The 68,625-nt window shown below is 41.7% G+C and overlaps 2 long non-coding RNA genes across 2 annotated transcripts in view; both read right to left on the bottom strand.

Moving 5' to 3' along the window:
* Positions 1-29,760: 29,760 nt before the first annotated feature.
* LOC112585665 lies at positions 29,761-50,743 on the bottom strand. Its single transcript, XR_003110174.3, has 2 exons — positions 50,144-50,743; positions 29,761-30,694 (listed from the first exon to the last, which is right to left on the bottom strand). It is a non-coding gene; the product is annotated as an uncharacterized LOC112585665 (long non-coding RNA).
* Positions 50,744-64,711: 13,968 nt separating this feature from the next.
* LOC123333922 overlaps positions 64,712-68,625 on the bottom strand; it is a 7,222-nt gene continuing 3,308 nt past the window's right edge. Inside the window, exon 4 of the long non-coding RNA XR_006551516.1 lies at positions 64,712-65,277. This is a non-coding gene — a long non-coding RNA (uncharacterized LOC123333922). The remainder of the gene's footprint in view (positions 65,278-68,625) is intronic.

Here is a 68,625-nt window from a genome sequence, read left to right as displayed (position 1 = left end):
ACTATACTTCAATTTTTAAAAAAGATAATTAAAGCTGGAAGAGGGGACAGGATTTATGGCCTTTACAAGGATACTTACTGAAAGCATTTAATGACACTATAGGGAATAAGTAATGGGTGTGTCATTAAATGAGGCTGGCTTAAGCTGGCTCTCCCCTCCCCAGGCCCAGACCCCTTTCCCAGCAGTTTGGCTCACATAGCCTCTCTATTTAGTTATCCCTCCCCAGTAGTCTGGCTTCCCTGGTGGCGCAGATAGTAAAGAATCAACCTGTAATGCTGGAGACCAGGGTTCGATCCCTGGGTAGGGAAGATGCCCTGGAGAGGGAAATGGAAACCCACTCCAGTATTCTTGCCTGGGGAGTTCCTTGGATAGAAGAGCCTAGTGGGCTATAGTCCATAGCGTTGCAGAGTCAGACATGACTGAGTGACTAACACTTGCACTTTCTTTCCACAGTAAGTGGCTTGGGTAAATTTCAGTGGCTCTAGGCCTGCTCTCTCCCACATGGTCCATATCTGTTGTTCAGGAAATCCACAAATCTTTGACCTGACAGACTCTGGGAGGCTGGCTAATCCAGTGCCTCCACCTCTCCATCCTTCCAGCCATCAGCAGCTCTCCAGGCTGTCTCTACTGGCAGCAGGCAGAGCCAGCCCACTGAGTCACCCTCGCTGCTGAGGACCTTCACCAGCTTCCCCAAGTGGCCCCAAGGAGGCCCACACTCTTGTTTTGAAGAAAGAGGGATGAGCTCTTACCTCATCCTTTCCCTGGGAGTGTGGAGTTCAAAGCACAACTCACGTCAAAGACATTTTCCTCTCAAATCCTCTATTAATCCTCAATTTCTTCACTTATGCCAGTATTTTATGCCCTTAATGTGGATGCAGAATCCAAGGATTCTGAGCCACAGACTGGATTTGGGGCTCTCTCCTTTGTAAATTCCACTCCTGGTGAATGCAGCTTCTAAGGTATCTTGTGGTGCCATGGCCAACTTCCCCCCAAACAGCCTATCACACTCACGTTCAGTGTGCCCCACTTACCGTGTTAGCCAGCATACAATGTAGAACTCATTCTCAAATTACCTCTTGCATGGAACCTTTCCTCTGAAAACCGTTCCTATCAGCTCTAGTCCCACCTCCCTCAAGCTGTCTTCACTGATGGCCTCAGCAGACAGTGACGTCACTGCATCCCTCACTGTCTGAGCCACGAGGTGGCACAAAGTCCATCTAGCTTGTCAAGGGCCCTCTATGATTGATCTGAAGAGACCATGGGCTGCAGCTGTATCATATTACTTATTCCCACCATATGCATTGCCAGTCTTCCTAAAAGTGCCTTCAGCATGCGTTCAAGCATGGTATCATGGATGCCACATACCCTGCACCATAGCTATGGCCCTTAAGGCTTTTCCCTGCTATAAATAATAGAGAAAATTAATCTTTCTGGAACCCCTGTATGTCAAATACCAGTCCTTATTTCACTTATTTTCCAAAATAACCCTAAGGAATATCTATTACTTGACCACTTTTCCAGATAAGAAAACTCAGTTTCAAGCAGGTTAAGTAACATGCCTGAAGACACATAACATGCAAATGGTAGCATTACACTTAAGTACCTTTGATTTCAAAACCCATGGTGATAATGGAAGGCAAAGTTCATTTTGAGACAGGAGACCTGGGGTTTATTCCAGCTTTGCCATTAATTTGACCTAAGCCTTGGATAATTTCCTTCCCCTGTCTGAGTCTGAGCTTCCTCACCTGTAGATTTAGAGACTGGATATGGTGACCACTCACGCCCTTCCAGTTGCAGAGTTCTGAGCTACTGAAAGGTGCTTATGTTACTTACATGGGCCTGCCCAGATGTTTTAATTCAGAATTTCTCATGTGGTAATCAGTCTTATCTTGTTATTTCCTGCCTGTACTTCTAACCTCCCTCATTTGGGATCACTTATATCGCTTTTTTGTATTGCTCCTGTTTACAGAGGGCCCGATTTAGAATCATCTGCAAATTTCATCAAAGGGTGTTTATTCACCCACCACCTACCCAGGGAAACTTCGTGGGCCAAGTGAAATACCAAAGGCAGAGCTCACATTTTGATGGCCCTCTTCCTTCTTCCATATTTCCCTAAATATCTGACCTCAAATTGGGTTAGCACTATCATGAACACCTGTGGTTTGGGGTCAGCCGGACATGAGTGTGAACTTGGGCAAGTTATTTAACCTTTACTTAACCTTTCTGAGCTTAAGTTTCTTCATCTGGGGAAGAGGAACTATGATGCCACCCCCAAGGATTATTTGGAGTATTAGAATCGGGCGTGGTATGGGGAGCATTCCAATGCAGGACCAGAAATCAGTCATTCTCCTCCCTGTTCCCCATCTCTAAAGGCTGTGAGAATGGCCATCAAGCAAACAGAACTTCCCAAACAGATGTCTCACTGTCTGAATAGCATTGTGGGGTGTTTTCCTAGCAATGGTATATAAAACTATCCATATACTTTTTTACACTCTTAGGCATATAATGTGTATGAGTGACCGTGGAGGGGTTATTAAGTCTTGCTAAGCCTCTTTTTATTAAGCCTCTCTAAGTCTTTATAGGGCTTTCCCAGTGGCTCAGCTGTAAAGCTGCCTGCCAATGCAGGAGACACAAGAGACACGGGTTCAATCCCTGAATCGGGAAGATCCCCTGGAGAAGGAAATGGCCACCCACTCCAGTATTCTTGCCTGGAAAATTCCGTGGTCAGGGGAGTCTGGCAGGCTATAGTACATGGTGTCACCAAGAGTCAGACACGCCTGAGCGCGCATGCGCTTAAGTCTATACTTTTACATTGCTGTGAGGGTTAAATGGAGTAAGGCAAGTATGTCAGGCTATGATAGGGACTTGCTGCATCAGATGGGTCAGTATTTGAATCCCTTCTCCTTTTTACTAACTTAAGATATCTCTTTAAGGTCTAACTTCCACATCTATCAAATGGGGATAGCAATTCTTATGCTCAGTGTGTGTGTTAAGATCTAGTAATACCATTAGTGGAAGAGAAGGTACCACATACCCCAGAGAAGGTTCTTAGTATGTGATAAAACCTACTCCTTCCCTTTTACTGAATGTTTCTGAGTTGTGCTATCATGATTAAGAACAGGTAAGGAGCCTGATGTTAAAAAAAGAAAAGTAAAAATGCAGAACTGCAAAACAGATGAAATGTAGTCCTTCCTTTGACGGGTTCCTAAGAGTTAAACTTGGATGTAAGGAAGCAGTTGAGACATCAAGATGGTTTTCCATAAATAAAAACTTTACTAGGCGATCACATTTGGTTCATATCAAAATCACTCAGATCCAAAGATGCATTCCAAGCAGTTGACATCTATTTCAGTTGGATGCTAATCCAATTTTAAAAAATTAATCCAAACTTGACAAGAAGCTGATCTCATGTATCTTACCAGAACATCCCACCCCCAGCTGATTTCTTGGGAAGGAAATGGGTAGCTTGACTGTCCAAAACAGAACTGAAGACACGCCTTTTCCTAATTTCAGCTGGAATGGGCAATTTCAGAAAGGATTTGAACAGCCCAGTTGTCTCATAAATTACTCCTGTCACAGCCTTTTTGCCTTACCCTTGAGATTTACCAAAAAAAATGAAAGAGCTCATGTATTTTCCTATAATAATTAGATCTTGGAAACCCAGCACTAGAGCAGCCTTCAAAAAGCTTGCATCTTCTGTCTCCATCAGCACATACAACAGTCACCAAATCCCACCAGTTCTATCCTCTTGCCATTTCCCAAACTTTTCTCTTTAATTTGATCCCAGCTTTTATTCCCTCAGTTGAGCCCTCGTCACTTCTCACCTAGACTATTGCAATGATGTCCCAGATCATCAGGATTCTGCCAGTTTATCCTCCATATTGGGGTCAAAATCTTTAATATGTCAACAGGCTCATACTACTGCTTGCTTAAAATCCTCCAGTGGCTCAGTGCAAAATGCTGGTTTGGACATTGACACTCGGCACATTCTTGCCGCTGTCTATCTGCTCAGATGCCTTCCTCTGCCACTATCCTCTTTATACTTTAACCCAGCCATGAATGACTTTGAACTTCTCTTTTGTTTCTGGAAAGTATTAATGCCACATGAACATCCACTATGTGTATATCACTGTGAACCCAGAGATGAACATGAGTCCTACACTCAGAGACACTACAGCCTGAAGGCATAGCCAAAACATAAATACATACATATCTATGAAGACATAGCCAATAAACAGAGGCAAATAATAATACAGTGTGACACAGTAGAATGAAGCACAAGATACACTTATAGGAGTCCAAAGGAGGGCACTGAACAATCGGTGGATGGAGAGGAATGAGAAAGGATAAAAATGTTTCTGAAAGGAGATGATACAAGTTATTTCCTTTAAATCTGAACTGTGTTTAGACTTCTAGAACTGCAGTTTCAAAAAAAAAATGGCAGACTGGGCATCCCTCCTAACTCAGTTCAGTTCAGTTCAGTTCAGTTCAGTTGCTCAGTAATGTCCAACCCTTCATGACCCCATGGACTGCAGCACACCAGGCCTCCCTGTCCATCACCACCTCCTGGAGTTTACTCAAACTCACGTCCATTGAGTCAGTGATGCCATCCAACCATTTCATCCTCTGTCATCCCCTACTCCTCCCACCCTCAATCTTTCCCAGCATCAGGGTCTTTGCAAATGAGTCAGTTCTTTGCATCAGGTAACCAAAGTATTGGAGTTTGAGCTTCAACCTCAGTTTCTCCAATGAATATTCAGGACTGATTTCCTTTAGGATTGACTGATTGGATCTCCTTGCAGTCCAGTTCAGTTCAGTTCAGTTGTTCAGTCGTGTCCGACTCTTTTCGACCCCATGAATTGCAGCATGCCAGGCCTCCCTGTCCATCACCAACTCCCGGAGTTCACTCAGACTCACGTCCATCGAGTCAGTGATACCATCCAGCCATCTCATCCTCTGTCGTCCCCTTCTCCTCCTGCCCCCAATCCCTCCCAGCATCAGAGTCTTTTCCAATGAGTCAACTCTTCGCATGAGGTGGTCAAAGCACTGGAGTTTCAGCTTTGGCATCATTCCTTCCAAAGAAATCCCAGGGCTGATCTCCTTCAGAATGGACTGGTTGGATCTCCTTGCAGTCCAAGAGACTCTCAAGAGTCTTCTCCAACACCACAGTTCAAAAGCATCAATTCTTCAGTGCTCAGCCTTCTTCACAGTCCAACTCTCACATCCATACATGACCACAGGAAAAACCATAGCCTTGACTAGATGGACCTTTGTTGGCAAAGTAATGTCTCTGCTTTTGAATATGCTATCTAGGTTGGACATAACTTTCCTTCCAAGGAGTAAGTATCTTTTAATTTCATGGCTGCAGTCACCATCTGCAGTGATTTTGGAGCCCAAAAAAAATGAAGTCTGACACTGTTTGCCCTGTTTCCCCATCTATTTTCCATGAAGTGATGGGACCAGATGCCATAATCTTAGTTTTCTGAATGTTGAGCTTTAAGCCAACTTTTTCACTCTCTACTTTCACTTTCATCAAGAGGCTTTTTAGTTCCTCTTCACTTTCTGCCATAAGGGTGGTATCATCTGCATATCTGAGGTTATTGATATTTCTCCCAGCAATCTTGATTCCAGCTTGTGTTTCTTCCAGCCCAGTGTTTCTCATGATGTACTCTGCATATAAGTTAAATAAGCAGAGTGACAATATACAGCCTTGATGTACTCCTTTTCCTATTTGGAACCAGTCTGTTGTTCCATGTCCAGCTCTAACTGTTGCTTCCTGACCTGCATATAGGTTTCTGAAGAGGCAGGTCAGGTGGTCTGGTATTCCCATCTCTTTCAGAATTTTCCACAGTTTCTTGTGATCCACATAGTCAAAGGCTTTGGCATAGTCAATGAAGCAGAAATAGATGTTTTTCTGGAACTCTCTTGCTTTTTTGATGATCCAGCAGATGTTGGCAATTTGATCTCTGGTTCCTCTGCCTTTTCTAAAACCAGCTTGAACATCAGGAAGTTCACAGTTCACGTATTGCTGAAGCCTGGCTTGGAGAATTTTGAGCATTACTTTACTAGCATGTGAGATGAGTGTAATTGTGTGGTAGTTTGAGCATTCTTTGGCATTGCCTTTCTTTGGGATTGGAATGAAAACTGACCTTTTCCAGTCCTGTGGGAATTCAGACTTGGAGAGAATAGATGTCAATATTAGTGATGGCCATGGGGAGGAGGAGGGTGCATATACTGAAGTTAAAAAATATATATATTCTTGTCCTGAAATAGAGATTCAAGTTCTTAGGAAGAAAGAATCTTTTCAGTGTAAAATCTGATAGATGTAAACAAAGCAAATGCAGAAAACAAAAACCCATCCCCAGTCATTATCTGGTGAAGTTTTAAAGAGAGAATCCTAAAAGATGCCAGAGGATGTGGTAGTAATGTGCCTTATAAAAAAATGAATCAAACTGTCCTCAGATCTTGTGTCAATAATCATTGACCCCAGATGATATGGAATAATGTCTCCAAAGTTATAAAGACACATATTTTTGAACCTATAACTCTATAAGCAGTCTGAGGCTAATTTAAGAAATTTTAAGACTTGGGAGGAAACCAAAAGTTTATGTGATAAGCAAAAGAATGACCTCTCCCACAAAACTGTCCACATCCTAAATCCAGAAACTTGTGAATACATTACCTTACATGCCAAGAGAGTCTTGGAAATGTGATCAAATTAAGGACCTTGACATGGGTCATTAAAAGTGGGAAACCTTTTCTTCTTGGTCAGTGGGAAATGTGACCACAGAATAATGGTCAGAGAGATGTCACATGGCTGGCTTTGAAAAGGGAGGAACAGAAACCATGAGCCAAAGGATGCGAGTGACCACTGGAAGCTGGAAAAGACAAACAATGTCTGAGTGTCTGCAGATAGGAATCCAACCCTGCTGATGTTCTGATTTTACACATATAACCTATGAGACTGTTATAGTAACACATTTGTATTATTTTAAGCCACTAAGTTTGTGGTGATATGTTATAGTAGCAACTGGAAACTTTACAGTTACCTTTCACTTTTCTCTTCTGAAAATTACTTGAGGGTGTACTCTAGTGAAAAAAAAAAAAAAAAGAAGAAGCTAAGTAAGAGAAATATATGTGATGCAAGAAACAATGGAACTAATTCAGAAGCAAAATGTAAAGACCAGATTTAGAGCTGTACAGGAAATCCAGCAAGCATTCTAGAAAAATTAAAATAGAAAGCCAGAAGATTTCATGGTGAAAAAACATCTTAAAAGAAAAAGTGACTTCCATTGCAAAAGTATAAGACAAAGAAGCCCAATGGCCTTAAATATATGATGAAAATGTTTGTATATTTTATGAATTTTTAAAATGAGATTAATTAAGAACTTTGTGGAAAAGTCAAAAGTTGTATATGAAAGTCATGCTTCAAATATACCTGCTGCTGCTGCTGCGTCACTTCAGTCGTGTCCGACTCTGTGCGACCCCATAGACAGCAGCCCAACAGGCTCCCCCGTCCCTGGGATTCTCCAGGTAAGAACACTGGAGTGGGTTGCCATTTCCTTCTCCAATGCATGAAAATGAAGACTGAAAGTGAAATCACTCAGTCGTGTCCAACTCTTAGCGACCCCATGGACTGCAGCCTACCAGGCTCCTCCATCATAGGATTTCCAGGCAAGAGTATGGGAGTGGGGTGCCATCGCATTCTCCATCAATATACCTGATTTTAAACAATTCACAGAGAGTTTAATAAGATCATCCAGTAACCCTTGATAGCAGAAACATTTCTCTTCAGGCACAAATAACTTATAATTATCATTTCTTTGTGGGTTCAATAATAATTCTAGATTCTGTAGTTTACCCATTTATAATATGTAATTGAAATGCCATTTTTTGGTCAAGTGTTTTGAGAATCAACCTATAGCTAAAGCAAGTAAGGTCTAGTTGTAATTATAGTACAAAATCTAATATGAAAAAAATGTTAGCCATCAAGGGTAAGGTCAAACAGTGTCATCATTTCACCTGGTGAGAAGTCAGTTCAGTTCAGTTCAGTTCAGTCACTCAGTCGTGTCCGACTCTTTTTGACCCCATGAATCACAGCACGCCAGGCCTCCCTGTCCATCACCAACTCCCGGAGTTCACCCAGACTCACGCCCATCAAGCCAGTGATGCCATCCAGCCATCTCATCCTCTGTCGTCCCTTTCTCCTCCTGCCCCCAATCCCTTCCAGTATCAGAGTCTTTTCCAATGAGTCAACTCTTCCCATGAGGTGGCCAAAGTACTGGAGTTTCAGGTTCAGCATCATTCCTTCCAAAGAAATCCCAGGGCTGATCTCTTTCAGACTGGACTGGTTGGATCTCCTTGCAGTCCAAGGGACTCTCAAGAGTCTTCTCCAACACCACAGTTCAAAAGACTCAATTCTTCGGCACTCAGCCTTCTTCACAGTCCAACTCTCACATCCATACACGACCACTGGAAAAACCACAGCCTTGACTAGATGGACCTTTGTTGGCAAAGTAATGTCTCTGCTTTTGAATATGCTATCTAGGTTGGACATAACTTTCCTTCCAAGGAATAAGCGTCTTTTAATTTCATGGCTGCAGTCACCATCTGCAGTGATTTTGGAGCCCCCCAAAATAAAGTCTGACACTGTTTCCACTGTTTCCCCATCTATTTCCCGTGAGTCAGTAGAGGCTGTCTAAAATGGTGGACAAAGTAAAAACTTAAATAAAGTTTGATCCTTGGGTCAGGAAGATCCCCTGGAGAAGGGAATGGCTACACACTCCCGCATTTTTGCCTGGAGAATTCCATGGACAGAGGAACCTGATTGGGCTACAGTCCATGGGGTTGCAAAGAGTCAGACATGACTGAGCAACTAACACTACTTCACAATATACTTTAACTTCAGTTCAGTTCAGTCGCTCAGTCATGTCAGACTCTTTGCTACCCCATGAACTGCAGCACGCCAGGCCTCCCTGTCCATCACTAACTCCTGGAGTTCACTCAGACTCACGTCCATCGAGTCGGTGATGCCATCCAGCCATCTCATCCTCTGTCGTCCCCTTCTCCTCCTGCCCCCAATCCCTCCCAACATCAGTAATCAATTGTTCATTTCATAGATATTTACTGAATGACTCCCTATGGTAGGAACATTTCTAGGTATTAGGAATGTAACAATGGGCAAAACAGACAGAGCACTTTTCATCACAGAGTTTACATTCTAGTGAGACAAGATGGATCATAAGCAAATAAATGAGTGACTTATCAAGTCACATGGTGATCAATGATACAAAGCAGAGGTCAGCAAACTTTTTCTGTAGAAAGTCAGATAGAGAGTAAGTATCTTAGACTTTGCAGAACCTAACATCTTAACCCTAACATTATAGAAGGAAATCAGCCATGAACAAAACATAAACACATGCATGCAGCTTTTTTCTAATAAAACTTTATTTACAAAACAAGCAGAGAGCCAGATTTGAACCCACAGGACATAGCTTGCACACCCTTGCTATAAAGAAAACTTGAGCAGGGACAATGGCTAGGAAGAACCACAGAGAGAAGGGTTGCCATTTTTAATAAGGAGATGAGAGAAGGCCTCAGAAACTGTTATTTGGGAAACAACCTACAGGAAGGGGTGAGAATGAGCCTTACAAATATCTGAGAGAAGGCTATCCTAGGCAAAGAGAACAGCAAGAGCAAAGACTGAGGTGGGAGTGTACATGAGGCTGGAGCAAGAAGAGGAAGTAGGAGGGTAGTAAGAGACCAGCCCAAGAGGCAAGGGAGGATATGTATGCAGGTTGTAGAGATCGTGAAGTCTGGTAATAGAGGTGTGGTTCAGGAATCAACAGCATCACATCATCTATGATCATAATCTGCACTTTAACAAGATCCGAGGTTAATAAACCCCAGTGCTTTGTAAAGCACTGGTGAGAATCCTCCTGGGCCATCACAAAGACTTTGGCTTTTATTCGGAATGAGAGAGAAAGCCATTGGCTAATTTTGAGCAGAGAAGTGACATGATCTGACATTCATTACAAAAAAAAAAAAAGCTTGGCTGAAACTAACACAATATCGTAAATCAACTATACTTCAGAAAAGAGAACCACCTCTTACCTACTATTTTGTAATTAGACCATAGGAGCACAAAGAAGGAAGCAGGGAGACAAGTTACAATATTTTAATAATTTAAGTGAGTGATGACAATGGTTGGGACAAGGGAAAGTAATGCAAAGTGGTCTGAATCTGAATATATTTTGTGAAAGTCAGCAAGATTTTCTCTCAGTTTGCATGTGAGGCATGATGGGGACAAAAAGTAATGGGGTATGATTACAAGATATGTGATCCAAACTACTGCAATGATAAAGTTGGCCTTTACTGAGTAAGGAAGACCATCGGCAGTGGGGGCAGATTTGAGAAGGCAGAGTGGGATGGGGCCAAGGATGTTTTACATTTGAGATGTTTTTTCAATACCCAAGTGGAGAGATCAAGTAGGCACTTGAGTATGAGTCTAGAGTTCGGTAAAGAAAACCACCTACTTAAAGAACTAAAAATAGCTTGAAGAAATAAAAATAGTGACATGAGAGATGGATTGCATGAAGGAATTTTGGAAGTGGAGCAATGATGTTAAATCTTTCATTGCAAGGAATCAATAAATACTGTTTAAATTTGAGAGATTAAGTAATATCATATACATATATAAATTAGAATTATGGTAGTAACCTAAGATTAAAAATAGTAAAAAAAAGAAAAAAATGTTTATACTAAGTGAAATAAGTCAGTCACAAAAGAACAAAGATTGTATGATTCCACTTACATGAGGAAGATAGTCAAATTCATAGGATTTGGATGATGATGGAGTGAGGATGAGGAGTTACTGTTTAGTGGGTACAGAATTTCTTTCTGGGAAGATGAAAAAAGTTGTGAAGATAGAAGGTGACAGGGGTTAATTTCCAAAATATATAAACAGTTTATACAACTGTATCCAAAAAATAAAGAACCCAATTTAAAAATGTGCAGAAGACCTAAGTAGACATTTTTTCCAAAGAAGGTATACAGATGGCCAACAGACACATGAAAAAATGCTCAGCATAGCTAATCATCAGAGAAACCCAAAGCAAAACCGCCGTAAGATGGCTGTCAAAATGGCTGTCATCAAGAAGTCTACAAATGACAAACTTTGGTGAAGATGTGGAGAAAAGGGAACCCTGCTGCTGCTGCTGCTGCTGCTGCTGCTAAGTCACTTCAGTCGTGTCCGACTCTGTGCGACCCCAGGGATGGCAGCCCACCAGGCTCCCCCATCCCTGGGATTCTCCAGGCAAGAACACTGGAGTGGGTTGCCATTTCCTTCTTCAATGCATGAAAGTAAAAAGTGAAAGTGAAGTCGCTCAGTCATGTCTGACTCTTCACGACCCCATGGACTGCAGCCTACCAGGCTCCTCCATCCATGGGATTTTCCAGGCAAGAGTACTGGAGTGGGGTGCCATTGCCTTCTCCGAAGGGAACCCTAGTACACATATATATTCTACTCTTGGGAATATAATCCAAAGAAAATGAAAACACTAATTTGAAAAGATACATGCACTTCAATGCTCATAGTAGCATTATATATGATAGCCAAGATACAGAAGCAACCTAAGCACCCATCAATAGATGAATGTATAATGAAGGTGTGGAATACTATTTGGCCATAAAAAAGAATGGAATTCTGCCATTTGCAACAGTGTGGATAGACCTGGAAAGTATTAAACTTAGTGAAATAAATCAGAGAAAGACAAATACTCTTTTATCACATGTGTACTCTAAAAACTAAAACGAATGAATGTATATAACAGAACAGATAGATACAGAGAACAAACTAGTGGTTTCCAGCAAGGAGAGGGAATGGGGGAGGGGTGAAATAGGGATATGTGATTAAAAGACATAAGCTACTATTATAAAATAAATAAGCAACAAGAATATCTTGTAAAGCATAGGGAAATAGGATATAGCCATTATTTTGTAATAATTTTAAAAGGAGTATAATCTATAAAAATACTGAATCAGTAATACTGCACACCTGAAACTAATATAATATTGTAAATGAACAATACTTCAATTTTTTAAAAAAATAGATAGAAAGTGGTGATGGCTGCACAGCAATGTGAATACGCTCAATGCCACTGAACTATACACTTTAAAACGGTTAAAATGGCAAATTTTGTTATGCATATTTTACCACAGTATTTTTTTTTTTATCTTTTATAAACTCACATAGTAATCACAGACCAGAAAAAGAAATAAATTGTTACCTCATGGAACAGGAGATTAGAAGATCAGGAGAGGGAAGATGGGAGATTTTTGCTTTGTATTTTGTAATTTTCTGTACTGTTTGGATTCTTTAACCATATGCACATATTATTTTCATATTTTAAAATAAAATATTTTTAAAAAGTGAGTATGCAAAGGGAGTATTTCAGTCCATGTTTCTGCTTGACTTGCATTCAATTTCTCAAACACTATTTTATAGAAGCTGATTTCCAAGAAACCTTCAAAGCCCCTTTTTATTATTATTTTTACTAGAAGCCATTCCCTTGGAATCAGACACTCGTGTTTTTCCGATGGAGCTTGCATTTGAAGCCTAGGAGGGTGAGTGTGTTTGGAAGCCTACTCAGCACAGCCCTCTGCCTTTGAACTGCAATGTTTTCCTGGGCTCCTCATGTATCCCTCCTCCAATTGGCTTCCCATCCAGCACATCCATCAAACAGCCAGAATTTATCGAGTTGCCCGTGGAGGTAGCCAGCGCCTGCTGGAGCATGCCCATTTAAAAAAGGCTTCCACCAGCAAAGCAGACCTCAGGAAAATCCCTGACTACAGCTGCTCATCACCCATGCTCCAACCAACAGGCTATATGATGCCAACATGAAGGCCTCAAGAAAGGCCAGCTCATCTTATAGAATTTACCAGAAATTGTAGATTCCAGTTGGAGAATTTTAGCATGTTTGAGCTGCAAGAGACCTCAGAAGTCTTATTAATATTATAAAACCATTGCATTGGATAGAGAAGGAAACAAAGCCTAAACATGCCCAATCACAATGAGTTGGAAGCACAGCCCAGGCCCAAAGTAGACATAGATATATCAGGAGACATGTCACACTCTAGATGAGTCTTAAGGGAGCTCCCAGGATGGTGGCATCTGTCCTGTGGGGGAAGGTTGAGGAACAGGTGGTGACAGGGGATCAGGATGGAGTGAAGAAGCAGGAAAGGAACACATCAGTTACCTTGGCAGAGAGAGTAATAGCATGCTAAGTAAGCCTGAATTCTTTGATGGGCAATGAAGTCATTCACTTGATGAACTGTTTCTCTGTTGGTTCTTATTTTTTAATTCAATTATGTGCCACACCTTACTCTATATGCTATGTTGGATATAAACTTGAATCAGACATGCCCCCATCCTCAAGGCCAGGTAGTCCCCACGGCTGCTAATAGAGACAACTGCAATACGGTGTGATGAGCAGGAGAAAAAGCACTATTTCTTCAATTTTTCTAATCACAAGAATTATCCACTCTAGATTTATTGAGTTGGAGTGATCAGAGGAAAGGCCTAGTAATCTGCCTTTTATCAAGAAATGACCCCTAACCTCACACCCTAAGTGACACTGGCTTTGGAATCATTCAGATCTGGATCCCAGTGCTCACTCAGGCCAATGATATGAACTGCCTGACAAAATTATTTATCTGACATTCATCTTTCATCTGTTCCCAAGTCCCCCAAGACTATGCCTCTCCCATTTGTCAAGATACAGACCACTTAATATTGTTGCACAGGTTATGTACTACACAAAGATACCAGTCAAGTGATAGAACATTTGCTGAGATTCCACCCCTATATTAATTCCTCTGTCCAAAGGAAGAAACTCAATTTTTTTTCATCCAATCACTCTCAGCTTTGCATCCTGTACAGCTGTGTCTTCCCAAAGGAAGTGACTTTTGTGATTCATCTGCCCAGAGTGGGCACTTTTCCTTAATTTGAACAAAAGTAACGTATAGACCGGCTTCCCTTGTGGCTCAGTGTTAAAGAATCCACCTGCCAGGTAGGAGATGCAGGTTTGATCCCTGGGTCGGGAAGATCCCCTGGGGGAGGAAATGGCAACCCACTCCACATATTCTTGCTTGGAGAAGGCCATGGACAGAGGAGCCTGATGGATTCTATAGGGTTGCAAAAGGGTCAGACATGACTTAGCAACTAAACAACAAATTAGACCTAACAACACAGGTAGAATGACATGTTTCTGATCTTGAGTGCTGATTGACAGGAGTTAGTAATTAGCCCCGTCCAGAGAACCCTGTTCTGAAGGAATGCAAGAGCAAATCAGGGCTCATAGAAGATCATGATTGATTAATGACATCAACCATGGGAATGGGATCCAGGAATGATGGCCAGCCCTACAGACTGTACTTCACCCCCTTTCAGATCTCAAAGTCTGCCCTAAGTCAAACACACTTGATAAAAAGGGAGGTCTAAAGGTACTAAATAAAGCTCTTAGAGACCATTAGCACCTTATTAAGACCTTTTCCCAGATGCAGCCAGAAACAGCCAAAGAATACAGAATGGAGAAACAGCTTGGAGAGAAAGCATGAATGCATGAATCTGATGTATTTCACATAAGGAGAAAAGCTGAGTTCTGCCTTTCCCAAGGACTTAAGTCTTCATTTTTCTGCACATCCAGGTAGGTGGAGAGAGGACACTTTGGAATTCTGAAACATCCTCATGAAGCCCAGGATGGGTTCAATGTGACCTTGAGTAACCAATGTCAACTCTCTCAACCTTGGGCATTTCAACCTTGGGTGCAAAATGTGGACAATACCTCTACCTCACTGTGTTTTTCCAAGAATTAAATTAGGTAAATTATTTAAAGAAACTACAGAGAACCCCATCCAAAGTAGATGTTTGAAAATGTTCATTTCCCACTGTTTCCCTTTCTCCCTCAAAAGGAACATTGTGACATGTTTTTAAGTCAAGTAAAATTTATACATTTGAGGTGAAGAGTTCTATGAGTTTGACAACATATGTTGCCATGTAACTATTACCACAATAAGGTATAGAATGGAGCCATCACCCCTAAAAGTTCCATCATGCCCCTTTCCAGACAACCACTTGTCCCTACCTCTAGCCCCCTACAAATACTCATCCTATTTCTGAACCTATAGTGTTGCTTTTTATTGTGACCTCTTTTAAAAACATATATCCCAAAAGCAAATCATTCTCTCGAGTTTTTCTTTCACATCCTACTTAAAAATAGCTCAGCTCTGACAGCTCAGCTTTCTTCCAGGAAAATTCTTCATTAAAATAAATGAATTCCATGTGCATATTAAAAAGACATTCTGCTTAGTATTCCTTCTATTTATAGTCAGAGTTCAACCAGTAGGGGCCCCACAGGCCTGTCAGGGTCCTCTGGAGCTCACATTCTCCCCTCCCTGCCCCCACCCAGCTGCAGACCTGGCTCCAGGCCCAGGTGGCACAACTGAGTCAGAGTGCAGAAAGGGGCTTGGGGGAGCTTTTCCCTCTGAGCTGTGCTCCTCAGCTTTAGGTGAAAATTCAGGACACCCTAAAATTCCCATGAGGACTGTATAGTGTATAGTCATTAACAAGAACATGTAGAAGGGAATTGGACTAGAAACAGGGGTAGAAGAAGACATAGGTAAGGCTAAGTGGTCTCAAAGTTCTTTCCTGCAGAGATGTCCCATGACCCAGGTGACTGAAGGCCACCCTCCACCCTCACCACCATGCATGTACCTGATATTGCATCAGGTATAAGATTTCAAGGTGAGCAAGTAGCAGAAGATAATTGCACCTGATATCTGCTCATGAAGAACTTACTATGTAAGAGAGAAAAAAAACTCAGAGAAATATGTGGCTGAGTAGAAGAGAAATAGCATGGGCTGTGGAGCTAAAGGGACTGAGATTTTAGCCCAGTTTTGCTGTTTGCTAGTCACGTGACCTGGTTCTGTTGCTTCAGCTCTCTCACCTTCGGTGTTCTCATCTGCAAACGGAAAATTACACCCACCCTCAGAGGGCAGTTATGTGAGATGGATGAGTAATGAATATAGAGCATCCAGCCTAGTTCCTGTTATCTACAGGCTCAGGAAACAGTAGTTTCCTTCTAACTCTCTGGACTACTCAAAGTTCTTCAGAAAAACAGAACCAATAGGAGATGATAGATAAAGGGATTGATGATAAGGAACTGACTCAGGCAATTACAGAGTCTGAGAAGTCTCAAGATCTGCACTTGGTCAGCTGGAAACCTGGAAGAGCCCCACTGTGTGTTTCCAGTCCAAGTTGAAGACCTGACAACCAGGAGAGCTGATGGCTTGGGTCCCATCCAAAAGCCAGGAGGCTCCAGACCCAAGAAGAATTGATTTTTCAGTTTGTGTCTGAAGGCAGGTAAAGACTTATGCCTCAGCTCAGCAGTCAGGCAGGAGTTCCCTCTTACTCAGACTTTTTGTTCAATTGGCTAGATGAGGCCTATCCACATTAAGGAGGGCCATATGCTTTTCTCAGCCTACCTATTCAAAAATATGAACCTCATTCCAGAAACCCCTGCACACGCATACTCAGAATAATGTCTGACCAAATGTCAGGGAAGCCCGTGGCCCAGTCACCCCATGAGAACCTGCCCTATCCTACAGGACAGGTCCAGGTTGAAGTCTCATTCACTCCCCTTTGGTCTCAGCTACATTCTGAGATGTGGCCTGTTATTTTCTACTTTGAATTATAGTCTCTGGCTCAATTCTCTTTGTCTGTAGGCTTCTTAAGAGCACTGACCATGAACGATACACTCTCTGTGCCTGGTACATGGTAGACAAACAGAAAATACTGGTTGAATGACTATACTCTCGTCCAACCATTTTATGTAACAGATAAAGCAACTAAGGCTCAAGATTTATTTGTTTGTCCACTCATACAGCATTTTTTGAGCCTCTTCTACATTCTGTGACAATAAATAAATAAGACATCACATATGGTCCTAAAGCTCAGGATAATATAATGCAGGGAAATGAAAAAAAATTGAGATCCCACTCATGTAAGAATTTTTATGCACATGACTTCAACTTACATTCCCAGTGTCCATTTATTTATTAATTTTTCTAAAAATTTTTATTGAGCACTAATAGTTCTGGGCATGTCCTAGTTTCCAAGGATACCATGGTAAAAAGGGGGAAAAAAGAAGGTAAAGTTTTGCTGATATAGATTTCCCAGTCTAGTGGAAGACATAGATAAACAAAGAGATAAAAATGAAACAAGGTAATTATGAAAATGATAGTATTTGCAAAATGCAGAAGAATCAAAAGAAAAAGAATATACCATCTGCCTGGGGAAGTCAGGGAAGGCTTAATAGTATTTGAACTTGAAGGAAGAGGACATTTTTGCAATCAGACACATAAGGAATACTGAATATATAAGACATTGCATCTTAGTCTGTACAAAAGTTTGGCAACATGAGAGAACATACATAAATAAAAGCTTTTGTTTCATGATTAAACCTTTTACAGTTTAATTTTGCCCCAAATGTATTAAAACATATAACCACAAATCATCACATTCCACAATCTAGCTGTGATTCTTTATTCTAGCTGGCGAAATGTAATCCTCTGCATGGCTGAAATCCAATCACCTCCGATATTCACTGCTCAGAAAATCATGTCAGGTTGGGCTCTAACCTCTGGGTCAGGGAGTGTCCCTTGAGCAGAGGAGACTCTTCTATGACCACTATGTATATCTTTGTGGTTCTTTTGGTATTTGCCTTAATCAATCATTATTACTTCCTTTGGGTTAAATTCTGCTTTCAAGGATCATGACATGGAAAGCTATCAGAGAACTGAGTTGGAGGCTGCACACTGCTTATTACTTGTTCTGGTACCACAATTAGAACAGCCTCATTGAGTTTCTTTTCTGAGTTAATAACTGCTCATCTTTATTGAGGGCTTACTATATGGTAGGCACTATTCTGGGCACTTAAAACCTATTGTTTCATCTAATCCTCACTATAATTAGTGGATGCAGATGTAGGTGTTAGGATTCTCATTTTACAGGTGTGGAAACTGAGGCCTAAGAGCAATAAACTGATTTGTCCAGAGTCACAAAGATAGGATCAGAATGTGTTCCAGAGCTCAGCGAGCTCAACTCCTCATTTCTACCAACTCCCTTCTAAGAAGCAAGGTCCGATGCTGTAAAGAGCAATATTGCATAGGAACCTGGAATGTCAGGTCCATGAATCAAGGCAAATTGGAAGTGGTCAAACAAGAGATGGCAAGAGTGAATTTCGATATTCTAGGAATCAGCGAACTGAAATGGACTGGAATGGGTGAATTTAACTCAGAGGACCATTTTATCTACTACTGCGGGCAGGAATCCCTCAGAAGAAATGGAGTGGCCATCATGGTCAACAAAAGAGTCCGAAATGCAGTACTTGGATGCAATCTCAAAAACGACAGAATGATCTCTGTTCGTTTCCAAGGCAAACTATTCAATATCACAGTAATCCAAGTCTATGCCCCAACCAGTAACGCTGAAGAAGCTGAAGTTGAACGGTTCTATGAAGACCTACAATACCTTTTAGAACTAACACCCAAAAAAGATGTCCTTTTCATTATAGGGGACTGAATGCAAAAAGTAGGAAGTCAAGAAACACCTGGAGTAACAGGCAAATTTGGCCTTGGAATACGGAATGAAGCAGGGCAAAGACTAATAGAGTTTTGCCAAGAAAATGCACTGGTCATAACAAACACCCTCTTCCAACAACACAAGAGAAGACTCTATACATGGACATCACCAGATGGTCAACACCGAAATCAGATTGATTCTATTCTTTGCAGCCAAAGATGGAGAAGCTCTATACAGTCAGCAAAAACAAGACCAGGAGCTGACTGTGGCTCAGACCATGAACTCCTTATTGCCAAATTCAGACTGAAATTGAAGAAAGTAGGGAAAACCACTAGACCATTCAGGTATGACCTAAATCAAATCCCTTATGATTATACAGTGGAAGTGAGAAATAGATTTAAGGGCCTAGATCTGATAGAGTGCCTGATGAGCTATGGAATGAGGTTCATGACATTGTACAAGAGACAGGGATCAAGACCATCCCCATGGAAAAGAAATGCAAAAAAGCAAAATGGCTGTCTGGGGAGGCCTTACAAATAGCTGTGAAAAGAAGAGAAGTGAAAAGCAAAGGAGAAAAGGAAAGATATAAACATCTGAATGCAGAGTTCCAAAGAATAGCAAGAAGAGATAAGAAAGACTTCTTCAGCGATCAATGCAAAGAAATAGAGGAAAACAACAGAATGGGAAAGACTAGGGATTTCTTCAAGAAAACCAGAGATACCAAAGGAACATTTCATGCAAAGATGAGCTCGATAAAGGACAGAAATGGTATGGACCTAACAGAAGCAGAAGATATTAAGAAGAGGTGGCAAGAATACACAGAAGAACTATACAAAAAAGATCTTCACGACCCAGATAATCACGATGGTGTGATCACTGACCTAGAGCCAGACATCCTGGAATGTGAAGTCAAGTGGGTCTTAGAAAGCATCACTACAAACAAAGCTAGTGGAGGTGATGGAATTCCAGTTGAGCTATTCCAAATCCTGAAACATGATGCTGTGAAAGTGCTGCACTAAATATGCCAGCAAATTTGGAAACTCAGCTGAGGCCACAGGACTGGAAAAGGTCAGTTTTCATTCCAATCCCAAAGAAAGGCAATGCCAAAGAATGCTCAAACTACTGCACAATTGCACTCATCTCGCACGCTAGTAAAGTAATGCTCAAAATTCTCCAAGCCAGGCTTCAGAAATATGTGAACCGTGACCTTCCAGATGTTCAAGCTGGTTTTAGAAAAGGCAGAGGAACCAGAGATCAAATTGCCAACATCCGCTGGATCATAGAAAAAGCAAGACAGTTCCAGGAAAACATCTATTTCTGCTTTATTGACTATGCCAAAGCCTTTGACTGTGTGGATCACAATAAGCTGTGGAAAATTCTGAACGAGATGGGAATACCAGACGCAACAGTTAGAACTGGACATGGAACAACAGACTGGTTCCAAATAGGAAAAGGAGTTCGTCAAGGCTGTATTTTGTCACCCTGTTTATTTAACTTATATGCAGAGTACATCATGAGAAACACTGGACTGGAAGAAACACAAGTGGAATCAAGATTGCCGGGAGAAATGTCAATAACCTCAGATATGCAGATGACACCACCCTTATGGCAGAAAGTGAAGAAGAACTCAAAAGCCTCTTGATGAAAGTGAAAGTGGAGAGTGAAAAAGTTGGCTTAAAGCTCAACATTCAGAAAACGAAGATCATGGCATCTGGTCCCATCACTTCATGGGAAATAGATGGGGAAACAGTGGAAACAGCGTCAGACTTTATTTTTCTGGGCTCCAAAATCACTGCAGATGGTGACTGCAGCCATGAAATTAAAAGACGCTTACTCCTTGGAAGGAAAGTTATGACCAACCTAGATAGCATATTGAAAATCAGAGACATTACTTTGCCAACAAAAGTTCGTCTTGTCAAGGCTATGGTTTTTCCTGTGGTCATGTATGGATGTAAGAGTTGGACTGTGAAGAAGGGTGAGCACTGAAGAATTGATGCTTTTGAACTGTGGTGTTGGAGAAGACTCTTGAGAGTCTCTTGGAGTGCAAGGAGATCCAACCAGTGCATTCTGAAGGAGATCAGCCCTGGGATTTCTTTGGAAGGAATGATGCTAAAGCTGAAACTCCAGTACTTTGTCCACCTCATGCGAAGAGTTGACTCTTTGGAAAAGACTCTGATGCTGGGAGGGATTGGGGGCAAGAAGAGAAGGGGACGACAGAGGATGAGATGGCTGGATGGCATCACTGACTCGATGGACGTTGAGTCTGAGTGAACTCCAGGAGTTGGTGATGCACAAGGAGGCCTGGCATGCTGCAATTCATGGGGTTGCAAAGAATCGGACATGACTGAGCGACTGATCTGATCTGATCTGACAATGCAACAACATAAAAAAGAGAGAGAGATGTGTAAAAATCAATTAGTCCATCAAGCCTCACTATGCCATTCATTTAAAGTGATTATTCAATTCCTCCTTCACCATCTACAAGATAGTCCCTTCCCCTTGCATTAATCAGTATCTTTTGCAATCTACCCCTTTAGCCTTGATGGCATTGTCTCCTCAACCCCACACCAAATACTGCACATTATATCTTTTAAATTTCAAACTATCTTCTACTATAGTTTAGATAATATATGTCCAGTTTCTCAGTTTCTTAATCTATAACAATGAGAGAATTGACAATAGACAGTAAGTGTTCTTTACACCTAAAGAAATTATGAATATTCCTATGTCCAGCCATGATGGAGTAATAAGGACCAGATTTACCCTTCCATTGGGTAAAACAAACAACAAAACCAATGCTTCTCAAGACACTGCATATTTAAGCAGTGAAGAACCATAATTCCTAAGAGCTAGAAACAAGCGAGGCAAGTCTTAAAATTGCCTCTTTATAGCTTTAAGACAGTTTGTAGGCCACATCACAGGATGGGGAACCCAAGTGAAGGTCAGTGGATTTTCTGATTTGCAGAGACAAAATTAAGAGTCTGGGGAGACCAAGTTGGCAAGTACTAGAAAGAGAGGTGCAGAGAGGGAGAACCCTGGAATCTGCAGATGGTTCCCTTTAACTATTCAGCACATGCAGCAGAAAAACCAACCTGTTATGAGGAGATTCATCAACTGACACAAACCCAAATAATAAAATTAGACAAGGACATTAAAACATTATTATAATGATACTCTGTTATGTTCAAGAAGCTACAGGAGAAGATTCAATATATTAAGTAAAGATGTTAAAGAGGTAAAAAACAAAAGACCCAAACTGAGTTATAGTATGTGAGATAAAAGTTCAACTAGATGCAGTTAATGGCAGATTCAACATTGCAGAAGACAGTGAGCATGAAGGCTGTCCATAATAAAACACCGAGAGGAAAAAAGACAGGCAAAACAATGAATCAATTTCAATGAGCTTTGGGAGGACCCTATTTAGAAATGAAAAGACAAACCACATGCTTGGAGAAGTTATTTTTGAATCATATATTTGATAAAAGACTTGTATCCAAAATGCATAAGCAATTCTCAAAACTCAACAATAAGTAAACAAACAACCCAATTAAAAATAAAAAAAATATTTGAACAGACATTCTACCAAGAGCCTCTGAGCTACCATGGCTCAGACTGTAAAGCATCTGCAGGAGACCCAGTTTCGATCCCTGGATCAGGAAGATACCCTGGAGAAGGAAATGGCAAACCCACTCCAGTACTCTTGCCTGGAAAATCCCATGGACAGAGGAGCGTGGTAAGCTACAGTCCATGAAATCGCAGAGTCGGACATGATTGAGTGACTTCACTCACTCAAGAGATGGGAATATCAGACCACCTGACCTGCCTCCTAAGAAATCTGTATGCAGGTCAAGAAGCAACAATTAGAACCGGACATGGAACAGACTGGTTCCAAATTGGGAAAGGAGTATGTCAAGGTTGTATATTGTCACCCTGCTTACTTAACTTACATGCAGAGTACATCATGAGAAATGCCAGGCTGGATGAAGCCCAAGCTGGAATGAATATTGCCAGAAGAAATATCAATAACCTTAGATACGCAGATGACGCCACCCTTATGGCAGAAAGTTAAGATGAACTGAAGAACCTCTTGATGAAAGTGAAAGAGGAGAGTGAAAATGCTGGCTTAACACTCAATATTCAAAAAACCAGGATCATGGCATCTGGTCCCATTACTTCATGACAAAAAGATGGGGAAACAATGGAAACAGTGACAGACTTTATTTTCTTGAGCTTCAAAATCACTGCAGATGGTGACTGCGGCCATGAAATTAAAAGGCACTTGCTCCTTGAAAGAAAAGCTATGACCAACCTAGACATCATATTAAAAAGCAGAGACATGATTTTGCTGACAAAAGTCCGTCTAGTCAAAGCTATGGTTTTTCCAGTAGTCATGTATGGATGTGAGAGTTGAACTATAAAGAAAGCTGAGCACCAAAGAATTGATGCTTTTGAACTGTGGTGTTGGAGAAGACCCTTTGAGAGTCCTTTGGACAGCAAGGAGATCAAACCAGGCAATCCTAAAGGAAATCAGTCCCTAATATTCATTGGAAGGACTGACGCTGAAGCTGAAGCTCCAATGCTTTGGCCACCTGATGTGAAGAACTGACTCCTTAGAAACGACCCTGATGGCTGGGAAAGATTGAAGGCAGGAGGAGAAGGGGATGACAGAGGATGAGTTGGTTGGATGGCATCACCGACTCAATGGACATGAGTTTGAGCAAGCTCCAGGAGTTGGTGATGCGCAGGGAGGCCTGACATGCTGCAGTCCATTGGGTCACAAAGAGTCAAACATGACTGAGTGACTGAACTGAACTGAGAATGTCTAAAATTCTAAAAGACTGGTATACCAAGTGCTGGTGAAAATGTAAATGCTGCCACCATATTGGAAAACAGTTTGGCAGCTTTTTAAAAAGTTAAACCCACATCTATCATGTGACATATTTTGCTTCTGGAATTTAACAAGACTAATGCTCTTGGCAGCCTTCTCTTAATAGTCAAAAACTGGAAATAAACCAAATGTTCATCAACAGGTGAAGGAATAAATTATGGTACATATTTACAATGGACTTCACAATAAAAAGGAATAATTGTGCATACAGGGAATAACATGGTTAGCCTCAAAATAATGACTCTGATTGAAAGAAGTGAGATTTTGAAAGAATATTTTACTTTATGATTTTGTTTATATAAAAAAGCTAGAAATGCAAACCTCTCTGTGGTAACAAAAAGCAGATCTGTGATGGCCTGGAGGTGAGGGTTGGGAGGGCGGCAGATAAGGACAGGAAGAAAAGATTCTGAAGGGCAGGAGGAAATACCTGGGGATGCTGGATGTATTAAGTATTCAGATTACATTGATGGTTTCACAGGTATATATGTACACTTATCAAATTGTACTCTTGAGATACATGCAATATATTGTATATGAAGAAGAAGTAAGAGAAAGAAAAAGAGAAGAAGCATGGTTACAATTCTAAAAGTAGCTCTTCTATATCACCCCAGAGGCGAGGGCTAACTTCTTCAGGGCACCCAACTCCAGGCTTAAATAGGAATAATGAAATAAAGTAACTACTTAATAAAGTTGTGGAGATTATTCATTTAGCAAGCACTGATGCTCCTCATCAGATTCTGTATTAAGTACTTTGCATTGTTTATCTCCTCTGTTCCTCACATCAGCCCTCTGATAAGCATTATTATTATTTCCATTTTACAGATGAGGAAGCAGAAGCCCAGGAGGGTTAAATACCTTACCTGGCACACAGCAGGTATTCCATAAATATGAAAGTTGGGAGACAAGTCCTTGTGGTGTTCTGTCAGTGGGGGCCATCTTGCCCGGCAATTGAGAGTACCAACTCAAACAACAACTCGGACAAATTTTGAAGTCACAGCAAATCGATACTAACCCACTTGCCAACTCTGGGGACTTGGGCTTAAGGTTTCAGCTCTGTGCTCAGTTTCCTTTTCAGCAAAACAGGGATAATAAAGCCTGATTTAAAGACTAATATGAAGAATGTACTTAAGGAATATGGAATAATGGTTGACATGTAATAAAGTCTTGGATATAACAGTTATCATGTTAGTTGAGTTTTGGCTTGTGTTTGCTGACTTGTGATGGGAAGAAAGCACGTGACAGCTCTAATATAAACCACCTGAGCGTTCCCCAGATGGCAGTCCTGCTCTCACTCACCATGCCACTGGGGCAGAGAAAGCGAGCTATATTCAAAACAAAAACCATCATTTGCCTCCTAACAAATTCAGGTCTCATCACTGACACTTCTCCAAACCCTGTCTGACCATCTCATAACCCCCTCAAAGCATCATGGGGGAGCACTGACTTGAGAGCCCGTGTCTTTTCCTGGATAGACCCCCACAAGCCAGTGCCCTCTGGCACATTTCCTTTTGAATACCCTCACCCTTCCTTGGAGCTTTTGAGCCCCTAGGGGAAATGTTTCAGTGCCACTTATGGTACGTTGTCCTCTTTCTCGTGGATATCATTGTTTATTTGTTTACATAATGGCTAAGGAGACCTATTGGAGGTCACTAGGCTGACTTTGAATGCCAACACTGTGACTTTAAACAAGTTACTTAATTCTCTGGATCTCAATTTACTCATGTGCTAAATGGCAATAATAGCACAGGGAGTAATGTTGAGGAGTAAAAGGAAAAAAGTTACATAAATCATCTAACACAGTCCTCTGGTAAGAAGGAAGAAGGAAGTTCACAAGTGTTTGCCGTGCGTTTTGTTCTCACTGTTGAGATTTCCAACTTACAGAGCCCTTTTACATCTTCCATGTCCTTGGACACAGCCTGGTGAGGACCAGGTTTGTCCAGTCGGAGAGTTGAAGACCGGGCTCTGAGAAGTAAAATGGCTTTGCTCAGGTCACAGCTGGCAGAACCAGGGCCTTCATCCTGAATCTCGATGCCATAGTGACTAGTATTGCTACTATTTTGATGTCATGCTAGTATTCAGTTCTACTATTCACCATTTAAAGAGATGTTGCTGTTGAAACTTTAATTCATTCCAATATATATGTACTAAAGTCAGTTAGGTGTCCAGAAAACCAGAAGCCCTTGAATAGAATACATTCACAGGCAAAGACTTTCTCTTTGGGAGGCAGTGTTAGAGTGGGTAAGACCCAGCCTCTGGAATGAGGCCAACTTCAAATCTGCTCTGCCACTAACCAGCCATGTGACCTTGGGCAAGTTTCTTGATCTCTATAAGGCTCAGTTTCCTCATATATAACATGGGGTTAGCAATAGTACCCACCTGCCTCTTCTAAGGCATCAAGCATTAGGCAGACTTATAGAAGTTCTGACTAAATGTCAACTATTATCTGTTTTTTACCCTTCAGTTTGTAGGGTAAAAAGATAAAGACTAAATTTTTTAATATGGCCAGAAAACTTGGCTCTGTGTACCAATCCAGCCTAACACTCCACTCCACTCTGTTCACTACCGAGCAGCCACATCAGTGAAATGACTGTATAATTGCTCAACCAAAAAGAAATAGTTTGGAGAGGGCAAGAAGGCTCTATTAATGAGTACTCTGAATCTAAAAAGGGACTCTCCCTAGCAAGCAGTGGCATATGGTCACCCTACGCATTGGCCTTCTCTCCTTTCCATCCTTGGTTTGTGTTGAACTCCTTTGCAACTTTTTGTATGCTGCTTCATCTCACCAAAATGCCCTTACCCACCCTCTTCACTCAACCACCTTTTATTCATTCTTCAAGGCTCACCTCAAATGACACTTTCAACCACTGGCCCTCATAGCACCCTAAATTCCTCTCCTAATACTCCTGAAATATTTTATTCAGAAACAATCTCTATCAATATTGATTTATATCTATCTCTCCCACGAGACCATAGGCATAGTCCATGACTGTCTGGTTCATCACTATATCTCAAGTTTCTATCAGCTACTGAATGAAAGAAAGGGTAAATGAATTTATTATCACTTTTGTCCTGCACAAGCTCTGTATGATGAAGAAGTGTTGTCATTTCCAATTTATAGATGGAGTAATGGAAACAGAGAAGTTAAGCAGCTTGCCCAAAGACATACAGTGAGTGAATCCTGCAGTATCTGGGACTCTGACTCCTAATTCAGTGCATTTTCTGCTACTCTATATTGTCTGTTAACACTCCACCTTCATGTCTTCTGGACTGAAGGACTCAATCTCTATAGCAGGTAGCTAAGAAATTCAAGAGAAATCTCTCAGAAAAGCCATATTGCAGTTTTAGTAGGGAGACTTTGGAAAGGAAGCTTACTCCAAATTGATATAAGAAATAAACATGTTCACTGTGCTGAATACAGCCTATTCCAGTGATTATTTCGATTAAGACTGCAGGGTAACGTCCCAGGCGACCTCATCTCTCTGTGGGCAGCAGAGGGCCATCAGGTTCAGGCCACATTCAGGAGCCTCAGTCTGGGAGCAGCATACCAGGAAATAATTGAGAATCCCAGGGGTCCAAAGCAGTCTTGATGGCTGTAACCTGAGAGGCCTCTTGAACTGGGAGGAGAGGTCAGTTGATCCAAACGCTCCATTGTCCATGGACAACAAGCACAATTCTAGATGTCACCAAAGGAGTATTATTCTCTTACAGCAGAGAGCATTATATTTTTTTAAAGTGCTTCCATTTATAGCTTTGTCTTCCTTTTATGCTACCAACAACTAAGAAAAGGAGCAGAAACAGGCAATACCACAAAAATGGGGAAGATCATGGGATTTGGAGCCAGACTGGTTTTAATTCCATTTCTGACTCTTTCTGTCTATGGAGCTTGAATAGGTCACTGAGCCCCTCTGAGCCTCAGTTTCTTCACCTATAAAATGAGATAGTAGTCTTACATACAGGGACACTATGGAGTCAATTTGGTGATGTATATACAATGCCTGACACATATGTTCAATAGTTTTTCAAAAACAAACAACCCAATCAAAAAAGTGGGGAAAAGACCTAAGCAGACATTTCTCCAAAGAAGACATACAGATGGCTAACAAACACATGACAAGATGCTCAACGTCGCTCATTATTAGAGAAATGCAAATCAAAACTACAATGGGCCATCGCCTCACACCAGTCAGAATGGTCATCATTAAAAGTCTACAAACAATAAATGCTGGAGACGGTGTGGAGAAAAAGGAACCCTCTTGCACTGTTGGTGGAAATGTAAATTGATGCACTGCTATGGAAGATGGTATGGAAATTCCTTAAAAAAACTAGGAATAAAACAATCTTATGACCCAGCAATCCCACTACTAGGCATACACCCTGAGGAAACCAAAATTGAAAAAGACACATGCATCCCATTGCTCATTGCAGCTATTTACAATAGCCAGAACATGGAAACGACCTAGATCTCCAATGACAAATGAATGGATAAAGAAGCTATGGTACATATATACAATGGAATACTCAGCCATAAAAAGGAACACATTTGACTCAGTTCTAATGGGATAGATGAACCTAGAGCCTATTATACAGAGTGAAGTAAGTCAGAAAAAGAAATATCATATACTAACACATATATATGGAATTTAGAAAGATGAGAATGATAAAATCATTTGCAGGGCAGCAATGGAGACACAGACATAGAGATCAAACTTATGGACATGGGAGGAAGGAGAGGGTAAGATGTATGGAGAGAGTAACATGGAAACTTCATTACCACTTGGAAAATAGATAGCCAATGGGAATTTGTTGTATAACTCAGGGAACTCAAAGAGGAGCTCTGTACAACCAAGAGAGGTGGGATGGGAAGAGAGATGGGAAGGTGGTTCAAGAGGGAGGGAGCATATGAATACCTATGGCTGATTCATGTAGATATTTGGCAGAAACCAACAAAATTCTGTAAAGCAATTATCTTTCAATTAAAAAGTAAATGAATTAAAAAACCATTTAAAATATAGATAAATAAGAAGGATATATTATACAGTACAGGGAAATACAGCCTTAATTTTGTAATAACTCTAAAGGGGGTGTAACCTATAAAATATTATCACTATGCTGTACACCTAAAACTAATATAATATTATAAATCAACTATATTTCTATAAAATATTTTTAACCCACAAAAAATAATAAAAAATAGTTTTTTCAACATTCATAGTTCTTCAGTCTAAACTTCTGGGTTCCATTACATTGAGTAGGAGTTCTTTATAGGGAGGCCCACCAGTAAACCTCTTCCCCGCTCAGTTAATCTCTATGGTTAACCATCAGACTGAGTAAATATTTGTGGGATGCATCAATAAACCAATGCATCTCTGCCCCATGATGGCAACAAGAAGCCTTCTCCTACTCTCCTGGCTCAAAGCATAAATGCTTCTAGAATAACAGACTGTCAGGCATTGATGGATCACAAACCGGTAGATTCATCAATGCCCTCGGAGCAATCAAGCTTAAAGAACAATCATTTAGATCACAGTGATGGGGGTGAAGGAGAGTCTGGTTGGGTCCTGATGAATCCCACACTTGGTCTGACAGGGTGAATGGCAGCTTCATCAAATGGGTTATTGGCAGAGGCCCTTGGGGTGTTCTCACTTACCAGCCTCTCCAGACCTGTTTGTCTGTCCATGGCAGACCCCGCCTCTGATTGGAGAGGCCTGAGTCAGGCAACCAGGGGACCTGCTGATTGGAGTCAGCTCTCTGGGCTGTCAGCTGTAGAGAGGGGAATATTGAATTCATCAGTCATGCTGACAGAGGCACGAGGTGTTGGGGGAGGGCTCCCAGAGTCCAGGGGAAAACCCAGTGTAGACAAAGAGGTGAAGGGCGTCTGGCTTGGCCTTAAGCAGGGTGACCCCTTAAGCCAGATTAATGACCCACAGTTTTCCATTTTTGCTTCAAATTGCACTAAATGACAGATGATAACATTAGCCCTTGATCCTCACTCAGTCTAGGAAAGCAGTAGACAATTTCCTAAATTTTTTCCTTAGTATTTTGACGGATTCTTGATGTCCATTTTCAATCATTGGACATCCTATTATTTCTAGGAAGGGGAAAAGAAATTGGAATTTGTTGAACACCTACTATGTGCCATATCCATCTGTCTTGCTGTTTGCTGAACCCAGGGTAGGCAAGGCACAAGCTAGGAATCAGAAAAGAATAAACTGGAAGAAGATGCGAGGAGTCGTAGGAATTGCAGACATTCTTTATTTGCAGCAGCAAGGCAGACATGCTTTATTCTCTAATGTTTGATGCCTCCGCAGTGCTCAGCAAGGGCTGTTCAAGTGGCACTAATATAGGAGTGATGCACACGTGCAGTGCTATAAATGCTCTCAACTGAATATAGAAATATAAAGTCATTGTTTACAGACTGTGGGAGGAGAGTGAAAAAACATGGGGCATGAGTGAGAGGAAATATGGGGAAAGAGCCTGATTACCACCATCTTGGCTAGTTACTCTTTCCCTACACCATAAATCACTTTATTCCTCAGAGAAATGGGCATGAATATTCCCTAAGTTATAGATAAGGATACAGGGAAAGACAGGTGACTAACTTGCCAAGTCACTTCAAGTGACAGAACCAAAATTTCTACGCAAAGCTATTCAGCTCTAAAATGCATCTCTTCATGCCCCATCCATTTTACTTCTACTCCAGGAATTAGTAATCTCGAGTTGGTTTGGCCTATTATTCACTTGTTGATAATATGTATGTATTTTTTACTGGTTAATTTTTGAAGTCAATTATTTCTCTCAATGCATTTTAGTTGGAGTCCTGTTAAATTACCAGGCTAAATCTTCAGGACAATTGTATTTGGCCCTAAGTGTCATGAGGAGGTCTAGAACAGGTGGAATCTTGGCAAGTCCTTCCTAGGACCTGCTCCAGACCTGGTCCAGAACCCATCAAGATGCACCTTGTCCTAGATTCTCAGGGCCAGAACAGACCTTGAAGTTCTTCTTTTGCAAATTGCTGAGGCTTTCCTAATTATCAGGTGGCAGAGGGAGAAAGAGAGTTTTACAGTTGGTGCCGGGAGCTGGGCCAAAGGTCCCTCTGGTTATGATGCTCCAGGATTCTGTAAATTGAAGGTTTTCTTCTGGTTCAGAGTCCATTGTTGTGTTACTATCTGTAAGAGAGAGATTTAAAACCTATTATAAAACCCAGAGGTAACCCTTCCTCTAGATTTTTCATTTAGTGCACCCAAAATATACACAGACGACATCATGAAATTGCTTTTGCCTCATCCCCAAATCCCCTTCTTAATCCAGGCATAATCTCTGGGTTTCTTCAGGGAGAAGGCTAACACTTGTGCTGATTTGCACCCAAGTTGCCTGGGGCTTCCATTGACAGAGACAGATGTCAACAGGATGAAACTAACAAATTAATTTTACCTGATGACCTAAACCAGATGTGACAGAAGGAAGAAAGAGGCGGGGAAATATCTGGCCTCTCCTTGCTATGCCACAATCCATGACGCTCTTTCAAGATTTTCTGTCAGCCAAGACCTCAAAACTGTTCTATATACCCTATTAAACCTTTCTAAAATAGTGTTCTCAGGTCATCCAGACGTGAATCCCTCTGGATAACTGTGGTTATCACCCTGGGGGTAAGCCCTGCTTGACAATTTCAAATGCAATAAAGAGTTCTGGATCTACATGACATCTCACTTAATTCTCAAAATAAACGTAGTGGTAAGTTTTACTGTTCCCATTATTTAGATGTAGAAAATTAAGTGAAGAGAAGAAAAAATGAATATCCAAATTCACAAGGTCAACAGAAGCAAATCTAGAACTAAAGTCTTGATTTTAAGATAAAAAGAAGTACTAAAGGCAACCTCTTTTAAATGTACATTTCAACAAAGGTGTCAACATTGATTAAATCCCTTCTCTGTTCAAGGTTCTGCACTAAGCATTGGAGGTGGGTTGAGGGTGTAAAGGAATATCACATTCTATTGAGGAAGAGTTTCTTTTCATAAACTATGAATTGTGTGATTCTTAAACCACCCATTCAATAAATGTTTATTGATACCTGCTAGATACCAACCAATGCTCTGGGTGTTATTAAAAAAAAAAACAAACAGAGATGGACAATCCTTGCCTTCAAGATTAGGATGAAAGATTGGAAGGAAACTGCCCCGTATGTTCAAAAAAGACACAGTGATTAAGGTCTATGGTCACAATAAACTGTGGGAAATTCTGAAAGAGATGGGAATACCAGACCACCTGACCTGCCTCTTGAGAAATCTGTATGCAGGTCAGGAAGCAACAGTTAGAACTGGACATGGAACAACAGACTGGTTCCAAATAGGAAAAGGAGTACGTCAAGGCTGTATATTGTCACCCTGCTTATTTAACTTATATGCAGAATACATCATGAGAAACGCTGGACTGGAAGAAACACAAGCTGGAATCAAGATTGCCAGGTGAAATATTAATAACCTCAGATATGCAGATGACACCACCCTTATGGCAGAAAGTGAAGAGGAACTCAAAAGCCTCTCGATGAAAGTGAAAGTGGAGAGTGAAAAAGTTGGCTTAAAGTTCAACATTCAGAAAATGAAGATCATGGCATCCGGTCCCATCACTTCATGGGAAATAGATGGGCAAACAGTGGAAACAGTGTCAGACTTCATTTTTCTGGGCTCCAAAATCACTGCAGATGGTGACTACAGCCATGAAATTTAAAGACACTTACTCCTTGGAAGGAAAGTTATGACCAACCTAGATAGTATATTCAAAAGCAGAGACATTACTTTGCCAACAAAGGTCCATCTAGTCAAGGCTATGGTTTTTCCCGTGGTCATGTATGGATGTGACAGTTGGACTGTGAAGAAAGCTGAGTGCTGAAGAATTGATGCTTTTGAACTGTGGTGTTGGAGAAGGCTCTTGAGAGTCCCTTGGACTGCAAGGAGATCCAACCAGTCCATTCTGAAGGAGATCAGCCCTGGGATTTCTTTGGAAGGAATGATGATGAACCTGAAAGTCCAGTACTTTGTCCACCTCATGCGAAGAGTTGACTCATTGGAAAAGACTCTGATGCTGGGAGGGATTGGGGGCAGGAGGAGAAGGGGACGACAGAGGATGAGATGGCTGGATGGTATCACTGACTCGATGGACGTGAGTCTGAGTGAACTCCAGGAGTCGGTGATGGACAGGGAGGCCTGGCATGCTGCGATTCATGGGGTCACAAAGAGTCGGACACGACTGAGTGACTGAACTGAACTGAAGGTATATGGGGACTCAGACAAACATTATGTAGCACAGCCCTGGGGTAATGGAGTACAGAGAGGGGAAAGTCAGAAAGCCTTCTAGGAGGACTTCTCGGGTGACTTAAGTCTTGAAATTCAAGTATGGCTTAACCTAGTTAACATATGAAGAAAAGATATTCCAGAGAGTAGTAACAGTGGAATCTAGGCATAGGGTGACAGAAGTATTAGGCATGGAAGACCACAAGCTTAAAACTTGGTGAGAGGAGTGGTGAGGGATGAGACTGGACAGAACAGCAAGGGTTGGATCGTGAAGAATATAAGAAGCCAGATCATTAGTAAGTAGAAATGCAACTGGTTTTTGTAAGCTGATTTTGTATCCTGCAACTTTATTGCAATTCTTGATTCATTCCAAGAGTATTTTTGGTTGAGTCTTCAGGATTTTCTAAACACAAAATTAGATCATCTCCAAATAGCAACATTTTTACATATTTTTTTCCACTTTGGATGCCTTTTATTTCTTTGGCCTGATTGTTGTCCAGTACCATATGCATAAGAGTGGTAAAAGTGAGAATCCTTGTCTTGCTCCTGATCTTAGAGGAAAAGCTTTCAAATGTTTTGCATTGAATGACTCATTATGTTGAAGTATGTTCCTTCTATACCAATTCTGTCAAGAGTTTTTATTTTTAAAGCATGTTGTAGTTTGTCAAATGCTTTTTCTGTGTCTACTGAGATCTTAAAATTTTTATCTGAGTTTTATTAGTAAGCACATAATATTTTAATCTTAGATAGTTTTCTTCTCCAGTCATAATGTGTTTCTGAAAACAGTTGTTTTTGCAGGTAGTTAAATTGCTTATGGATCTGTTTGATTCCTTAGAGACCTGATTTTAAAATTTTCTAAGGCAGTTACAGAACAAGCTTTACTAGGGGAATTGTCCAGCTCATGATAGGAATGATCCCTCCAGAGTTTTCAATGAATTCCCCAGATGATCACCAAGTCTGTTGAATTTGACTTGGAAATTGAATGTTTCCTTGACTTTTATGAATTCTGGAAATTGTTCTGATTATAACACTTGCTCATTCTTTGGCTTTTTTTCACTCTAAATATTAGTGACTTTTTACTCAGCAAAGATTTTAGGGGACTCCTATGCAGATTTTTGGAGTTGTTTTTTGGCATAGCTCCCTTCTGTAACTCTTCCCTAAAAATTCCTAATAGCACAACTACCTCGTCTTTGCTGTTGTCCCCAAGTCAGTGAGGTCTCCAGGCTCATTCAGGTTCTTCTGTCCTGATCCTGCAGTTCACAAATTTAAATTCATCTTATTTGTTTACCTTTCCTCAAGGATTATAGCCCTGCACTGCCTGTTGTCCAATCTTGGAAAAGAGATGCTTTATATATTTTGTCCTCATGTTTGTAGTTTACAAGGAGGTGAAGTTCATTCATTGTTACTGCATCCTGGTTAAAAGTGGAAGTCACCTACCCTGGCTGTTTCCTCATGAGCCTTCTTGCTCACATATTCCCATCCTCTCTTTCCTGATTCAAATCAGATCCCTGATTTTGCAACCCACTGATAATTCTCCTACTTACCCAGATTGCCAGTTATCACCACATTAAGGCAACTTTTGCCTAAGACTATTTTTCTCCTTTAAGGACTTACCTGGTGGCTCAGTGGTAAAGAATCCTCTTATAACTCAGGAGATTCCAGTTGGATCTCTGGGTCGGGAAGATCCCTTGGGGAAGGAAATGTTAACCCGCTCCAGTATTAATGGACAGAGGAGCCTGGCAGGCTACAATCCATGGGGTTGTAAAAGAATGGGACATGATTTAGCAACTAAACAGCCACCATCCAAGGAATATTCTATACTCTATTTGAATTTATCACTTCCAATTCATGTTTTGATCCAATGCAATTTGAATTTCACTAGCAGCATTCAGCATCCTAAAAGATGATGCTGTTAAAGTGCTGCAGTCAGTATGCCAGCAAATTTGGAAAATTCAGCAGTGGACACAGGACAGGAAAAGGTCAGATTTCATTCCAATCTCAAAGAAAGGCAATGCCAAAGAATGCTCAAACTACCATATAATTGCAGTCATCTCACATGCTAGCAAAGTAATGCTCAAAATTCTCCAAGCCAGGCTTCAGCAATATGTGAACCGTGAACTTCGAGATGTTCAAGCTGGATTTAGAAAAGGCAGAGGAACCAGAGATCAAGTTGCCAACATCCATTGGACCATAGAAAAAGCACGAGAGTTCCAGAAAAACATCTATTTCTGCTTTATTGATGACACTAAAGCCTTTGCCTGTGTGGATCACAACAAACTATAGAATATTCTTCAAGAGATGGGAATACCAGACCACCTGACCTGCCTCCTGAGAAATCTGCATGCAGGTCAAGAAGCAACAGTTAGAACCAGACATGGAACAACAGACTAGTTCCAAATTGAGAAAGGAGATCTTCAAGGCTGTATATTGTCACCCTGCTTATTTTAACTTATATGCAAAGTACATCTTGCAAAATGCCAGACTGGATAAAGCACAAGCTGGAACCAAGATTGCTGGAAGAAATATCAATAACCTCAGATATGCAGATGACACCACCCTTATGGCAGAAAGTGAAGATGAACTACAGAGCCTCTTGATGAAAGTGAAAGAGAAAAGTGAAAAAGTTAAAACTCAACATTCAAAAAACTAAGATCATGGCATCTGGTTACATCACTTCATGGCGAATAGATGGGGAAACAATGGAAACAGTGAAAGAATATTTTCTTGGGGTCCAAAATCACTGCAGATGGTGATTGCAGCCATGAAATTAAAAGGCACTTGATCCTTGGAAGAAAATGTATAACCAACCTAGACAGCATACTAAAATGCAGAGACATTATTTTGCAGACAAAGACCCATCTAATCAAAGCTATGGTTTTTCCAGTAGTCATGTATGGATGTGAGAGTTGGACCATAAGGAAAGCTGAGCACCAAAAGATGGATGTTTTTGAACTGTGGTGTTGGAAAAGACTCTTGAGAATCCCTTGGATTGCAAGGATATCAAACTGGTCAATCATAAAGGAAATCAATCCTGAATATTCATTGGAAGGACTGATGCTGAAGCTGAAGCTCCAATTCTTTGGCCACCTGATGCAAAGAACTGACTCCTTAGAAAGGACCCTGATGCTGAGAAAAATTGAAGGCAGGAGGAGAAGGGGACAACAAAAGATGTGATGGTTGGCTGACATCACTGACGCAATGGACATGAGTTTGAGCAAGCTCTGGGAGTTGGTGATGCACAGGAAAGCCTGGCGTGCTGCAGCGGTCCATGGGGTCACAGAGTCGAACACAATTCAGCAACTGAACTGAACTGAGCACCATTCTACTGCACTGCAGGTACTATGGATCAGTTCAGCTCAGGTCAGTTGCTCAGTCATGTCTGACTCTGTGTTCAAGTATCACTGAAGCCTGGCTTGGAGAATTTTGAGCATTGCTTTCTTAGCATGTAAGATGAGTGCAATTATGAGGTAGTTTGAGCATTCTTTGGCATTGCCTTTCTTTGGGATTGGAATGAAAACTGACCTTTTCCAGTCCTGTGGCCACTGCTGAGTTTTCCAAGTTTGCTGACATATTGAGTGCAGCACTTTCACAGCATCATCTTTTAGGATTTGAAATAGCTCAGCGGGAATTCCATCACTTCCACTAACTTCATTCATAGTGATGCTTCCTAAGGCCCATTTGACTTTGCATTCCAGGATGTCTGGCTCTAATTGAGTGATCACACCACCGTGGTTCTCTGGGTCATAAAGATTTTTTTTGTATAGTTATATATAGTATGTATATTTATATATAGTTTGTACAGTTCTTCTGTGTATTCTTGCCACCTCTTCTTAATATCTTCTGCTTCTGTTAAGTCCATATGATTTCTGTCCTTTATTGAGCCCATCTTTGCATGAAATGTTCCCTTGGTATCTCTAATTCTCTTGAAGAAATCTCTAGTCTTTCCCATTCTATTGCTTTCCTCTGTTTCTTTGCATTGATCACTGAGGAAGGCTTTCTTATTAGTCTTTGCTATTCCTTGGAACTATTCTTTTGCTATTCATTCAAATGGGTATATATTTCCTTTTCTCCTTTGCCCTTAGCTTCTCTTCTCTGCTATTTTTAAGGCCTCTTCAGACAATCATTTTGCCTTTTTGCATTTCTTTTCCATGGGGATGGTCTTGATCACTGCCTCCTGTACAATGTCATGAACATCTGTCTATAGTTCTTTACGCACTCTGTCTACCAGATCTAATCCCTTGAATCTATTTGTCACTTCCACTGTACAACCATAAGGGATTTGATTTAGGTCATACCTGAATGGTCTAATGGTTTCCCCTACTTTCTTTGATTTAAGTCTGAATTTAGCAATAAGGAGTTCATGATCTGAGCCACAATGAGCTCCCAGTCTTGTTTTTGCTTACTGTATAGAGCTTCTCCATCTTTGACTTCAAATAATCTAATCAATCTGATTTTGGTATTGACCATCTGATTTCCATGTGTAGAGTCTTCTCTTGTGTTGTTGGAAGAAAGTGTTTGCTATGACCAGTGCGTTCTCTTGGCAAAACTCTATTAGCCTTTGCCCTGCTTTGTTTTGTACTCCAAGGCCAAACTTGCCCATTACTCCAGGTATCTCCTGACTTCCTACCTGTGCATTCCAGTCCCCTATAATGAAAAGGACATCTTTTTTGGGCGTTAGTTCTAGAAGGTCTTGTAGGTCTTCATAGAACCATTCAATTTTAGCTTCTTCAGCATTACTGGACAGGGCATAGACTTGGATTATTGTGATATTGAATGGTTTGCCTTGGAAATGAACAGAGATCATTCTGTCATTTTTGAGACTGCATCCAAGTACTGCATTTTGGACTCACTTGTTGACTATGATTGCTACTCCATTTCTTCTAAGGAATTCTTGCCCAGAGTAGTGGATATAATGGTCATCTGAGTTAAATTCACCCATTCCAGTCTATTTTAGTTCACTGATTCCTAAAATGTTGATGTTCACTCTTGCCATCCCCTGTTTGACCACTTCCAATTTGCCTTGATTCACGGACCTAACAATCCAGGTTCCTATGCAGTATTGCTCTTTACAGCATCGGACTTGACTTCTATCACCAGTCACATCGACAACTGGGTGTTGTTTTTGCTTTGGCTCTGTCTCTTCATTCTGGAGTTATTTCTCCAGGGGTCTCCAGTAGCATAACCACATTGGGCACCTACTGGTCTGGGGAGTTCATCTTTCAGTATCCTATCTTTTTCCTTTTCATACTGTTCATGGGTTTCTCAAGGCAAGAATACTGAAGTAGTTTGCCATTCCCTTCTCCAGTAGACCATGTTTTGTCAGAACTCTCCACCATGACCCGTCCATCTTGGGTGGCCATACATGGCATGGCTCATAGTTTTATTGAGCTAGACAATGCTGTGGTCCATGTGATCCATTTGGTTAATTTTCTGTGATTCTGATTTTCATTCTATCTGCCCTCTGATGGAGAAGGATAAGAGGCTTATGGAAGCTTCTTGATGGGAGAGACTGACTGAGGGAGATCAGATCAGATCAGTCATTCAGTCATGTCCGACTCTTTGTGACCCCATGAATCGCAGCACGCCAGGCCTCCCTGTCCATCACCAACTCCCGGAGTTCACTCGGACTCATGTCCATCGAGTCAGTGATGCCATCCAGCCATCTCATCCTCTGTCGTACCCTTCTCCTCTTGCCCCCAATCCCTCCCAGCATCATGGTCTTTTCCAATGAGTCAACTCTTCACATGAGGTGGCCAAAGTACTGGAGTTTCAGCTTTAGCATCATTCCTTCCAAAGAAATCCCAGGGCTGATCTCCTTCAGAATGGACTGGTTGGATCTCCTTGAAGTCCAAGGGACTCTCAAGAGTCTTCTCCAACACCACAGTTCAAAGCATCAATTCTTCAGCACTCAGCCTTCTTCACAGTCCAACTCTCACATCCATACATGACCACAGGAAAAATCATAGCCTTGACTAGACGAACCTTTGTTGGCAAAGTAATGTCTCTGCTTTTGAACATGCTATCTATGTTGGTCATAACTTTCCTTCCAAGGAGTAAGCATCTTTTAATTTCAATGCTGCAGTCACTATCTGCAGTGATTTTGGAGCCCAGAAAAATAAAGTCTGACACTGTTTCCCCATCTATTTCCCATGAAGTGATGGGACCGGATGCCATGATCTTCGTTTTCTGAATGTTCAGCTTTAAGCCAACTTTTTCACTCTCCACTTTCACTTTCATTGAGAGGCTTTTTAGTTCCTCTTCACTTTCTGCCATAAGGGTGGTGTCATCTGCATATCTGAGGTTATTGATATTTCTCCCGGCAATCTTGACTCCACTTGTGTTTCTTCCAGTCCAGCGTTTCTCATGGTGTACTCTGCATATAAGTTAAATAAACAGGGTGACAATATACAGCCTTGACGTACTCCTTTTCCTATTTGGAACCAGTCTGTTGTTCCATGTCCAGTTCTAACTGTTGCTTCCTGACCTGCATACAGATTTCTCAAGAGGCAGATCAGGTGGTCTGGTATTCCCATCTCTTGAAGAATTTTCCACAGTTTCTTGTGATCCACATAGTCAAAGGCTTTGGCATAGTCAATAAAGCAGAAATAGATGTTTTTCTGGAACTCTCTTGCTTTTTTGATGATCCAGCAGATGTTGGCAATTTGATCTCTGGTTCCTCTGCCTTTTCTAAAACCAGCTTGAACACCTGGAAGGTCACGGTTCACATATTTCTGAAGCCTGGCTTGGAGAATTTTGAGCATTACTTTACTAGCGTGTGAGATGAGTGCAATTGTGCAGTAGTTTGAGCTTTCTTTGGGATTGGAATGAAAACTGACCTTTTCCAGTCCTGTGGCCACTGCTGAGTTTTCCAAATTTGCTGGCATATTGAGTGCAGCACTTTCACAGCATCATGTTTCAGGATTTGGAATAGCTCAACTGGAATTCTATCAGCTCCACTAGCTTTGTTCGTAGTGATGCTTTCTAAGGCCCACTTGACTTCACATTCCAGGATGTCTGGCTCTAGGTCAGTGATCACACCATCGTGATTATCTGGGTCGTGAAGATCTTTTTTGTATAGTTCTTCTGTGTATTCTTGCCATCTCTTCTTAATATCTTCTGCTTCTGTTAGGTCCATACCATTTCTGTCCTTTATCGAGCTCATCTTTGCATGAAATGTTTCTTTGGTATCTCTGATTTTCCTGAAGAGATCTCTAGTCTTTCCCATTCTTCTGGTTTCCTCTATTTCTTTGCATTGATCGCTGAAGAAGTCTTTCTTATCTCTTCTTGCTATTCTTTGGAACTCTGCATTCAGATGTTTATATCTTTCCTTTTCTCCTTTGCTTTTCACTTCTCTTCTTTTCACAGCTATTTGTAAGGCCTCCCCAGACAGCCATTTTGCTTTTTTGCATTTCTTTTCCATGGGGATGGTCTTGATCCCTGTCTCCTGTACAATGTCATGAACCTCATTCCATAGCTCATCAGGTACTCTATCTATCAGATCTAGGCCCTTAAATCTATTTCTCACTTCCACTGTATAATCATAAGGGATTTGATTTAGGTCATACCTGAATGGTCTAGTGGTTTTCCCTACTTTCTTCAATTTCAGTCTGAATTTGGCAATAAGGAGTTCATGGTCTGAGCCACAGTCAGCTCCTGGTCTTGTTTTTGCTGACTGTATAGAGCTTCTCCATCTTTGGCTGCAAAGAATATAATCAATCTGATTTCAGTGTTGACCATCTGGTGATGTCCATGTATAGAGTCTTCTCTTGTGTTGTTGGAAGAGGGTGTTTGTTATGACCAGTGCATTTTCTTGGCAAAACTCTCTTAGTCTTTGCCCTGCTTCATTCTGTATTCCAAGGCCAAATTTGCCTGTTACTCCAGGTGTTTCTTGACTTCCTACTTTTGCATTCAGTCCCCTATAATGAAAAGGACATCTTTTTTGGGTGTTTGTTCTAAAAGGTATTGTAGGTCTTCATAGAACCGTTCAACTTCAGCTTCTTCAGTGTTACTGATTGGGGCATAGACTTGGATTACTGTGATATTGAATGGTTTGCCTTGGAAACGAAGAGAGATCGTTCTGTCGTTTTTGAGATTGCATCCAAGTACTGCATTTCAGACTCTTCTGTTGACCGTGATGGCCACTCAATTTCTTCTGAGGGATTCCTGTCCACAGTAGTAGGTACAATGGTCCTCTGAGTTAAATTCACCCATTCCAGTCCATTTCAGTTCGCTGATTCCTAGAATGTCGAAATTCACTCTTGCCATCTCTTGTTTGACCACTTCCAATTTGCTTTGATTCATGGACCTGACATTCCAGGTTCCTATGCAATATTGCTCTTTACAGCATTGGACCTTGCTTCTATCACCAGTTACATCCACAGCTGGGTATTGTTTTTGCTTTGTCTCCATCCCTTCATTCTTTCTGGAGTTATTTCTCCACTGATCTCCAATAGCATATTGGGCACCTACTGACCTGTGGAGTACAGGGTCTTATTTTGATGGGTGGGGCCAAGCTCAGTAAATCTTTAATTCAATTTTCTGTTGATGGGTGGGCGAGGCTGTGTTCCTTCCCTGTTGTTTGACCTGGGGCCAAACTATGGTGGAGGTAATGAAGATAATGGTGACCTCCTTCAAAAAGTCCCATGCATGCACTGCTGCACTCATGCCCCGACCCTGCAGCAGGCCACCGCCAACCCGCGCCTCTGCCAGAGACTCCTGGACACTCACAGGCAAGTCTGTGTCAGTCTGTTGTGAGGTCTCCACTCCTTTCTCCTGGGTCCTGGTGCACACAAGTTTTGTTTGAGCCCTCCAAGCATTTCTGGTGGGTGTGGGGTTTGATTCTAAACAGGATTTTGCCCTTCTTACCATCTTGCTGGGGCTTCTCCTTTGGCCTTACATGTGGGGTATCTTTTGTTGGTGGGATCCAACACTCTCCTGTCGACGGTTGTTCAGCAGTGAGTTGTAATTTTGGAGTTCTCACAGGAGGAGATGAGTGCACATCCTTCTACTCCACCATCTTGTGGGAGTGTTATTCCAACTATTTTTGGGAAGGGGTGATTTCCAGGAACTGGGCCACTGCCCACTCGTTAGTCTTTTGACAGTGACCTGGAACTCCATGGCACCTCTAGGTGTGTCATTTAGCTTGCTGACTGAGGATCAAGGTCTTATCGAATTCTTATCTGCCATCTAGGATTTGATTCTAATTGGTTTAGGTCATGTCCTTGGGCTATGTCATTCTTTCAAAAGTTGTGCCCTGCCCCTTTCCCTCCTGTTACAAAGACTCCTTTATTTTGTTTTTGTTTTTACATTTTAGATTACTAGTTTAAAAAGCAAAGTAGTAAAAAGTAATGAGTAGAAACAAAAAAAAAATTGTGAAATAGATGTAAGTTAAAAAAGAAACAAAGACAACTCATGCCCCTGTTTTTACCAACTTTTTGAAGAAATAGAACATTATATCATCTTGAAATGCCCTGTATGCACTTCTGGGATCCTATGCCCTACACTTTTCCTTCAGAGTTTTCTCTGAAAGCTCTCACTTTTACCATTTCCTGACTTTTTTGTTTATCATTTCCTCATTTTAAAGTTTCTCCACAACCATTTACTTTTGCAAGCACTTGCATTTTATATAAAAGGAACCATACTGGATGTTCTCTTCTGTGATTTTCTCTTATCTACTTCACTTTACGTTCTTGAGGTTCATCCATGTTTCTGAGGTTCTGTTTCATTATTTTTTATTGGTTCATCATTCCATTGTATGACTACTCCAGGATTTATTTAGCCTTTCTCCTGTTGATGGATATTTGGGTTGTGTCCCATTTTTTTGCTAGCACAATGCTCCTATGAACTTTTTTAATATGTCATCCCCGAAATTGTCTACGTTATAGAATCAGGATCAGTACTGCTGGATGAGAGGGGCTGCAGATTTTCCCTAGGTAAAAATTGTTTTTACGAATGGCTGCATTAACTTATATTTCCATCCTCACTGCATAAATATTCCAGTTGTTTGCCATCCTTACCGATACTTGATCTTGTCATACTTTTCTAAGTTAATTTTTACTCTATCAACTCTCCCCTAGTTTCAACCACCACTTCTGAGCTGCTGACCACCAGACATTGACCTCTAGCTAATATGTTTCTCCTCAATCTGACCCTGCCCACTGTGAATGGCTGCAAGAAAGAAGAGAGTAATACATCCCCACCCGAGGCCTGCCATTTAATGAGATAATTGCAAGATTAATGGCCTTTTTACTTTATTTCCTCATCTCCTCTCTCTCTCTCTCTTCTATTAAATATACCATCGTCCAGACTCTAATAAGATGGTTATTTTAAGACATCAGTCTGTCATTTTCCTGGGCTGCCAGCTTTCCAAGTAAAGTCACTATTCCTTACCTCAACAAAGAAAAAAAAAAGTTTCTCCTAAGCTCCAGATCCATATATTCAACTCCTTGTATACCATCTCCTCCTGGTTGCCTTTAGCCAGAGCAAATGCAATGTGCTCAGACCAGCATACAGTTTCAGCAATTTGTGCCATCTTTACTCAGTCATCCAAACCAGAAACCAATGTATATCAGCCTAAACTTCTTCCTTTCCCTTTTATTCTTCATCTGAATCCTATTAATTCTACTCCTCAAATATCTCTTGAATCTGCTCGTGCTGTTCTCTTGTGGTTCATGGGTTTTTCTGGGACTCCCCTTTCAGGGTTCACATCTTCATTTCATGACATTGGTAAAGCTTTATGACTTGCTTGGCCAATGAAATATGTGCAGAGGTAACATAGGTCACCCCCAGATAGAAGCTGTAAGACTCGGTGCATGATTCACCATGACCTATAGCCCTAACACAAGGACCGACAACAACCCTACATCTGTTGGAGGGTCCATCAGCCTCAATTGTGGAGCGAAAACAGCAGAAACCTGCTCCCACATGATCAGCATGTAGCATTAATGAAAAAATAAATTGTTGCTGTTTTAAGTCCCTGAAATGTTGAAGTTATTTGTAACTACAACATAACCAAGACTATCCTGACAAATGCACCCTTTTTTCCATCTTCCTGACTGTTGTGTAAGCAGCAGGGTTAGAGAATTTTCTAGTTCCCTTGGAGTTCACTGCTATGAGATTTGACATTTTTTTTTTTTTTTGCAACTTCCTGAATAAACTCTTATGTTGGCATGGAAATAATAGCCTTTGAATGCCCAACTTCAGAGCTTGCTGAGTTCTTTCCAAGTGGCATTAGTTGAGGTTTTGGCACTTTGTTCCAGAGCACAGCCATCCTCTATCTGCATAAAAGTTAGCTGTTATCTTCTTTCCAAAGCCATCAAATCCCAAAATAGTAAAAGTTGGGAGTAGGCTAATATCTTCCTGGCAAAGCCCAGGGTCAGGTTTCAAGGGTGCCATTTAACATCTAGCTGACAACGAATGTAACTAGACTATAATGCTCAAAGACCTACAGAATTTTGCTTTTAAGGAACTAACCAAACCGAAGCATGTTATGACACTAACCAAGTGAGAGGAAATTAATATTGGTTCAGCCAGGCATTTTATGTATACTGTCTTGTTTGGTCTTCAGAACCACTTTGTGTATTAGATATTCTTACTCTAACTGACAAATCATTCAAATTGTATAAGTGCTGACCAAGGTCTGGGTCCAGAGTCCAGAGATTAGGGCTTCTTATAAGGTGTTTTGACTCCACCATAGACTCTTAATTGTGTCACTTCAGCTAAGGTTTAAAAATAAGCCAAATGCAAGCAGATGAGTTTTCTGAGTCTTCACTCACTCATCCAGCAAACACTGCCTACTATTTCGTGTGAACGGCAGTGCTGGAGAAAGAAAAATGGAATAAGAGAATGTAGAACAGATAAGAGGAAGAAATTGCTGCTTTCAAGGGGCTCATGACATACAGTGGTACACATTGACATGTAGGCAGGTTAATTGCAATGTGATGTGATGAATGCACCCATTTATTTGTTTACCAAACATTTACTAAGGATTGAATATTTGGAGACAGAACCACAGCCCTAGTCTTCAGGGAGCCCACAGGCCAGCATCACAGGTGTTACAGGTGGAACAACAGAAGTCGGCCTAGAGGCAGCATCAGGAGGATACAGCTGGTTTTCTCAGTTACGCGTCTGTAAAGTCTTCAGACTTGCTGAAGACTTCACAGGGTGATTCTGGAGACTGATTTTTTTAATTGAGATGTATTTGTCCTATAACATTTTTGCAAGTTTAAAGCATACAATGTATTGATTTGATACATTTATATATTCCAATATGGCTACCACCATAACATTAGCTAATGTCTCTGTTGCATCACATAATTATCAGGGAGATAAGATTCAAAAGATAAATTAACAACCAGAAAAAGAGCATTCCAGGCCACTAGTACAGCATTGTGGAGGCCCACAGAGCATGACTATGAATTCCTCCCCTGGAGAGAAAGGGAAATCTTCCCAAAGGAAGTGATAGAGCCTTGAAGGACTTTAAGATGTGAATTTGAGTGGGACTAGGACAGACCTCCAGAGAAGGCAATGGCACCCCACTCCAGTACTCTTGCCTGGAAAATCCCATGGACAGAGGAGCCTGGTAGGCTGCAGTCCATGGGGTCGCAAAGAGTTGGACACGACTGAGTGACTTACTTTCACTTTTCATTTTCATGCATTGGAGAAGGAAATGGCAACCCACTCCAGTGTTCTTGCCTGGAGAATCCCAGGGACAGCGGAGCCTGGTGGGCTGCCGTCTATGGAGTCGCACAGAGTTGGACACGACTGAAGCGACTTAGCAGCAGGACGGACCTCACAAACGAGGTGCAGAAAGTCACCACCAGAACAAACAGAACAGCAGGTGCCAAAGCATGGAAGCTTCTTCAGAAGCAACTGCAAGCCTTTGAGTATGGCTGTGGTTCAAGGTTCTCATGGAGAAGTAGTAGAAAATGAAACTGGAAAAACAAGTTCAGAGGCAGATCATGGAGAGTCTTGACTGGTTTGCCAAGGAAACTAAAATTTCTCTTATAAGCAACAGAAAGCTATGGATGTAATGTTAATACAAATTTTAAAAAACACACACTTAGAACAGAGCTTCACACACAGTAAGCCTTTAGCAAATATTAGTTATTACTATTTTTAATTATTGCCTTAGTTCAGGCTGTTACAATAAATATCATGGAAATAAGCAAGAGAAGTTTATGTGTCACAGTCTGAGAGGCTGGAGGTCTGAGATCAGGGTGCCATCATGTTTGGTGAAAGCTGTCTCCCTGGCTTACAGGGAGCTGTCTCCCTGGCTTACAAAAAGCCATCTGCTTGTTGTATGGGGGCTCCACCCTCAGGATCTTATCTAAACCTAACTACTTCCCATAGGCCCCATCTTCAAATACCATCATACTGGGGAGTAGGACTTCAATACATGACTTTGGGAGGGACACAAACATCCAGTCTGTAGAAATGGTCATTATAAAAATGTGTTACAAGAAGGAAATAATATGGTAACATTAGCAATTTAGAGAGCTCACCCTGTCAGGCATGCGGGGATCATAAGTCAAGGGTTCCTTCTACCCAGCTCCCTCCACTGGCAGTACCTACTCATGTTGGCAGGTGTATGCGGGCTCCTCCTCCTTGCTTCCACATCCCCTCTGCTCCCCTCTTTCACTACTCTTGGTACACATGTCTGCTTATATGCTGGTGCCTTGTGTTAGATTATTAATGTCATGAGGACAGAGATCACATTGACCTCTTTGTACTTAAATGCACAGGACTCCACATTGCCTCATGACCTGGGCTGGGGTATACTCCACTCGGTTTCCCCTCCTCCCTCCATATTCCACAACCAGGTGCCTGATCACTTCAGCCTGCTCTGGTCCTAGGCTTAGGAGGTCATATTTCAAAAGTTCCCACTCAGATCATGGGTGGTAAGTATTATATCTCTCCTGCCTCACCTTCCAGAACCATCCACATCCATGTTTTCAGTTGCTTTGCACTGGTCTTGAAATAGATGAAAAATGAATTTTGTAAGCCCATCTAGCGAATGACCTCAGCACCCAAGTCATTGCCTGGGGTCATCTACATTCTTAAATGTAGGGGAAAAGTTGAACTGCTTTTTCTTTCTAAATTCCCTGAACCATTGGTAAACCCCTTTCACCATTATAAACAGATGGGAGATGATGTTACAACACAGAAAACATTCTCTGTTCCTCTAGCTCTTCCTTCATGGTTCAGGATTGACTCATATTTCTCTGACCTTGGCTGTCTCTGGGGCTGACATGTCAGATCACTGGGTCTTGTCTCAGGCCTTCTGCCACTTGAGGCAATAGATAGTCAGAGAGCTCCTGGAAGAAGACGCTGATTATTTTTCAGTATCATACTGTTAGGCTTCACATCACACTGACACTCCCCACCTGGATCACTTCACCATTCATTAATTCAAGCAACATTTATAGAGCTGTTACAATGGTCAAGGTTGTGCTGGATTTCTGAGGTCATAGAAGTAAGTAAGGTATATACCCTACTCTGGAGAAGATGAAGCATTATTCCAAGATGAAATGACCATGACTAAAACTTGCTCACTCATATCAATGAGTTTGCAGGGTTTGTAAATAAAGGAATATGTATAACCACATGGCTATAATACAATTAATATAATATTGAGGGTAGCAAGGACATTAAGGAATAAGTATGTATATACATATATTTCAAATAAATAAATATATCATATATGCACATATTATATATATATTTACATATATTATATATATATGTACACATACACACAACACTGAAGCTGAAGCTCCAATACTTTGGCCACCTGATGTGAATAGCCAACTCACTGGGAAAGACCCTGATGCTGGGAAAGATTGAAGGCAAAAGGAGAAGAGGGTGGTAGAGGATGAGACGGTTGGATAGCATCACCAACTCAATGGACATGAACTTGGGAAAACTCCAAAAGATAGTGACAGACAGCAAAGCCTGGTCTTCTGCAGTCCACGGAATTGCAAAGATTCCAACATAACTTAGTGATTAAGCAATAACAAATATATATATATATATATACACACACACACACACACACCATATACCTATATTGATACACAATACTTATGTATACCTATCCTATATATAGCCTACATACTTCCTATATGTATATTATATTAAATATCAGTATATATTTCATGTGTATGTATTTACTATAATGCTTAATATCAGCCACACCTTTTTAAAAATGGTCTTAGAGATTAACTCATTTAATTCTCATACTATCTCCATGAAATATGTACTATTATCATCCTGCACATTTTACAGATTAGGAAAGCTTATATATTTTAATGTACTTAGATCTACTAAGTTATTGAGCAAGGATTTGAATCAGGCAGATACTTCCAGAGAGTCTGTTATTAAACTGAATGCTATAAACTGCAAAGGAGGTAAATAATAGAATTTTTCCCAGCTGACAAGGCTGTGTTAGCATGCAGAATTTAAGGCAGGAGAGGAGTCCTTGATCAAATCCTCTGAGGTGGAAATTTGCAGACCACCCTCAAAGAATGGCAAAAGACTTCATTTGGTTGGACCACAAGAAGACAATGCCTGTCTTTAGCTCTGTGAAAAGGTCATGTGGAAGAGGGGCCTCATTCTGGAAGGCAGCATGAAAGTCATGGGGTAGAGTGTGCAGGGACATAGATGGTATCTGGCTTCCTACCAGCAAAGATATACAGGAGGGGAGCATCACCACTTTTTGGCCCACCTTGACGTGTCTGAGTAGTCTAGCCTACTATTCCATTTTATAAGTAAATGATTTCACAAGGTTGACTTTTTAGTACAATGGCGCTAGAACCTAAGTGGTATCCTCTCTTGCCTAAAGAGACCACCAATGTCCACAGCGGACAATAAAGGTGCTAAGGATATGTCCATTTGTCTAATGCCGTGAAATAAACCACCCAAACTTGAGGGCATAAAACAGCAATCATTTTATTGTTCTCCCAGATTCTGTGAATCAGGAATTGGTAAAAAGCATGATGGGTACATCTGTTTTCTGCATTACAATGTCTGGGGACCCAACTGGAAAACTTTGGGTTGGGGTGACTCAACAGGTGGAAGCAAGGACCATCTGAAGGCTCCTTTCCTCATATGTCTGGAGTTGATGCTGTTTGTGAGAACTGCCTCTGAGGCTATCAGTCAGAACTCCTGTAGGAAGCCTCAGCACATGGCTGCCTGTGCTTCCTCACAACATGGCACCTGGATTCCAAGCATTACCACCCCAACAGCACCAAATGGAAGTTATGTTACCTTTTATGATCTGGTCTCTATGGTTACATAGACTCTCTGCTAGTATAGTCACAAGCCCACCTAGATTCAAGATGAAGAAACTAGACTCCCGTAATTAAAATCGTGAATGTCAAGATTATATTGTAAGAAGGGCATGTGGGCTGGGAGACATTGCTGTGGCTGTCTTTGGAGAATGCAGTCTGCCACAGAGCTCATATTCAGAACCCAGAGAACTCCCAGAAGTTGAACCCAACTACCTCACTATGCACAAAAATCTAGAAAAGCAAAATATAATGACTACTTCTTGAATCACCTCCCCACAGAATTTCAGGTGGTTCAATACATTCCATTATAAATTCCCTCATATGGAATTCTTTCTTTTTAAGTGTTGCTAAAAATATGTAATAAGAATATACAATAAAATATACAACAAAATATAGTATATAATTTATTTATATATAATATTTATATTTGTATAAATATGTTGAATATATTGATCATATTTATATTTTATAAAACATTTTATAAGCTTTATATTTATATCATATAAAATTTCTACTATGTAACTATAATATTTATGAAAAGTATAAAATACAAATATATGTTATAAAATATAATGAGTAGCTAAAAAAACCATTTTGAACTTTCTTCTAAGCATCTGCTCTTTCTTAAAGATTTCACTTCTAAATAGTGGGGGGAAAAGTAATTTATAATCACTGTGACACAGAAGTATATATAAAAGAAAATACTATAAATAGCAAAACCATTAAAAATAGTTCACTTGAATTAAACAAAGCCATGATTGGGAGCCATGGGCTTCCCTCGTAGCTCAGTTGGTAAAGAATCTACCTGCAGTGCAGGAGACCTGGGTTCAATTCCTAGGTCAGGAAGATCCCCTGGAGATGGAAACAGCAACCCACTCAAGTATTATTGCCTGGGAAATCCCATGGACAGAAGAGCCTGGCAGGTTACAGTCCATGGGTTCACAAGAGTCGGACATGACTTAGTGACTAAACCATCACCATGATTTGAAAAAATCTCAAATGTGAATAAAACAAAGTCAGAGATACAATAGAATTTTACCTTCGTGTACAGTCACATTTTCTTTATTCTCCGATGAGAGGGTTAACCAATATGGCAAGCCTCCCTGAGGTGGATTTCAGCATACAAGGACTTTTTCAATCCAAGATTCTTGAAAATCATGACCTCCAAGTAAACAGATCTCGTTGCTCTTCTATGGAATATCCTCCAGAGTCCTCTCTTCCCGTCATGTCCCCCTCGTCCATCACCACCTTCCCCTAACCCCGACCCCCTCCCCTAACCCACACCATCCACCGTGACTCAGCAGCGCTCATTAACCGCCTGCAGGTGCACAGGCTTAGGCACATCAGATCCGACCCAGAGTTGTTCACAGGAGTCAAATTATACTCACCCACACACCAAAAAGGAGGTCTGCTAGAAATCTTTTAAAAACCGGGTGCTTAATTTATATGAGACGGTGTCTAGACATTTATTTTCTGGAAATATTTAACTTGGATAAGACATGTGGCCCCCAAGATGAATGCAGGATTGAAATATTTCACTTGAAAATTTGTGCAAGGAAACGTCTGGTTGAGTGCAATGAGGTTAAACATTGACATATTTTCCTAGGATGGAAAGGTCATCCTGTTTGCCATGTGCCAGCAGGACCTTGCTCTGAATACTCCTGGTATTATGTTAGAAATATAGAGTTTAGGTGATAATTGCTTTCGCTGTGCCTACTTTTCTGGAGTTATATATGCCTTTACATGAATCTATATGTGAATATTAACTTAGTGGGGGACAAACACTAAAGAGAGAAATTCTGGAAATTATATATAATGGAAGCTTTATTTGAATTAGAAATTTTTCCCTCAATATCTTAGACTGTAGGGTCCAGCAGGTTTTTCTATGTAAGGTCGAATAGTAAATATTTCAGGCTTTGCTGGCCATTTGGTGCGTCACAACTTCTCAACTTTGCCACTGTGGTGTGATAGCGGCCAAAGACAATACATGCATGAGCGGGTAGGCTACGTTCCAATAAATTTTGTTCCACAAAACAAGCATTTGCTGACCCCCTGTCCTAAAGCAGTAGCTTTTGAATTGTTTTAACTGTGACTCATAATAAGAAATGAAATTTATACCATCATCCAAAACTTGTGTGTGTGTCTGTATGTGAGTACTTTCACAAAAAAAATCTACCTTCATAATGAACATACACCAATATTTTCTATTCTATTCAATGTGATTCTAAAATCCTTTTTTATTAAAATAGTTGATTCACAGTGTTTCAGATGTACAGAAAAATGATTCAGTTATATATATATATATATACCTTTTTCAGATTCTTTCCCATTATAGGCTATTACAAGAAATTGAATGTAGTTCTCTGTGCTATATAGTAGGTCCTTGTTGTTATCTTCAAAATCATTTTCTAAACGCTGCCAGCCACCATCTAAGTTGATCTCAAGACCCACTAAAGGGTCATAACCCTCAGCTTGCAGAACCCTGTATCAGGCTAACTCTGTGCTTGTGTTTAAAGTGAATAGTCAGAAGCAGACAAAGAATCACTGTCCCTCTAGTAATGAAAGAGACTGATTGCTCTCAGTCCAGAGCTTCTGTTGGCTGCTTGAGTTTTCCTATCTCTGGAATCTGATAAAAGTGGTGACCCAATAATCATGGAGAACACACATTGCTGAGAACTAGTACAGAAGTCTGAGCAACAGCCACAGGACAGGAAGCTGGATGCCTTATCTTTTCAAAGTGGAATGAAAAAATGGAATATTTTCTCTTTGAAATAAGTCTAGTAGAGCTGGAGGAATCATTTCTCTAGATGGAGTCCCAGTGGGCAAGAAAACAAGGAGGAATAACCTTTTTAATACAATTGACCAAATCCCAGTTAAGAATCAGACACCTCAGTCCTAACCCTGCCATGACCATTATTTAGGTGATGGTCCGGGCAGGTTACTCCTCTCTCGGTGCCTCTGCTTCCTTCCCTGTTAACTGAGTGACCTTGAACAAGTTTCTGCACCTCTCTGAACCTCAGATACCTCAAGTATAAAGGAATGTTAGCTGCCTTAGAGGATTGTGATGAGGATTAAATAAATTAATGATGTATGTAAAACACTTAACACAAGCCTAGCACAGTCAGCACTTGACTTGTAATACATGCCACTAGCACTTGGTGGAGAAGGCGATGGCACCCACTCCAGTACTCTTGCCTGGACAATCCCATGGACGGAGGAGCCTGCTGGGCTGCAGTCCATGGGGTCGCGAAGAGTCAGACACGACTGAGCGACTTCACTTTCACTTTTCACTTTCATGCATTGGAGAAGGAAATGGCAACCCACTCCAGTGTTCTTGCCTAGAGAATCCCAGGGACCGGGGAGCCTGGTGGGTTGCCGTCTCTGGGGTCGCACAGAGTCGGACATGACTGAAGTGACTTAGCAGCAGCAGCAGCACTTGGTAATTGATATGTAACACTCTTGCTACTAGATATATGATCCTTAATATGTAATACCTGCTACCATTTCACCCACCTTTTACTTTTTTAAAGTTTCAGAGAAATTAAAACAGAAAAATTAATAGTTCAATTAATTCCTATGATTTCTATACAAATTTAATAACTGTTAATATTTTGCCATATTGGCTCTTTCCTTACCTCTCTCTTTATATATGTGTGCACACACACACACACACACACATATATATAGTTTGTGAATTATTGGAACATAACTTACCAATATAAAAACACTAATATCTCTAAATAATTTAATATGCATCTCTTACAATTTTATTCTCTCATATTATATTATCATGCTTCCAAATTTAATATTTATAAAATACTATGGAATACATGTTTAATATTTAACATTTCCCAGTAATTCTCTTTACAGCTGTTCTTTCTTTTTCCAATCCAGCATCCAAACATGTATCACACACCACACTTGGATGTCACGTCTCTTTCAAGTGTCACGCATGTGCGCTCAGTCATATCCAATTCTTTACAACCGTATGGACTGTAGCACACCAGGCTCCTCTGTCCATAGGATTTTCTGAGCAAGAATACTGGAGTTGGCAGCCATTTCCTCCTCCAGGGGATCTTCCCAACTCAGGGATCGGAACCCATGTCTCCTCAAACTCCTGAGTTACAGGCAGATTCTAGTATACAATAGTTCTTATGCCCTTTTTATTTCTTTCTTTCATGGCACTGACATTTTTGAAGAGCCCAGGATAGTTGACTTATGTGTGTTTGGTTTAGAATAAATGAGTAGAAACTGGGATTCTGACTGTAAAAAATTAAGAAACAAATCTGAATGAGTTAGCTGAGAAAGAACCCAATCATATTAGATTTGAACTAGGGATTTTAGACTTCATGTTAGGGTTCTCCAGAGAAACATACCCAAGGTGTATATATAGAGAGAGGGTTTTGTTTTGTTTTGTTTTTTTAATAACTGGGTTACACCGTTATGGAAGCTGACAAGTCCAAAACCTACAGGGTGGGTCAGCAGGCTAGAGATCCAAAAGAGAGCCAACTTGTGATTCAAATCAAAGGCTATCTGCTGCAGAATTCTCTCTGGCTCAGAGAAAATTAGTCTTTTCATAGTCGGGCTTTCCACCAATTCAATGAGGTCCCCCCACATTATGGAGGGCCATCTGCTATATTCAAAGTCACATATTTAAATGTTAAACTCATCCAAAAACATCCTTGTAGGAACATCCAGAATAATGTGTGTCCAACCAAGTTGATATTTAAATTAACTATCACAGACTTCGATAGAAGCAGAGATAGAGATAGGTAAACACATATACATTTATTTATTTATTTTAGTTCTGTACTGAAAGGTCCCCAAAGCAATGATACCCCTGTAATATAGAGCACACATAATGTCCAAATCTTAGTTTCTAATCCCATTCCCCACCAAAAAGAACCAGAGCTCCTTGGAAAAAGAGCTGATTCTGGCCCTGGGGCAAGGAATTACAAGGTAAGTCTGGAACATATTATGCCAGAGAATGAGGAAGTACTGAGAGATCATTGGAGACACATCAAAAGGACAGACACTGGTTTAAAGGAATCTCTACTGGTCAAATCAAGCACTGAAGAATTGATGCTTTTGAACTGTGGTGTTGGAGAAGACTCTTGAGAGTCCCTTGGACTGCCAGGAGATTCCAGTCAATCCTAAAGGAAATCAGTCCTGAATATTAATTGGAAGGACTAATGCTGAAGCTGAAACTCCAATATTTTGGTCACCTGATGTGAAGAACTGACTCATTTGAAAAGACCCTGATGCTGGGAAAGATTAAAGGCGGGAGGAGAAGGGGACGACAGAGGATAAGATGGTTGGATGGCATCACCGACTCAATGGATATGAGTTTGAGTAAGCTCCGGGAGTTGGTGTTGCAGTCCATGGGGTCACAAAGAGTTGGACACAACTGAGTAACTGAACTGAACTGAACAGAACTGGTCAAATCAATTGAGAAAGCAAAACAAATAATGCTAGTAATGATTTACAGCACACTCCTCAACAATAAAGAGAAAAAACTATTAAGACCGTGACAATAACAAAATAAAAGCTTGCATGGGTGCAAGGAGGGAGCTGTTTTGTTTTGTTTGTTTGTTTGTTTGTTTTGAATAGTTGCTACTAGAAGGGAAGATCTGACAGACTTCATTGCTGACAGACCAATCCCTGGACACAGGTAAACTGATTACTTGCCCTCAAGGAAACTGCCCTGACATTGATTGGGGGCAGGGGGAAAATGCAGGGAGAGAGAAATAGTTACTGAAGTTATTAAAGAATGGTTGAAACAAATTGAAATGATGATGCAGATGGTGATGGTAACTGTTTATGGAATAAATACCAAGACTTACATCCAGCACTTCCCACTAGCCTTTTTACATGCATTACATGTTCCTCCCAAGGTCAGTCTGAGAAAAGTAAGAGTGACTTAATCTCAGAGAGTCAGGTGGGGTGCCCAAGGTCTCACTGCTGCTAAACAACAGGGCTGGGATTTGCCCTAGACCTGCGAGGCCAGTGTCCCTCCTCCTGCCCCCAGCACTTGCCTGTGGCCTGAATATGGGAACAGGTAACCAGAGGCAGATTCCAGCTCTGCCTCTATGTGGCCTTGGATAAATGACTCTGCATCTCTGAACCTCAGTTTCTCCAGCCTTTTCTCAAAACCTTAGCACCTCTTGCTCTTCTGGTTGTCTCCCTCTTTTGTCTGACTTCTATCCCTGCCCCCACCAGAGCTGCAGGCCCTTCCTAAAGAAAATCAGTTCGTTTATTTTCCATCTGCCCAGTACTTTACCCCGTTCATGCACACAAACAGAAAAGGCAGGTGCCAGGAGAGGAAAGCCTGAACACTGCAGAATGGGTATCTTCTCTTCCATCACTGCTTCCAAAGTTTTACATGTGGGGCACATTGAATAAGGTTAGGGAAGAAGACGTGGATTAGTGAATCGTTGCTTGCTTTATAAAATATCCTGTACATACAGAACAGTTCAGAGACTGACAGAACAAATGGCTGAACCCACCACCTAGATCTAACAATGCTAACACTTTGCTGTATTGGCTTCAGATGTTTTTTTTTTTTTTAATTAAAACATTTAGTTGAAGGTTCAGTAGAAGTTCTCTTTGCAAACTTCCCTGACCTCAATCCTCCACTTCTCCCCTAGAAGTAATTACTATTGCATAGTGTAAATACTCTTCCTGACCAGATATTTACGTCATGTAAAGAGAGTTCATTTTAAACATGCGGGTTTACTTTACATGTTTTTTTAAATGTGTATAAAGGACATTATCTTGTCTGTCTTTCTGCAACTAACTCTTTTTTATTTAACAGTATGTGTCTGTGATTTATCCCTGTCACTGAGTGGAGCTCTGATTCCTTCAGCTGTTGTTTCATATTTCATCTACAAATGACCAGTCTATTTATCCATTCCCCTATTGATGTACTTTCAGATTATTTCCAACATTTCAGCATCAGATAAAATGATGAAAGTGATCATTTTTGTGTCTCTCCTTCTGCGCATAGGCAAGAGTTTTTCTAGGATTTACTTCCCAGAGGCAGCCCTGGTTGCCAGGGCATGTTCATGGTCACCTCTACTCACTGTTACTTCCCAAACTGATTTTACCAATTTTTAGCACCACCTTGGCATCCTTATCTTCATCAATCCTTGATAGTCTCTGTTCTTCTTGCCAATCTGTTGGATGACAAATGGTATCACATTGTTCTCATCTGAATTTCCCTGTGATCAGTAATGCCACACATCTTTTCATGTGATTATTGGCCATTTGAAATGCCTGCTCACAATCGGTCAGTTTTTCCATTGAGTTGTTTGCCTTTTTCTTATTGACTTGTTTGAATTATTTATGTATCCTGGTTAATCAGTTTTTAAAACTCGAATGTATTGTAAATATTGGAACAAGCTTTGTAAACTTCAAAGCAGCGTGAAAAAACATGGGTTTTTATTAGTGTTCGTTTTACTCTTACACATGTCTTATCACCTAAACCAGAGCCCCCAGAGGACAGAGAATGTGGCTTCCTTATGTTTATTTATCCAGAGTGAGTGTTAATAGGAAGCAGCCTGGAATTATGGAGGAAAATTATGGCTTTAAAAATAGAAATGGAGTTAATACTGCTTCTGCCACTCAGTAGCTGTGTAAGCTTGGTCAAGCCGCTTAATCCCTCTGAATCTCTGTTTCTTTTGTTCTAAAGTGGGAGGACTCTCTCCCAAGGTTGTTGTCAAGAATCACATAAGATAATGTATATAAAAGTGCTTAGTAGGGCGCACAGCACAGGCTAGATCTCAGTAAATATTAGCTGAATGGAAATACTGGTAAATATGTATTAGTGGTTAACTTAATTCTTCAATGACTGAATAATAGTAGCTTTGACTTAGTGACTATTTCTTATGCATTAGACACTACTCTACATAAACAGCTACCTTATATTGTATTTTTATCCCTTTTACAGATGAAGAATCCCAGACTAAGAAAGATTATGTATTTTGGACAGTTTTACAGCTTATTAATCATGGTGTTAAGCTACGAACACTGATCTATCTTATTTTTGTCCTGAAATGTATTCATTCTTCCAACAATATTTATTGAATGTCTACAATGTGCCAGGTACTCCACTGGGTGCTGGGCTATTTCAGTCATGAGCTCTTTCTTTTAAGGAACAATGTGTTTTACTATGGGACTAAAACAGAAAGCAAACAGGCAAATAAATTGTGTTTATATTATGAAACAAATACACAGCTCAGATAGGCTATGGCTGGAAGGTTCTCTTTTAGGATGTTGATAAAGAAGGCTTATCCAAGACGATGACATGGACACCAAAATAAAACAGATGAGGAAATAATAGCAAGGTAACCATTTGAAGAGCAATCGCATTTCAAGCAGAGGCAGTGATAGTCCAATCCAGTTCCAGTTTATATTGTCAACTAAATTGAAACTATTTTTTTATTCCATATCCCTGACTTGTGGCTCCCGTTCACTCCGTTAGCTTAACCCACAGCAAGGAAGAAAAGAGTGTGAGTGAGTCCCAAGCATCTGGTAAAGTCATTGCTCTGTCCTGGGCTCCGCTCACCCCCAGCCAGGCAACAGCCATCTGAATACCTTCCAGCTGGAGACCTCCCTCCTCCTACCAACTTCCCTTCCACGTCACCGTTCCACCTCCCAGGCCCCCAGGGCTGTGAACTTAGCCGGGTAGGTTTGGCTTTGTTTCCCAGGTAAAAACTTTTCACCCTCGCACTCCCCTCACCATCAACAGGGTGGACATTTGCAGATTGGCCCTAACGTGCATGAGCCGAGAACCCCGGAGGATTGATTCAAGCCTGGAAGGGTGCCAGGTTTTCATTAAACCCCTTGTAAACCCACACTGCGGTTCTACAGAGCCACATCTGCCGAGGAAGCCATCTGTGATTTGTATCGTCGTGCTCCAACAAAACGCCAGCAGTGTGAAAAACTCTCCCCTCTGCTCCACAGTGAACTGGAAAAGTAACATTAGTAATCACTTCTGCAGGCTCCATAATGACATATTGGGCATTGGCTTAAGTCTTAAACCATGGCTGATGGGCCCTGCCAATGATCTGGGCGGATCTGAGCTGTCCCAAAAGTTACAGGTCCTCACTCATGCCCAGCTCTCTACCTGCGAGAATTTAGGTAAAGAGTTTGCACTTTGTGATATACGGAGGAAAGAGCAACTAACATTTAATGAGTGTCTGCTAAGCACTTGACCACCTGGACAACTTTCTAAAGCAGGCATTATTATACTTATTTTACAGATGAAGAAACTGAGGTCAGTGATGCTAGACGGCTTGCCCAAAGCCACAGAGATAAGTGACATGGCTGAAAGTTGAACTCTCCTCTCATAAACTCCAAAATCTGTGAGTTTTCCAGCGTTCTAGAAAGAACTCTGGGGATCACCTGCTAACCAAGAATTTGGTAGCTTGTTTTGATTTTTTTCCAGACTTCAATTCAAAAGTTCATTAAAAATTAAATCAGGAGGGACAGGTAGGACATCTTCCACCTTCAGTGACCTGGATCTAAATAAAACCACTCAATAATGGGATCTGCAATTATGTGACTTAAAACCATGATACTTGTTTTGAACTGAATGAGCTTTAGGGAGCTTCCCTTCCCTGCTTCTTTCTTCCTCCTCTAGAAAGCCCAACCCACCCTGCCAAAAAAAAAAAAAGATACAGCCTGCTCCTGGTGCTGGAACTCACACCCAAAAATACAAGTATCCATTTCACAAAGAGCATCTTCCAAAAGTTGGGATCATCTGTCTTTGCTGATGCTGCCTTTGGTGGTCTCCTGCAGTCTCAATGCTAAGGCCTTTTTCTTCTGAAACCGCAGGTATGCCTTTTCTTCAGATCTGCCTGGGGCCATGCATAAAAAAGGGACAGGCTCCCAAAAGAAGGAGTGTAGAGAAAGCAACAGTGTACATCAGTAGACTTGGGGCTCGGAAGCAGGAAATGGCAGAAAAAAGAGCCTGTGTTTTAGGCTAAGGTTTGAACCTTGACTTTGATGCTTCATCCTTGTGTGATCTCAGACAAATGTTAACCTTTCTGAGTGTCCTCAGGTGGCAAGTGGATCTAACAATACCTACCATACAGGGTGACCATGGGGAGCGTCCAGGCACGTGGTAGATTTTAATAAAAGTGAATTGGCTTTCCTGACCTTCCACATTTACCTCATATTTGGCTGAGGCTTTAAAGAAAGACTCCCAAAAATGTCAAAAGGGTTGATAGGGTTTTTTTGGAATGATAGTTCTGATATTTCAGATGTTGTTGGATTGTCCAAAAGTGTAAGTCTCAGCAGCTTTTCCACTTCCCTCTTACAAACACCTAGACATAATTTCCTGATCTCCCTCCCATGGAAACCAAAAAGCACCTGGACAAAGAGAATCAAATCACATTGAAATCACTGAGTACAGCTCACCCTTCTTCCACAGACAGACAGGTTAGCCAAAGGTTTAGCTTTTTTACAAAAGGGAGATGGAAGAGGAAAAAGTGCTGACAATAAAGGAAAACTGCCGCTGTGGGAGAGTTTTAGGCTTGACCGAGATTCACGAAATATAATCACCCTGTGTGTTTCCATAGTGTAATCTCTACAAAGAGAACCCAGTTGAATTTCTGGCAGTCTCCCTTGAGCAAATTGCTCCTTGCCTCTGAACTTCAGCTTCCTCTGCTCTGCTCAGGAGACTGGAGATGATAATCACCACCTCACAGGATGGTTAAGAGGATTACAGATTAAATCCATCCAGCTACTAGGCTCAGTGCCTAGCAGAGAGCAGGTGCTTCATAAACGGCTGTTTTATTGCTTACAAAACACCCTGCATAGCCACAGCCACGCTGGACGGTAAGAATCACTGATCCCATTTTTTAAGATGAGGAAATGGAGATTCAGAAAAAAAATAAAACATACTCAAGATCCCACAGCCCTGGCTTTGCACTGAGGGGATAGGCGCAGAGATTTATTTGGCTGTAAAGCCTGTTTTCCTTCCAACACACACATGTGCATGCGTGCATGCGCGCGCGTGCGCGCACACACACGCACACACACACACACACACACACACACACACACACAGAACTGCCACATCTGTTCCGGCGGATGCAGAGAGGGGAAGGAGATTTTAAGCGCATTCGTCTCCATCTGAGTTGCTTCCTTTCCTCTGGCTCATTTGTTCCATCCTGAAGTCCCGGCTGAGGCCTCCACTGGGCTGCCAACCTCCCCTCCCCACCTCTGCCGCCAACAAGAGCTCCCACGCAGCCAAGAAGGCATTGGAGAAACCACAGTCCCCTCCCCTCCCCACCGCGTGCCTTTGAAGTGAGCCTGTCATCTGACCAGTACCGACTCCGGCTACAAATCCCAGACTCCTTTCCTACCTGGAGCCCCGGGTTCTCCTGTGGTTCAGGGCAGACACTAGATATGTCTGCCTTATATTTCATGGGGCTTAATTTCTATCCAGCCTGAATTGACTAAGCACCTACTCTGTGCCAGACACTAGGATTGGCCCTGGGAAAAGAGAAATGAGTAAAACACAGGCCCTGCCTTCAAAGAACCCACAGGATAGGACAGAATCGAGCTTGGTTCCAATTATTTAATAAATAATCACTGAGTATCTACCTATGCCAGGCCCTGTGCTGGGCACTAGCAAATACAAAGATATATAAGGTGTCAGTTCCTGAAAGAGTTCAGGCACGGCAGCCTCCTAATTAGCACACAAGTACCTGCCAGTTATCCATTTCCCCCCATATCAGCCTCTGCAAGTCTCGGAACAAAACAACCTTTTGAGATAGATGTTTGAAAGGGCAGAAAAGTTCCTCTGTCCAAAACCAATCATAATGGTGAGGACTCTAGAATCCAGGTCTGCTTTTTGTCTCAAAAGTTGCTGGGTTTTTTTGGCAGGGTTACGGCAGATTCGTTGTTCCTATTATTACCTCACATTTGAATGGTGTGCTTGAATTTTCCAAAGCATATTCCCTCTATTATCTCATCTGAGCTCAGCATCCCTGTGTCAAGTACTACAGGGCTTTTTGGGAGGCCTGAAGATGATGACAAGTCACGGGAAAGAGGACCAGCCAGCGCCAAGCCCTGCAAGGCCTCTTAGTTCTCAGAGAGCCCTGGGAAAGAGCTGACCTTGTTCCCTCCATTTTCTCTCTGAGGAAACTGAGGCTTAGAGCGTCTTTCCCAAGAACACAGGACTAGGCAAGAGAAATCCTGGGCTTGAACCCAAGGCCTGCAGGAGCTGTGCCTCTCACAGCCCAATCTGTCCTCAAAGCAAAGCAGCACTCTCATCCTGGAGTGGGGCCAGCCTAGCCTACCTGGTGGAGAGGTGGGAATGGCTTCATGGGGTCTTGGCACAAGCTTGTCCTCCAGGCCCTAGGACTTTGGGAGACTCACCCAAACTTCTAGGCTTCCACTTGTCACAAGGGGATGCTAAGCTCTGCTCCCTGCATCCCAGGGTTCAGTGAGGGTTGACTAAGAAGTGAAATGGGTGGGAAGAAGGTTTTGGAGAAGTCTTAAGTGTGCAGGATGTTCTTCAGAGGGTCTGCTGACAGGTTACTACAGAAACAGAAGCCCTCCAGACAGAAAGCATTCAGGGCACAAGCCCCTCCAGGAGCCCTGCTGGGAACTGGGGCCGGCCCATCCAAGGGGTCCAGGCGAGGGCCATGGTCCCTGGAGCCAAGCCCCTGCCCTGTGATTTATCTGCCTTTGCCTCTCCAGCCTGGCTCAACTTGCAGATGCAGGGGTGGGGAAGGGGCTATCACAGAAACAGATGGATCTGGTCACAGGGTGACAGTGTCCATGCCAAGAACCCACTTTGTTTTAATGAATGACACCAAACACTTAGGCCATAAACTCTTCAGATTGCTGTGTCTGGCAGTAATTACATGCCTCCCATTAATAAATCCTATTTCTGAATGGTTTACTGCACTGCACCCCTTTCTTCAAACACTGCAGGCTGAAACCTGTCAGAGGAAGCCAGAGGCAGGCTTGTGAAAAGGAGGCAGATGAAACAGGGTGGCTTTCTGGGCATGAAAGGGCAACAGCCATGGGCAGGGAAGGAGTCATGGGCTGTGATATGCACCCAGGTTCCGGGTAGGTGGGAGGTTTGTGATTCTCACCCTTATAGTCAATTACTGACTCCCCAAAATTCTGACCCCCAAATTTGTCTTGAGAGCAGCTGCACTGCCTTAGTTCAGAATTCATCAGTCTCACCTGGAATACAGTGACAGTCCGTCATCTTGTCACTCCCCAGCTCAGCTACCACGTGCTGCCAGAGTGATCTTCCCCAAAGAAAAGTCTGACTACTTCACCCTCCAGCATCAAAACTATGCAAATGTCTACAGCATTCCAGGATAAAGCCCATGCCACCCCATCAGAGCCCTTTGGGATTTGAATCCTGCTACCTGCCCAAGCTCACTTCCCAGAAATTACCCTTCCCACTATACTCAACCCTAGTGGGTCTCCAAGTGTGGTCCTCAGACCAGAAGCATCAGCATCACCTAGTCAGCATCAGCACACATCTCATCACATATTCTGAGAAATGCACACTCTCAGGTCCACCCAGGGCTACTCATTCAGAAACTCTAAGGTAGGACTCAGTGATCCAGTCTGTTAATAAGCCCCGCGGATGATTTTGATGCATGTCATGGCCAGAAAAACACCTCCTTAGCTACTTTTTCTTAAACTTTAATGTGGACAGGAACTACCTGGGGATCTTGGTAAAATGTAGATTCTGACTTCGCTGGTCCAGTGAGTGTGTGTGTTAGTCCCTCAGTCATGTCCAACTCTTTGTGACCCCATGGACAGTAGCCCACCAGGCTCCTCTGTGTGGAATTCTCCAGGCCAGAATTCTGGAGTGGGTTGCCGTGCCCTCCTCCAGAGGATCTTCCCAACCCGGGGATCCAGCGTGGATCTCCTGCAGTGCAGGATGATTCTTTATCATCTGAGCCACCAGGGAAGCCCAGTTGGTCCAGGGTGAAGCTCAAAATTCTGCTGTTCTAGAAGGTTCCCAGGTGATGCTGGCACTTGCTACCCACACATCAAACTGGGCAGCAAAAGCTCTGGACTTCTGTGAGCTTCTCAGGACTTTAAACCACACTTACCACCCCTTGCTTCTGCCTTTGTGTGTGCTGTTCCCTGTCCCTCCCCTCGTTTTCTTTTCCTCCCTTTCTCATGTCCCTTTCCCATCAAACAATTCTACTCATCTATCAAAAGTCAACACAAAGAGTCTCTGGACTAAGAAGACTTCCTTAACACCCCCCACCCCCCAGGTAGATGGAAGCCTTTTTTACTCCTACTTCCACATGACTCTGCAAACATACACTGCATCAGAGCACTGATCACATTGTTTGTCCGTCAGTGCTTCCCCCTCCAAGAAAAATACTTTAGGAACAGGATCTCTTGCATCACTGTGAACATAGTACCAAAACAGTATCTGGCAAATAACAGGAGAACAATGGCTAGACAATGAATGAATGAATATTTAACAACCAGTTCTACCAGACTGGGACAAGTAGTGAAAGAAAGAAAGAAAGAAAAAACAAGTATTTGGGGAAGCTTGGCTACTTATTATCTTACCTCCCCTGCGTGTGTGCTCTGTTGCTCAGCTGTATCCAGTGCTCTGCAACCCTATGGACTATAGCTCACCAGGCTTCTCTGTCCATGGGATTCTCCAGGCAAGAATACTGGAGTGGGTTGCTGTTTCCTCTTCCAGGGGATCCTCCCGACCCAGGGATCGAACCTGCATCTCCTGCATGGCAGATGGATTTTTTTTTTTTTTTTTTACCACTGAGCCACCTGGGAAGCCCCTACCTACCACAGGACATGTATGAACTGCCAGGTTCCTTTTAAAAAGCAGGCAAGAGCTAACTCTGCTTTCTAAACCAAACCAGATGTATAATCCTAGAAGACAAAACACAGAGAGATGGTCTCCCTAAAGCAGGAACCCCAGAGAAAATTCCCAGGAGAGAATATCCAAACAGGGTGTCAGTACATAAGGATTACTCAGAGAGGAAGATTCCATACAGAGAAATTTCACCAAGGACATGCTTCTATTTATTAATGTATGCATCCCCTCCAAAAGCCTTTATCCAACCTTCCTATGTGATAAGTACTTTTAAGAAGTGGAAATGTAAGATGAATTAGATCTCTTCCTTGCTCCCAAGAGGTCCGTCTTGTGGGGAAAATAGATACAGAAAAGCGTGAGGACAATGCTGAGTGACAAAGGCTGTGATTCAGATGTGCACAAACCATGGAGCATATGCTTTTCATTTTGCCAGGAGGCATGGGGACAGGCATCAAAGCAGAGATGATATTTGAGCTGAGTCTTGAAGGCTGAGTTCATTTTTCAGGAGGAAAATAGGGAAGATGTGTATCTCAGGCAGAAGGCACAGGGCAATCACAGGAGCAGAGGCTCGAAGAATACTGCCCTTAGGGGGTGGTACTCTGATAGGGCAGGAGAAGTGGGCTGGGGTGAAGGATCTCGCTAGGAAGCTGAGCAGAACCAGATTAATCATTTGGCAAACAATGATGGAGTACCAGCTCGGCACTGAAGCAAGCCCTGGAGATGAAGACAACCATAAACAACACGGAAATGGTTTCTGCTTCCCTGGAGTTTACAGTTCACAGTTTAATAGGAGTGGTGGGGAAAACACAAATAAACAAATGAAAAAAAGCATCTGCACATTGTAACGGACAATTAGCTGAGCCAGAAAAAGACTGAGAGGTTTAACTTCAGGTGAAATGAATAGGGAAAGGCTCTCCAAGGAAGTGAATTTCATCCAAGAAGAAAGAAAAGAAAGGGAGTAAGGAAAGGACCCCAAGCAGAAAGAGAAGATTAGGCAAAACCCTCAAGGCAGGAGGGAACATAGAAAATTCAAGAAACCCAAAATGGATGGAATTAATGAGTGAAGGGACATGACATAATTTGGGCAAAAGAGACTGGAAGGGTAGACAGGCCACACTGCCTGGCTCCTGCAGGCCATGGTGGGTGTTTGTCTTGATGTTAAGCAGGGGAGACTTTTGAAGGCTCCTGAGCCTGAGGATAACATGACCTAGTTTGGTTGGTATATTTTCTTTTCTCTTTTATTTTTTTCCAAACAGATGACTAGTTCCTTAATGAAAAATGGATTGGAAGGAGATTGGAGACAGATCCTCACTGAAGACTTCATAATTGTCCTGTTGAGAAAAAAAAAAAAAAGAAGCCAGGCCAGAACTAATCTGATGGCAGCAAGAATGGAGGGAGCAGCCTCAGGGGAAAACTCCACTCTAGGAGCCCCCGGAAGGCAGCTTCCTCTACTTAAGGTGAAAATAGAGCAAGTTCTCTATCAGGATGTATTGATTGAAAAGACTAACTTTCTGCCTTGCAGCATGCCTTCTTCCATCTGCCTGAATTCTGGGTTGGGGAGTCATTTGGCTTAAGGTGTGAGCAAGCTCTATGATGGCAATATTCCTGGCCAGCACATGCACGGATGCTGGCAGGCACTTAAAAAGGCAAGGTAATTCACAGATTTTCCACCTTGCCACTGTTGGGCTGCCCCATGGCAACCTGCCCAGCCAAGTCTCCCATTGGGCTAAACTCCTGGGGAACTGTGATCTAAAGAATACTGGGGGGTTGGGGGGAGGTTGATTCCACAAATACAAGGGCCAGTTGCACACAGGAGGCATGGAGGTGCTTTCTTTTCTTAAACCCTCTAGAATGCCTATCCTATCAAGACACATCATGGCATTTAACAGCATTTTAGGAAGAGAGATTTTACTGGGGCTTTTCAGACCTTTCAACACATCTTGCCTTTGATCTAAAGGATCTCCAAGGAGAAAAGGAAACCCCATCCCCTACACTGTTGGTGGAAATGTAAATTGGTGCAGCCTCTGTGGAAAACAGTATGGAAAACTGTTTTCTCAAAAAACTAAACACAGAACTACCATATGACCTGGCAGTTTCACTCCTGGGTATTTATCTGAAAGAAACAAAAACACTCATTTGGAAAGATACATGCTCCCCAGTGTTCATAGCAGTGTTATTTGCAATAGCCAAAATACAGAAGCATCCTAAGTGTCAACAGGTGAATAGATTTAAAAAGATATGGTGTGTCTGTGTATAATGGAATATTCGTTGTTGTTCAGCCACTAAGTCGTATCTCACTGTTTTGCAACCTCGTGGACTGTAGCCCACCAGGCTTCTCTGTCCATGGAATTATCCAGGCAAGAATAATGGAGTGGATTGCCATTTCCTTCTCCAGGAGATCTTCCCAACCCAGGGATCAAACCCAGGTCTTCTACATTGCAGACAGATTTTTTAACCATCTGAGCCACCAGGGAAGCATGCATATTAGCTATACTTCAATTAAAAATCAATCAGTCAATAAAAGATCTTCAAGGATAATTTAATCCAACCCCCTTTTTGACTGATAGGTAAACTAAGATGCAGGAAGGAATGACGTATCTGACGTCATGAACCTTTGGTCTTAGCAAAGCTATAGCTGCAAGATTGGCTTAATTCTGGACTCTTTGTCTACAACTCCACACACACTTCTGTGAATAACTTAATGAGTATTTACTACGTGCTGGACTCTGATTCTCATATCACTAGAGAAGTGAATTTTTAAATACATGCGATATTATAGAACAGAATATTAGACTTGTTGAGTATCTTGAATGCAGTGATGGTCTCCATGATGAACCCCTGAGAGTAAGGGAACTGAGTTTTATTTGTCCCTACACATTCAGTCAAGGAACCAGGAAGATACAACTTTGATCAGGGAATGCAGAACACATCCTTTGCTTGTTGAGGATTATTTACAGCCATAAAATGGGGCCAAGTAGTGACTGGTACAAGCAGTTCCAAGTAGCTCTGTTTGTGGGCAGGTCTCTGAATAAAGACGCTGCAGTACTGGGTGGGTGGCAATGAGTTTTTTTCCCCTTACTGGTCAATTGCCTTTTCAGGTGGTCTTTATGAAGCCATCAATCTTTTAAGCCTGACAGTCACTGTGACCCACTGCAGCTCAGGAAAGGAATCTTTCTTAATTACCAGACCTTTCTTGCTCCCCTGAGATCCTTGAGTACTACACCAGGTGGGGCTGATAGATGAGTCGTCAGGTTCTAGGAGCAAAAGAGAAGTGTCTTATTTGCTCAGACCTGAGGGCTCTCAGCTCGGAGAAGGCAATGGCAATCCACTCCAGTCTCTTGCCTGGAAAATCCCATGGACAGAGGAGCCTGGTGGGCTGCAGTCCATGGGGTCTCTAAGAGTCAGACATGACTGAGCGACTTCACTTTCACTTTTCACTTTCATGCATTGGAGAAGGAAATGGCAACCCACTCCAGTGTTCTTGCCTGGAGAATCCCAGGGACGGGGGACCCTGGTGGGCTGCCGTCTATGGGGTCGCACCGAGTTGGACACGACTGAAACAACTTAGCAGCAGCAGCAGCAGAGGGCTCAGCTTGCTATCCCAGCATAGTTAGAGGTGAAGTCCTGGCAAACCACCCATGATTCATGTCTCTAGGAAAAGACTTCTTTGCTCCAGCCTTTGGAGTATTACTGAGGGATTAATAACACAGACTTCAGGGTCAGATCCTTGAGCACAGATTCCCATCTCTGTCTCTTACTGTGAAGCAAATTGCTTGACTCCCAAGTTTTTATTTCCTTATGTGCAACAGACTCCCTTCACCTGCACCACTTTGAGAAGTTGGAAGCCTCAGTCCTCTGACTACTTCACTTTCCATGATCTTACTTCTGGCTTTAAATACTTTGTTTGCACCAATGACTCTTAAATGTTTGTCCCAGACCTCTCACCAAAATCCCAGACCCAGATACTTAACTACACACCTAACATCTCGACTGGACCATGTCATGGACATCTCAAACTTTATATGCCCCAAACCAACATCTTGATCCCTGCTCCATCCTGTCTTCCCTATTTTTAGTAAATAGCAACTCCATTCTAGGACAGACGTGGGTATATAGACCTTCGAATCATATTGGAATTCACTCCCCTCTTCTGGTCCATCATCAAAGGCTGCCTGCTCTGCCTCCTTCAATCTCACCTTCTCACTACCCACCCCATTACCACTGAGATCCAAGTTCCCAATATTCCTGCTTGGACAATTGCATCAGTCACCTCCCTGGAAAGTTTCCAACCTTCCATTCTTGCCCCTTTTAGACTTTTGTTCCTCAGTAGCCATAGTGATACTTTATAAAATCACCTTTTGATTTAAATCCTTCAGTGGGACCTCCCACCTCATTCAGTAGAAGCTAAAGTCTTAACAATGTCCTACAGGGCTCTACAAAATATTTCCTCCTCTCTCACAGCCCACACTTCTTCTCTCATTTCCTCCCACCACACTCCCTGTCATCCAAGTCACCCCAACCCATTCCATGCCACCCCCCTCACTGTCCTGCAGTGAGCATATCCCACCTCAGGGCTCCCTACAGATGCTATTCCCTCTGCCTGAGAGGTGCTTCCCCTGCTTATCCATGTGACTCACTCACTCCCTTTTCTTTAGGTTTCTGCTCAAATTTCACACTAT

Source organism: Bubalus bubalis, chromosome 6 (genome assembly GCF_019923935.1).
Source record: "Bubalus bubalis isolate 160015118507 breed Murrah chromosome 6, NDDB_SH_1, whole genome shotgun sequence".
In the NCBI taxonomy this organism is placed as follows: domain Eukaryota; kingdom Metazoa; phylum Chordata; class Mammalia; order Artiodactyla; family Bovidae; genus Bubalus; species Bubalus bubalis.
Note: the sequence above shows the minus strand (reverse complement) of the source record. Positions and strands in the feature narration are given on the sequence as shown.